General features: G+C 46.9%; 1 pseudogene; it reads left to right on the forward strand.

The window, feature by feature from the left end:
• Positions 1–15,621: 15,621 nt before the first annotated feature.
• On the forward strand, positions 15,622–47,362 carry LOC147731600 (putative E3 ubiquitin-protein ligase UBR7; annotated as a pseudogene).
• The last annotated feature ends 24,727 nt before the right edge of the window (positions 47,363–72,089 follow it).

A 72,089-nucleotide genomic window follows, 5' to 3' on the forward strand; every position in this document is an offset into this window, starting at 1 on the left:
GCTGTGCGCATTTTTCCAGGTTCTAAAAAAGAACAAGTATTATTGTGCTTGGCCTGGAGTGCCAAACCTTTATCTCCACAATAAACAGAACGAAGTGCGTCTAAAGTCTAGCGATTACAGTTGTTTTAATTGCAATTTCCAGGCTGGTTCTCAGCTTGTGTTGTTGTGTTTAAGTTCCTTGTCTCTTCTGGTGGTGTGCCCAGTTTTCTTAGCCTCACTGCTTCCGGTAACCTCCCCCAATCCCCTCAAAGTTGAGACAGTTTGCCTTCCATACTGCTGTGGAAATGTTTCATTCCCTTCCTTGCCGGAAGTGGAAAGTGAGCGACGTGAATGTGTGGCAGAATGTCGGCAACAGATGCTGCTGCAGCCAAACAAGTAAGGTGCGCCAAGAAAGATACAAGCAGTGTTATACAGCACGAACTCGGCCCGAAGGTATCGGAGCGCTTTTCATGAGCATCAGTTGCATTACAGACGGACACATCCATTTTTGGTAGGCACGGGGAGATTAAGTGATTTGCCGGAATCACAGGATGTGTGAGCCTACAACCAGGCTGAAACCTGGTTCCCCAGCTTCAAAGTCTGCCCCTCTAGCCGTTAAGCCACATCCTCTCCCTAGCCATTGGCAAAACCCATAGGTCCCCCCTATGCGAGCAGTGTGGCTGCTGCTCAGCATTGGTAAAAGTTAGTGGTGTCGAATAGAGTTAATAGACTAGACTGGCCTAGAGAAGAATGACATAGGTGGTATGGAGTGGCATAGAGCAGAGTCGCGTAGAGTAGATTACACAGATTTGAGTGGCATGGAGTAGAGTGGCGTGGAGTAGAGTGGCGTAGAGGAGAGAGGTGTGGAGTGGCATAGGGCAAAGTGCTGTGGAGGGGCAAAGAGTTGAGTGAAGTGACTTACAGTTAATTAGAGCCGTGTAGTGTAGAGTGGAGTTGCATAGAGTAGATTGGCGTAGAGTGGAGTGAGGTAGAGTGGCATACAGTAGTGTGGTGTAGAGTGAAATAGTGTAGAGTGGAGTAAAGTAGCGTACAATGGAGTTCCGTAGGGAGGCATTTTTATGGAGTGAAGGGGTGTGGAGTTTAATAGAACAGAGTGGAGTGGCGTAGAGTGGATTGGCATGGCGCAGAGTAGCATAGAGTGGTGTGCAGTGGAGCGGGGTGGCATAGAGTGGAGTGGAGTTGAGCGGGTTGTAATGGTGTAGAGTGGCGGAAAGTAGGGTGGTGTAGAGTGGAGTGAAATAGAGTGGAATGAAGAGGTTTAGAGTAGAGTAGTGTAGGGTGGCATTGTGTGGAGTGGCATAGAGTGGCACTATGTGGAATGGCATAGAGTTTAGTGGAGTGGTGTGGAGTGGCATAGATTGGTGTGGAGTGGAGTGGCACAGAGTGTAATGGAGTGGCATAGAGTGGAGTGGCATAGAGTAGAGCCGACTGACGTAGAGTGGAGTGGCATAGAACATTGTGGAATGACATAAAGTACAGTGGTGTAAATTGAGTAGCCTTGAGTAGAGTGGCATAGACTGGCGTGGAGTGGCATAGCATAGGTGGCATGGTGTAGAGTGACCACAGACAAAAAAATCACATAATTCCAGTGGTCCTGACCCTTCATTGGTTCAGAGTTTCGAAAAAAGGATCGTCTCATGGTAGCAGGGCTGGATGGGAAACCAAAATCAGCACTGGCAAACATGTTCGCACCACCCCCATGTGGCCGCAACTAGAATGGGGTCTTGGGGTCATGGCTAGGTAAACTTCGCTCATCCAGTTCTGAAAGTGGCCTCCTATTCTGCAGCCTAGTCGGAAACTTTCAAAGTGGCAGAGTGGCCTGGCCAGCCCTGTGCTGTAGCGTTCAAAAACCACATGAACAGTGCAAGTGTATTGTAAATTCACAATAGCTGACAGACCAGCAAATTCTGGTCTAGAATGCAAGAATGCTGTCAGAGGCCTAAGTCAGAGCCTCAGTTCAAGTTCTACGAGGTCCTCAGTCCACGAAGATCTGCCACCCTCAAGCATGTTGTCAATGTTTCAAAACCAGGTTAGATAACTTTCACAGAGTCACTGCACTGGTGAGCACTATATTTTGGACAAACTAGTAAGACACAACAGAAAAATAGTTTTACTCAGTAAATGATATTTGAAGGACAAAAAAATATGTTGCAGTGTTCTTTATTTAGAAGACACACAGAATCACAGTCATACTTTAGAGTACAAGGATAAGTGCATTCTGAGCCACAACGATGGATCTTTTCTCTGTCATAGATGGGCTGATTTGCTTACATTGTTGGACATCATTATCTGTCAAAGTTGGATAGATTCCCCAGCACATCCAGAAATAGTTGCGGGCACAAAAGGGCCTCTTTGCTTGTATAGTTGGACACACAGATCCTCTCAGCACAGTGGCCCATAGTTTTTGCTGGACATTTGTGCACATTCGAACATATAGTTGAATACAGGGAACATGTTCCAAGTTCAATTAACAATGGAAAAACCACCTTGGTGGACTGGCTGCTTGCTGCAGAGCTCCATGCATTAAAGTTGCTTGTTACCAGTTTAAAGGTGATCTACTTGGACTTTTATCCTTTTGAGGTTGATAAAATGTGCGCCACCAAAATGGGTTAGAGTAACATCTGGTTTTTAGTCACCTCTCCTCCCCAAAGTCAAATTAGCCTGCGGAGTGCCGCAGGGCTCTTCTCTCTCATTGCTTCTTTTTAACCTGTACTTACTGCCCCTTATTCGCTCCCTCAGTGAAAGAAAGGTTGATCCCTTGAATTATGCAGACTACCTCCAATTGCTATTTGATATCGATCAGTCTGCATCTTCTGCTTCCAATTTTCAATTCATCGTGCCATTTATAAGCGAGTGGATGAATAGTAACCATCTGAAATTGAACCCCGATAAAACGAAGTCGATCTTAATCGGACGGCCAGCTAACCCCTGGAACACCAACTTCTGGCCAACCGAACTGGGAAATCCTCCACTCCCCGCGTGCTCAATCAAAAATCTGGGCATCACCATCGACAGTGATCTATCTATGAAAGCTCAGATTGGGACAGTGGTTTCTTTCTGTTTCTTTCAGCTTCGTAGGATCAGGAAGATCAGCAGATTCCTTACTATAGAAGCCCTGACCCAAGTAGTACTGGCCTTAGTCATCTCCCACATTGATATGCCAACTCACTTTATGTTGGCATTCCAGCATATCAATTAAAACGTTTGCAGCTGGTGCAAAACCAGGTGGCCAGACTAATCTACTGTCAGCCTAAATGGCACCATGTTACGCCATTAATGAAAAGATGACACTGGCTCCCAGTAGCCAAACCTAGCGTGTTTAAGCTGAGGTGCATCGCCTTTAAAGCTCTCTATGGCAACAGCCCGGCATTTATATCCTCTCGAGTTCAGCGCTACACCCTTCTCTGGATCTCAGGTCTTCTCATCTGAATCTTATGGTCATACCGTCCCTTAAATGCAAGAAACATGAGGGACTAAGATTTGCGGTCTTGGCCCCCCAATTCTGGAATTCTCTTTCTCCTGAGACCTAAAAAGAGAAACAACAGAATGGGTTTGCTTAATGTTTTTGGCAGTCTGTAAAGAACGCTGCAATTGTCTCAAGCAATCAGAATGCTTAGAATGGTGGGATTGGCTGTTGTTCTTTTCCTACATTTCTGGTTCAGTGGACATAAAGAATGTAGAGAAAGGGGTCTTGCTTATTTGCATGTATTGAATTAAGAGGCTGGACTCTATTAGTCATATACAAGCACATACTGTCAGAAGTTAACAGAAGGGTGGGCGGAACTCATGGTGTTTCACTCCACAAAGTTCCACTGAGTCGCCCAAGAACTCGTCGAGATTCCGCGAGCGGAATTGTTTCGGTATGTTGCGCTGCTTACGCTGATTTTTTGTGCTGGGAGCAGGTCCTGCGCTATAAAATGAGCGCAAGCAGCACTACGCAGCACACCGGAGAGTGCTTCTTCTTTCTGCCACTCAAGTAGATTTTCTACTCGAGCAGCAGCTCTCTCAACATGAGCGGCAGCTTTCTCAATGCGTTGAGCAACCGCGCTGGGAGGCAGTCTAGCACTTGATTTTCTTGTTTGTCAACTTACTGTTGGCGAGCCACGCATGAGAAACAACTCTGCCACATGGCGGTTGGCGAAGTTTTTCCGAAACTGAGGACAGAGTGGGTAAAACTCAGCAAACTTTGTGGGAGAAATGGAATTTACCACTCACCCCTAGTTAACAGTTGTTAATTTTCCTACTACCATTTATTTAGCCTTGGTTTCACTGGGGCCTGTAACTGTGGGGTGAGTCACCGACAGAGGTTAACCTTTCTGCAGAGGGCGTTAACTATTGTTAATGCCTTAAGCGTGGGACAATTATGCTTAAGTAAAAATACTGGTTTAAATTCTGGGGCTGTCCTAGTGAATGGAAAGTTACATATAAATACACAAGCTACAAAGGAAAGTGACACAATCATAAAGCGGGGGCACGAGGATAAAATATTACAGAACTATATCAATTCTATCAAATGTAGTGCACGTTTTGCTAGAAGGGGCAGGAAGTTCATGCCAATGCCTGTGGAAGATAGTGTTGCAAAGCCGATGCAGTTCTTCCTGTTCATACTCTAAAATATCCAAAGCTTAAAAGTATTTCAGCAGAGTTGAACATAGCACCTGCTGCAGGCAGTGTCAATCCCAGTGGTATGGTGCAGTGGTTCTACCACATACTGCAGTAATCTATTGGTAATCTGCAGGTCACAGAACTGAATTGTGTTAAACCCTTACCTGTTTATTACTTCAGTTTCGGCCTGAGTCATGAACAAAAGATAGCAGTACAGGCAGAGATTTACATCTCGTCCTGAGTGTACTTTTATTTTGTTTTCAATTCACAAACATTCCCAAAAGTACGTCTGGAAATCTTTGTTAACCTGGAAATCTTACCTGGCTCCTCACCTCTCCTGACCAACTGTGACCGCCCGGACTTGCTCCAGAACGGTCGCTCCCTCTCCCACTCCCTGGTCCCACGCTTTGAGACTGCTACTGACCGCATTTGGGTATCGTTGCTAGCGCTGTGGATTACTGTGTTAGCGCTGTGTGTGCATTTCAGCCTAGCTCGCTCTGTATAGCGCTGTGTATCAGTGTGATAGCGCTGTGTGGGCATTTCATCCTAACTCGCTCTGTGTAGCGCTGTGTGTTGTCTGTGGTGGCGCAGTGTTTTGCATCACATCGTGGCTTGTTTTGAAGAGACTGTAACTGACCTGTATTGGCATTTGGCGCTGCTCGCTCCGCATTGCTGTAGGCGCTTTGATTCCATTTGCTGCCCCTGCCTCAGTTTCACTTTGACCCTCCATCTTGTCTGTGTTGGTGCTCCCTGGGCCGCCCCTCCTCCCCGCTACCGCCTCCCAGCTGCTGCCCCTCCCACGCTCCGCCCCCTCCACCATCCATTTATGACCAATGCCCCCGCGTGCAGCGTTCACGCGCAGCGACCGCGCCCCATTCGCGCCGAAGGTGCGCCAAAGGTAAGCCCGTCTACGCCCGTCCGCGCCTGGACCGCGCCCAGCGCCAGACCCCCTGGTCCCCGTAATGCCCAGCCCTCTCGCATCACTTACGATGCCACCACCCTCCTAGCCCTTAACCCCGGCCGCTCCCCCAACTGCGTCCTAGCCGCTCCTGGACACACCCATGGACCCTTCTCTTGCAACTCCTGCAAGTTCGACGGCACCGAACCCAACTCTTCCTCCACCAACACCAACCAGATATCTGACACCAACCACCTTAAATGCATCCTGCTCAACACCCGCTCGGTCCACAGGCACGCCATCGACCTCTGGAATCTACTAGACACCTTCTCACCGGACGTCGCCTTCCTAACAGAAACATGGATGAACGCCTCATCAGCTCCAGACATCACCATAGCCATCCCGGAAGGATACAAGATCATCCGAAAGGACCGCATCAAGCATACAGGAGGAGGCATCGCTATCGTCCATAAGAACTCCATCCGCATCTCAACCAGCTCAGACGTCAACCTCGCTAGCGCCGAACACCTTCACTTCCAGATCCACACCGACCCCAAGACCACACTTAGAGGCACCCTCCTCTACCGGCCTCCAGGTCCCCGTACACAATTCAGTGACGACATCACTGACTTTATCACCCCACACGCCCTCCCCTCCAAGGAATACATTCTATTGGGAGACCTCAACTTTCACCTGGAAAAGAGCAACGACAGCACCGCCACCACCCTTCTGGACAATCTCGCCAACCTCGGACTCAAACAACTCATCACTACCCCCACCCACATTGCAGGCCACACTCTCGACCCTATCTTCACCTCCAGCAAACATGTCTCATTCAGTCACACCTCAGCTCTTCACTGGACGGACCACAGCTGCGTTCACTTTACCTACAATAAGACCACAATCCTCAATCATCCTCAACCCACCCTGCGAAGAAACTGGAACAAAATCACCAGCGACCAGATCTCCTCATCGCTTCTACTAAACCCCCCCACCCACACCTCAAACCCCGACCAAGCAGCCATCAACCTCACCCAATGGCTATCCAACAGCGCCGACATCCTAGCACAGTCGAAAAAACGCCTAATCAAGCTAGGCAGCAAAAACGCATCCTGGTTCAATGATGATCTTAAGAAATCGAAGAAACACTGTCGCTCCCTCGAAAAGGCCTGGAAAAAAGATCCTAACACCAGCACCAGGGACGCCTTCAAAAACGCCACCCGCATACACCACCAACTAATCCGGTCTGCCAAGAAAGCCGCATTCAAAGACCGTCTAGATAACAACGCCCACAACAGCAAGGAATTATTCAACATCGTCAAAGAATTTACCAACCCATCAGCCAACTCCAACGACATCCCCCCCTCCCAAGCCCTCTGCGACTCCCTAGCTTCCTTCTTCCACAACAAAATCGCAGACATCCACAACAGCTTCGACAACCGACCCGAAGACCAACCCACCCAATCTTCTGCAGGACCCTCACCCCCCCTGAACATCCTTAATGACTGGAACCCAATCTCCACTGAGGACACCATCCGCCTGATGAACTCCATCCACTCAGGATCCCCAACTGACCCATGCCCTCACCACATCTTCAACAAAGCAGACTCCATCATAGCACCACACCTCCGAGATGTCATCAACTGCTCCCTCAACTCCGCCACCTTCCCGGAAAGCTGGAAACACGCAGAACTCAGCGCCCTTCTGAAAAAACCCACAGCTGACCCCACCGAACTCAAAAACTACCGCCCCATCTCGCTTCTTCCGTTCCCGGCCAAAGTCATTGAGAAAGCTGTCAACAACCAGCTCGCCGCCTTCCTCGAAACCAACAAATCCCTTGACTCCTCACAGTCCGGCTTCCGAGCAAAACACAGCACTGAGACCGCCCTCATCGCAGCAACAGACGACATTCGAACTCTACTGGACAATGGAGACACGGTCGCCCTCATCCTCCTCGACCTCTCCGCTGCCTTCGACACAGTCTGTCACAGCACCCTTCTACAGCGCCTCAGAGACGTAGGAATCCAAGGAAAAGCACTGGAATGGATCACCTCGTTCCTCACCGGAAGAACACAGAGAGTCCGCCTCCCACCATTCAAGTCAAAGGCCTCTGAAGTCATCTGCGGCGTGCCACAAGGATCGTCACTCAGCTCCACCCTCTTCAACGTATACATGAGCCCCCTTGCGGCCATCGCTCGCCAACACAATCTCAACATCATCTCCTACGCGGATGACACTCAACTGATCCTATCACTCACCAAAGACCCTAACACCGCCAAAACCAACTTACACGAAGGAATGAAAGAAGTAGCCAAGTGGATGAAGCACAGCCGTCTGAAACTGAACTCAGACAAAACAGAAGTCCTCATCTTAGGCACCTCCCCCTCCGCCTGGGATGACTCTTGGTGGCCAGAAGCCCTTGGAAAAGCCCCCATCCCGACGGACCACGCACGGAACCTGGGCGTCATCCTGGACTCCTCACTCTCGATGACCAGACAAGTCAACGCCGTTTCATCATCTTGCTTCAACATTCTTCGCATGCTCAAAAAAACATTTCGCTGGATCCCCACCGAAACTAGAAGAACGGTCACCCACGCACTGGTCACGAGCCGCCTGGACTACGGAAACACACTATACGCCGGTACCACCGCAAAACTCCAGAATAAACTCCAACGCATCCAGAACGCTTCAGCCAGGCTCATACTAGACATCCCGCGTAAAGAACACATCTCTGGTCACCTGAAAAACCTCCACTGGCTCCCCGTAAATAAGAGGATTACTTTCCGCCTCCTAACCTACGCACACAAAGCACTTTACGAACTTGGGCCCGAATGCCTCAACACACGATTGTCCTTCTACACCCCCTCCCGTCAGCTGCAATCCTCCAACCAAGCCCTTGCCACGGTACCTCGCATCAACAAAACCACTATGGGAGGTAGATCCTTCTCCTACCTGGCAGCTAAAACCTGGAACTCACTTCCCACTCACCTTCGCCTTACTCAGAACCACCTGGCATTCAGAAAGCAACTTAAAACTTGGATATTCGACAAATAATTCCCCACCCTCCCTCTAGCACCTTGAGACCCTATGGGTATGTAGCGCGCTATATAAATTTCTTGACTTGACTTGACTTGACATGTGACATCTCCGGTGGGTTCCTATTCCCCTTTGACAGTAGTCTACATAGTGTTGATTTCCACAGAGGGAGAAGAAATGGAGCTGGCTAAGCAAATGCAATTTTTTTCAAAAAAATTATATGTGGTGAAAACATTTCCCCAGTGGCTAAAGTCTTTCCTTCCCTAAATCTCCAGCAAATCTGGTGTGATCTGTTTTCTTTCCGCCCTTTAAGGTGAGTTTCTCCAGCCTCTTGTTGACCATTTCTAAGGTGGAGAAGGGGAACATATAGAAGTTTGTCAATGCCTAAAGCATGCATATTTGTGGTCATTCCCAAACTTACAAGACAACCCATGCCTGGTAACCCCTGGTTCCTAACCCTTGGATGGGATTTACTACTGTAGGAAGCTCTGCACTCGTGGTGGAGAGATCACAAGTAGTAAATCTATTTACACCTGCCAAGAATCCTCATGTGAATTCCCTGGCTGGTGTAAACGTGGTATTTTTTGGCTGTAAGCCTATGTTTATGACCAGAAATACCTTTGTGACTGTGTGAGTTCCCTAAGGATCCCTGGAGAGGGGGCTATGAGCAAGGCCACTGGAATTACGCGATTAGGCCACGATTTCCACGTAATTATAAATTTGCTGCATTTGCCACATAGTCCAACATCTGCCGCATAATCACCAGATTTTAACAAAAAATATAGGGGCATATTACCAAGCAATAGCAATAATTATCGCTATTGCTTGGTTAGAGACAAAAATGTATCGCCGACCTGCGGCGATTTTTATTGCAGATAAACCTTGGTATTACCAAGGTTTATCGCAAATGCGATAAAAATTGGCCGCAATGCATGAATATCGCTGAAAAGTCAGCGATATTCATGCATTACCGAACTAATGCTCTTAGCCATGTTATTCACCTCCCATTGGATAACATGGCTAAGAACTGCTCAGGGCAGGTGTTAGCTTTTGGAGACATTCGCGCTTAGCGTAAATATCTCCAAAAGTTGGTAATAGGAGATAGCGATGTTAGCGACTGTTTCCAGTCACTAACATCTTGGCACGCCCACTTTGCATGTCATTAGTGATAAATATCTCTGACATGCAAAGCGGGGCCCAAGGTGGTCGCTGTCTCCTACTAGCTGTCGCTAACTGGTGGTAGCGACAGCTAGGTAATAGGGAGATCATTTTATCTCCGCTTTCTTGGCTTTTAAAGCCAAAAAAGCGGAGATAAACCCCCTCGATAATATGCCCCATAGTTCCCAGCTCAAAAGGTTCAAAAATTACAAAAAAATGCAGCAACATGTGTTCCAGCGTGGCGTGGGCCCTTTTCAAAACTTGACTGGTCAGCTTTCTGTTGCTTATTGCAATATTTGGGTGTTAAACCGATGAAGTAATACAATTAAATGTGCCGCATTATGCTGCATAATTTGCCTTATAATGTGTCCCTCTCCTGTCGCATAATTCCAGTGGCCCTGGTTATGAGGAACACCCCTGCGGATTGCTCCATGCCCTTAGCCGCCTCTTGCCTGGAGGTTTAGGCCGGCGCAAAACAGAGCAGAGATGGAGGGTGTGCTTCCGCTGGGACTGCTGTGTATTATTTTCCAGACCTTTCCACTGCCTTCGATGTGGAAATACTGAGCAGTGTTCGGAGAGACTGTGGCCCTGCTCTCCACTCCAGCCTGCCCTGGCAGCCTCCAGCCATCCCTGGCCCTCTTCCACACTCTCCCAGCTGTTCCAGCTGAGCATCTCGGCTCCCATCCCCGCAGTAGCCCCCACAATCCCAACCCTGGCTTTTATCCACTCCAGATGTTTGTGTCTCAAGTCACGGCTACTTTTGTCTGTGGGAACATCGAGTGCTGAAGACGGAAGCACTAAACCGGTATTAGAGATTGTGGCCTGCTCTTTCCGGTTCGTGCCCTCCTCATGCGCGCCTAAGACACCTCTCCGTGAGCGCCTACACACTGTCGTCTAGTCAAAGAGCTCGACGAGTCACACTCATTCATTCAACTGTTCATGCGACAAGCGACCTTCTTAGTTAGCACCACAGCCCTGACCCGAGACTTCCTCTTCCGGCTCCCATTCTCAAGCAATTGGATCCCGCCCTATTTCGTTATCTTTTTGAAGACTTTTAAAAACCTTTCTGTTTCAGGAGCAAGACCCACCCACCCGAAATGTAATCTCCTCCGCCAGGCCTCCTCTTGGCGCTATCTTCAGCCACTTTGACATTCCATTCCCGGCAGCCAGAATTACTGATCCCGGCCGGAATCTCCACGTCATCCGTTTTATTATGAGTTAAACCCCTCAGAGCTGGGGCTGGCTGCGCGGGCAGACGTGGTATGTGTCATTTCACGTGGTATGCACTATTCTCGCTGGGTTAACATTCCCATTTACCACCTGCACTGAGCAGATGTAAAATAGGAGGAAGGGCTTCTGTACGTGGCAGGGGTAGAGGCGGATTGGGGTGGTAGGGGAGAGAAGGGGGAAACTATTCAGGCGAGGGGTGGGGGGAGCATCCACAGACAGAGGTCAGGCTGTGCTCAGTTCTGAGGCCTGGCTGCTGCTAAATCTGTATCAATTCAAAATGTGTAGCTGGTACAATAGGGTCTGGGGTACCCTCAGCCGTGGAAACTGAATGCGGCATCACCAGGCCACCCGTCATAGGGTGGAGAAGAATTCCACATGGGAATTTCACTCCATCCAACTTGGAATCAGGTCCTTGGGGACAATCTAGCAGTCTTGCGCCTTATAAACAAATAATGACTATCAAGTAGTTGTCGGTCATCCAGTCGAGGTTCTAGACTGCAGGTTTTTTGTTCCGGAAGCACATTGCTGTGGAAAGGTGGTTTGGAGTGTGTGTGTTATTCTCAAGGAGGTGTTCCGTGAGGAGGAGTGGGACTTGCAACCTTTCAGCCTCATGACTGTGAGTCTCAAGCGCGTAGTGGGTTGGTTCTGAATGGTGGTTCACCGAGGTGGGGGGGGGGGGGGGGGTGAGGGGGAGGTCTTGTGGTCCTCTGCCTGCCCTGCGTCAGCCATGGCACTGATGTCATGCAACAGCGATGGATCTTGAACCCTTCAAAAAACCCTTCCTTGTTGCCAGTCAGAGTCTTTCTAGTGTAATGTTTGTGGACCTTTTTGTTTCTTTTCTGGGGTGACTTGTTGACCTTGGTTCTGATGGAAACATGCCACGAGGGCTTCTTGTTTCACTGTCTCCTCGTTATTAGACCAGGGCTGTTTGTGCTCGATTGTGGTTTAATGGAACGTCACTGTGTTGTTTTGTCTGATATTTTCTGCCCACATATGATCAGTTGTGAGTCCTTCTGGCCCTGTGTGCCTCAGACCTTTGTATTACATGTACCACTACAGTCGTCACTTAAGTCCTCATTCTCCACTAGAATTGTTTCTAAGGTGCTTATTCTCCACCAGAATTGTCGCTGAGGATCTCTTTCTCTGCCAGAGTCGGCTCTGAAGTCCTCTTTGTCCACTAGACTCGTCTCAGTGGACCTCTTTCTGAAGTCCTCTTTGTCCAGTAGACTCATCTCCGAGGACCTCTTGCTGAAGTCCTCTTTGTCCACTAGACTCATCTCTGCAGACCACTTTCAGAAGTCCTCTTTGTCTACCAGACTCATCTCCAAGAAAATCTTTTTGAAGTCCTCTGTCCACAAGATCCGTCTCTGAGAACCTCGTTCTGAAGTCCTCTTTGTCCACTTGACTCATCTCCGAAGACCTCTTTCTGAAGTCCTCTTTGTCCAACTAGACTTGTCTCCGAAGAACTTTTTCTGAAGTCCTCTTTGTCCACTAGACTTGTCTCCGAAGAACTCTTTCTGAAGTCAACTTTGTCCACCAGACTCATCTCCAAGAACCTCTTTCCGAAGTCCTCTTCGTCCACTAGACTCATCTCCGAAGACCTCTTTCTGTAGTCCTCTTTGTCCATTAGACTCGACTCGGTGGCCCTTTTTCTGAAGTCCTCTTTGTCCACCAGACTCATCTCCTAGAACCTCTTTTTGAAGTCCTCTGTCCACTACATTCGTCTCTCAGGATCTCTTTCTGAAGTCCTCTTTGTCCACTAGACTCATCTCCGAAGACCTCTTTCTGAAGTCCTCTTTGTCCACTATACTCGTCTCGGAAGACCTCTTTCTGAAGTCCTCTTTGACCACTAGACTCGTCTCGGAAGACCTCTTTCTGAAGTCAACTTTGTCCACCAGACTCATCTCCAAGAACCTCTTTTTGTAGTCCTCTGTCCACTACATTTGTCTCTCAGGACGTCTTTCTGCAGTCCTCTTTGTCCACTAGACTCATCTCCGAAGACCTTTTTCTGAAGTCCCCTTTGTCCACTAGTCTCGCCTCCATAGGCCTCTTTCTAATGTCCTCTTTGTTCACTAGACTCGTCTCTAAAGACCTCTTTCTGAAGTCCTCTTTGTCGATTAGACTCGTCTCCGTGGACCTCTTTCTGAAGTCCACTCTGTCCACTAGACTCGTCTCAGTGGACCTCTTTCTGAAGTCCTCTTTGTGCATTAGACTAATCTTTGAGGACCTCTTTCTGAAGTCCTACTTCCTTCCCGCATGCCTCCTGTCACTGGGTTCTGGTTGCTCGAGAGACGGGCCAGATGCATCAAGCGAAATGCGCTCGCAAAAGGGCCAGATTCTCAGAATCTGGCCCTTTGCGAGTGCAATTTTTGCATTTGGGATGCATCATCCCAAATGCAAAAATCGCAAATAGAGAATTCGCTAAATTGCGATTGTTTGCATTTAAGGAATCTCAAATTGAGATTCCTTAAATGCAATGCATGAAAGTATCAAAAATAGCGAATTCGCTAATAGGGCACGCAAATTACCACGAAGTACAACTTCATGGTAATTTGCAAAAACTTTGATAAATGCACTTTTGTGCATTTTTCAAAGTTTCATGTTGCGCACACACATGCCCTAAGGGCATGTGTGTGCGCAACATATGTGTACAGATCACATTCAGGGGTGTAACAGGGTGTCCTTTGGACACCCCTGCACCCTTGAACTCGCAATCTCAAATTGCGCATCGCTAATTGCGATTCGCAAATTGCGATTGTCTTCCCATTCATTCCTATGGGCCTCTAGGCCCATAGGAATTAATGGGGAGGTATTCATTAATTGCGACTCGCAATTTGCGAGTCGCAATTAAGGAATTCTAAGGAATCGCTATTTTTATAGTGATTGCTTGATGCATTCCATTTTGCTATTCCTTATTAGCGATTCCTTATTTTTCGCTAATAAGGAATCGCAAAATGGATGCTTGATGCATCTGGCCCAAGTCTTTGAGGCCCTGTGTCCCAAGGTCTCTAGTAGAGATGGGTGGCTGTAGATGGATGAAGCAGATAAGTTGACAGTTATTCACCAGTAAAGACCAAACCAAGGACAACTCTACTGCCTGAAACCTATGCCAGAGAGCTCTGCTGTAACCATCAAGTGTGAAGAGGCTCGACTGTCTGAAACAGCTGAGGGGTAACTTCGCTGTCTATGGCAAGCAAGGAGGTTCTGTTGTCTGTGAAAGCTGAGAGATAACTCTGCTGGCTGCATTGAAAACAATATAAACCAGTGGAACAAGTAACTGATTGATCTGTCCGAGATGAGGGAGTGCTCTGCTGTTTAAGACAAGTCTGCGGTAGTTCTCCTGTATGTGAGATACAGCTTTGCTCCTCGCAGGAGTGAAATATAAGCCATCAGAGGGAGGGGTTAATCTGTATCAAGGACTTATCTGCCAGGAAGGACTGAACGCTATTGTTTAAAACTGTCTGTATTTTCTTTAAATATGTCATCCACTTGTTGGTTGACCTCCCGATGTTTTTTTTTGTTACAGATTATAGTTGTTGTACAGTTTATTTATGTAAAGCGCTCCATCACACCTGGACCTTGAACGCGCTATACAAAACTACAAAAACAATAAATACTATCTTTCATCAGAGAGGCTCATATGTTGTTTCCCAAGACTGGAAGCTATTCCCACCCTTTCATTTCTATCCCCAAGCTGATCAATTCCTCCCAGGAGTGAAACAATATTTGTTGGGGCTGAGGACCCCGAAGACAGTCAAAGCATCAGGAGTTACAGCGCCTTTTGGATGGCCATAAGATGCCCCAGCACAAGTTGACTCTCTCAAGAAGTGAAACTCTCAATGGGAGCTCAGAGGGAATAGGACAGGGTCGCCCTCCACTCAAACATAGACCTACAACAAAAGACCCTGTCAAACGGACGTCTACATATGTCAGTTACTGAGAAATAGAACAGTCTATGTGTACTGATACCTACTCCGATCCCCTACAATTTATGAGGGGACAATTTACATAACAGTTGCCCCGTTGGTGGTGTTTCCGTGAGGTGTCACTTGTTTCTCGCACATTTTATCTAAGCAGATATTTGTCCAACATTGTTGGTGTGGATAGATGTTATTGACCTAGAAGGGTCAGACAACTTGTACTTGTTGTTCTGTGTATCTGTCAAGGAAGATGGGCCTTTTTAGGTTTTGCCTGGCGAAAGCTGCGCTTTCTGCGCAGCTTTTTCGCGCAGGCGAAAACCTGATGAGAACTGTAGTGTGCTTTGGGTCGGCCCTCCTCATTCATTGGCTGGCTCCGTAAATGGAGCCTTGCCATTGGACGAGGGGCCTGTCCGTCAATGCCGGACCAGACACGGGGGCGTTCCCGACATTCTTTGGCTTTTGCCGACGTCACGCGACGCCGGGAACGCCCCCGAGTCTGGTCCGGCATTGCCGGCACTGTAGGGAACGGGACGGACATGGAGCTCTCGGCTGTTGGGGAGCGAGTGTTTGCAGCGGAGGCACTGCTCAAGCGTCGGGTGCGGAAGGTGAGCGAAATGTTTGCCGGTTCCCACCCCCTCTCCCGCTCTCCGTGTCTCCCCGGCCCTGTTCCCGCCCCCTACCGCTGCCTCGGCTCCCGTTCCCGCCCCCCTACCGCTGCCTGGGCCGCCCTGTTCCCGCAGTGCCGTTTCTCCTGTGCCGTCCTCAGCTGCAGACATGGTGAAAGTGTCCTTCAACTCGGCTCTCGGCCAGAAAGACCCGCCAAAGGAGGAGAACAGCGAGGTGCTCATCATCCCCGAGCCCAAGGTGAGCCCCCGGGAGGCAGGGAGACGGAGGCAGCTGGCGGGAGGGGCAGCCTGCACTGTCCCCGGATTACAAGTGTGGGGGCAGGGAGGGTGTTTGAGGCCCTCAGCTATTTTTGGTTAATCCCAGAACAAGGACACATCTACAAAATGGCTGTTTTCGTTTTACCATGGCAGAGACCTGCAACGCGCATTTCCGTCTAATTAAATCTCTGCGCGTCTTCGCAGGAATGTACCTGGCCTCATATTCCTGAGAATGGTGTGTGTTCGAGCAGAGGATAGTGTTTACATCCGGCAATTGGGCCAGGGGCCACGGGAATACCAACCCTGTGCTTAAAATGGCTGATGCGCAGGCTCGCTTTCACTTCCGGTTTCAGTAAAAGCCAGGAGGTACTGGGGACTAGCTTCAGAGTCCAGACTGCCGACTCGCTGTTTGCCATGGCAGCGTTACTCCGAAATAAACAAACTGTCCATGTGCTGAAAGGTCCCGACTTAGTTCACATGGGCAAGAAATATGTCCTATCCCCCCAGGGTCCAGAATGTTATCCAGTCGTATTTTCCTCTTACAAGAAAGTAAAGGGAATCGGTGATAATATATTGGAACATGCAAACGGTGTGGCAGAATCACTTTTATGTAGCTAAGAACATGTACAATAACCTGCATCACCTGGTCTGGAGGAACTGACCCCTGGAGCTGGAGAAGGAGCTCAGCGCGCGGGAGCAGCTCACACGTGTGCGGCTCGGTGCCTCTGGTGGGTTTGTGCGAGTGTGGCACTGGCGGGGATGATGGCTCGATGCAAAGCAGTGGTGCGCGGGTGTCTGATGACTGCTGGTGTCCGCGGCTCCGCGCATCTTGGGAGGCACTTGCCTGGTTGGTACAGAGTTGGTCGGAGGGCCTGGGTGTGCAGCAGCAGTCTGTGAAGTGACTTACAGAGACGGGCAGTGGGGGTGCTGTGTGCAGACGTGTGTGTGTGTCCATGTGCAGCTGGCCTCGTGTGATCGACCAGCGCAGCCCTGCTCCGTGCGGCAGGGTGTGCGCTCCGCTGCTGTGTGTGTGGCAGGGGTGAGGTCTAGAGGTGCTCTGCATAGCTCAGGGAGTGGGGGTCAGATTGAGGCTTCTTTGTTTGGTGTCTGAGGCAGAGCCGCGCTGTGTTGGGACTCGGTGCACACCTGCTGCACGTGGGCGACAGGCTGCCTGGCACGCTGGTGCACAGCTGGGATGGTTGGGCGAATGGCGTCTGGTGAACAGCATGCTGCCTGCCACGCTGGTGCACAGCTGGGATGGATGGAAGGGTGGGTGTCTGACATAGAACAGTCTGGCACGCGGGGTGAACAGCTGGAGTGAGTGAGTGGGTGTCTGGTGTGGTGTACATCAGGCTGTTTGACTCACAGCTAACCCTGGGGTGGGTGTGTCCCCGGTGTAGAGCCAGCGAGAAGCCGGGTCCACAGCTGGGGTCGTGTGTGTCTAGCTTAGAGCAGTTTGAAAGAGAAGCCGGACGAACAGCTGGGAAGGGTGGGTCTCTAGTGTAGAACAGTTTGAAGGAGAGGTTGGGTGCACTCCTAGGGTGGGTGGGTGTCTGGTGTAGAGCGGGTTGTAAGAAAGGCTGGGTGCACAGTTGGGGTGGATGTCTGGTGTGGAACAGTTTGAAGGAGAGGTTGGGTGCACACCTAGGGTGGGTGGGTGTCTGGTGTAGAGCGGGTTGTAAGAAAGGCTGGGTGCACAGTTGGGGTGGATGTCTGGTGTGGAACAGTTTGAAGGAGAGGTTGGGTGCATACCTAGGGTGGGTGGGAGTCTGGTGTAGAGCGGGTTGTAAGAAAGGCTGGGTGCACAGTTGGGGTGGATGTCTGGTGTGGAACAGTTTGAAGGAGAGGTTGGGTGCACACCTAGGGTGGGTGGGTGTCTGGGGTAGAGCGGGTTGTAAGAAAGGCTGGGTGCACAGTTGGGGAGGATGTCTGGCGTAGAACAGTTTGGAAGAGAGGTTGGGTGCAAAGATACAGTGGTTCGTGGTTGGGTGACTGGTGTAGAGCAGTCTTGTTTGACAGGTGTCTAGTGTAGGGCAAGATGGGTGCACAGCGGATGGGGGAGGTCTGTTGTAGTTCTGCCTGTATGAGAGGCTGGGTGCTCAGCACCCTTGCCGTGTAATGCCTTGTACTACATCTGTGTTAGCAGTCGCCTCAGGCTGTTTTTTTTTATGCAGGGGACGGGATTTGATCATGCCCATTACGCCGTATTGCTTCTCAAAGGCAACTGTTGCAGAGCCAAGTGGGCTGTTGAAAATTGTGTTTTCTCCACCTGCCCCTGTTGCCTGCTTGTGCCTCCGTTTTTGTGCCTCCGTTTTCGTGCCCCTGTTGCCTGCTTGTGTCCCTGTTGCCCGCTTGTGCCTCCTTGTGCCCCTGTTGTCTGCTTGTGCCTCTGTGTGCCCCTGTTGTCTGCTTGTGCCTCTGTGTGCCCCTGTTGCCTGCTTGTGCCTCTGTGTGCCCCTGTTGCCTGCTTGTGCCTCTGTGTGCCCCTGCTTGTGCCTCTGTGTGCCCCTGTTGTCTGCTTGTGCCTCTGTGTGCCCCTGTTGTCTGCTTGTGCCTCTGTGTGCCCCTGTTGCCTGCTTGTGCCTCTGTGTGCCCCTGTTGCCTGCTTGTGCCTCTGTGTGCCCCTGTTGCCTGCTTGTGCCTCTGTGTGCCCCTGTTGCCTGCTTGTGCCTCCGTCTGCCCCTGTTGCCTGCTTGTGCCTCCGTCTGCCCCTGTTGCCTGCTTGTGCTGTGTTGGTGTGTGTGGAGGGCTCTGTGTGGCTGTGTGTGTAGGAAGCTTTGTGTGGCTGTGTGTGTGGAGGGCTCTGTGTGGCTGTGTGTGTGGGGGGCTCTGTGTGGCTGTGTGTGCGGGGCTCTGTGTGGGGGTGTGTGTGGGGCGGCTCTGTGTGTGAGAGAGAGAGATTTGTTTAAATACCAGGATAATTGCCGGCAGCAGCACCCTTGCCGTGTAATGCCTTGTACTACATCTGTGTTAGCAGTCGCCTCAGGCTGTTGTTTTTTTTTATGCAGGGGACGGGATTTGATCATGCCCATTACGCCGTATTGCTTTTCAAAGGCAACTGTTGCAGAGCCAAGTGGGCTGTTGAAAATTGTGTTTTCTCCACCTGCCCCTGTTGCCTGCTTGTGCCTCCGTTTTCGTGCCCCTGTTGCCTGCTCGTGCCCCTGTTGCCCGCTTGTGCCTCCTTGTGCCCCTGTTGCCCGCTTGTGCCTCTGTGTGCCCCTGTTGTCTGCTTGTGCCTCTGTGTGCCCCTGTTGCCTGCTTGTGCCTCTGTGGGCCCCTGTTGCCTGCTTGTGCCTCTGTGGGCCCCTGTTGCCTGCTTGTGCCTCTGTGTGCCCCTGTTGTCTGCTTGTGCCTCCGTCTGCCCCTGTTGCCTGCTTGTGCCTCCGTCTGCCCCTGTTGCCTGCTTGTGCTGTGTTGGTGTGTGTGGAGGGCTCTGTGTGGCTGTGTGTGTAGGAAGCTTTGTGTAACTGTGTGTGTGGAGGGCTCTGTGTGGCTGTGTGTGTGGGGGGCTCTGTGTGGCTGTGTGTGTGGGGGGCTGTGTGTGCGGGGCTCTGTGTGGGGGTGTGTGTGGGGCGGCTCTGTGTGTGTTTGTGTGTGTCATTTGCGATAGATAAAGCTAGTGGCATTGTAAATGACAATGCCATTTATTTATGTTAAAAAAACATAAATAAAAATAATGTCAAGAGCAATGCCAATAGCTCTAACTTTAACAAAGGCAAAACCATTGCATTGTAAATGCTTGTTTAACGTATACTTGGGCGCAGTGCAGTGAATTGTCCTCTCATAAATTGTAGGGGATCGGAGTAGGTATCAGTACACATACAGCCTGATTCATCATTGTTAAATCCGGTCGCAAAGGGCCAGATTCTGAGAATCTGGCCCTTTGCGAGCGGTATTTTTGCATTTGGGATTCATCATCCCAGATGCAAAAATCGCTATTTAAGAATTCGCATTTTTGCGAGGAATAGCATTTAAGGAATCTATATTAGAGATTCCTTAAATGCTATTCTTAAAACATTTTTAAATTGCGAAAGCGCAAAATTTTCCCGCTATTTACCGCGAGGTCAAACCTCGTGGTAAATAGCGGAAACTTAGAAAAATGCATTTAAATGCATTTTTCTAAGTTTCATGTTACACATGCACATGTCCTTGGGACATGTGTGTGCGCAACACCAATGTAGCATACATTTCAGGGGTGCTACAGGGTGTCCTTTGGACACCCCTGCACCCTTGAAAACGCAATTTCAATATGCAAATCGCTAATTGCGATTCGCACATTGAAATGTCTTCCCATTCATTCCTATGGGCCTTTGGGCCCATAGGAATGAATGGGGAGATATTCCTTAATTGCGATTAGCAATTTGCTAATCGCAATTAAGGAATAATTAAAAATCGCAATTTATTTAGCGATTTCTTGGTGAATAGCATTTTGCTATTCCTTAATAGCGATTCCTTAATAATCGCTATTAAGGAATAGCAAATACTCACCTTGATGAATCAGGCTGTAAGACTGTTCTATTTCTCAGTAACTGACATATGTAGACGTCCGTTTGACAGGGTCTTTTGTTGTAGGTCTCTCAAGAAGTGAACATTTATCAAAGAATAGAATATCCTACTCCCCAAACCTATGAAGAGCAGGGACATTATTTTATTTTAAACTTAAGAATGGTCTTCCAGTGGGTTTTAAAATTAGTTTGAAAAAACGACTAATGGTCCCAACATTAAGTGTTCTTGAGTTGGAAATATTTCAGCACGTTATTTGTAAATGGTGTATTATGCAGCACTGCACATCTTATTGTTTCAAGTGCAGAGGTACTGTTGGGAAATTGAATTAATCCAGAAAATGTTTGGAATACAAAAGACCTATATATCCATGGCTTTTAAAAATATATATTTTATTGGGCAGTACAAAGCCCAATTTTTTTTAACCGTATACATGTAAAATAGGCAATTGCAGAGCGTATCCTATATTGGCGCAGTCCCTAAGAACAAATATAAAGAGAAAATCGAAAAAGTATCTGAAGCAGACATTATGATCAATTCATGCTGTATGAGATGAAATCTGACTGTTATCACATATGACAAGGCGAAAATTCCTTCGTAAAAAAGTTAAGTACGCTGGACAATCAGCGCGTTAACAACTTTCCAACTCATCAATAAGAAAATTTGGATGTATGATATGACTTGATTGGAGAGACTTTCTGGAATAATTAGTGTACAAAATGAGTAGACACGTGTAATTTAGAAGCAGAAGCCATGAATCAGATAAAGTGTCCAGTGCAAGTGATATTGTAAATCCATACAGAACAAACTATAACCTGACGAGCTGCTCTATTCTCCAAGCACAGCCAATAAATAAGAGCCATATAGTTGGAATAATACCCAAACTGCCTCGCAGGCCGTTACATGCGGGCGAGATGGTCGTCGAGCACCCACATAGAGTGGCAGTCCAATCTGCCGATGAAACAAACAATATGTCCTCACCCCTCAATACTAAGCAGATGATACACATATATTTTCTCTTTGGGGCCTGATGTCCAACTGGCCAGACTATCAATTGTGCACCCCGACTTTGGCCCAAACTACGGAGAACCTCGAGGAACACCCACTCGCCTGGCATAAGCTTCCTCAAATATTTTAGTTCTCTTCATTTTACTCTGCTAGTGATCTAGAGATGGAATCTCGCAGGTCCTCAATTTTTGCTAAATTATGCTATGGGCCATTGCAATGCTGATGAACACCAGGTACTGGGCATTCCTGCTAGCTTTCCAAACTGCATGAGATGAGCCAAATAATGCAAGTGTGACTTCGGGGGATATTGGGAATTGCGTAGAGTCTGCAAGCACGTGAAATACTTTGACCCAAAAGTCATGAAGATCTGGAAATGTGAAAAAGATATGGGTCCAATCCCCTTCCCCATGTAATTGATATTAAAAACATTGATTCAATCAATCAATCACAGAAATTTGTAAAGCACGCTACTCACCCATGAGGGTCTCAAGGCGCTGAGGGGGGGGGGGGGGGGGGCGCTACTGCTCGAACAGCCAGGTCTTGAGTTGTTTCCTGAAGGAGAGGTGATCCCGGGTCAGCCGTAGGTGAGTGGGGAGGGAGTTCCATGTCTTGGCTGCCAGGTAGGAGAAGGATCCTCCTCCGACGGTGGATTTCCGAATTCTTGGGACGGAGGCGAGGGCGAGGCTGGTGGATCGGAGCTGGCGGATGGGTGTGTAGAAAGTGAGGCGGCTCTTGAGGTACTTCGGGCCCATGTCATGGAGAGCCTTGTGTGCATGGGTGAGGAGTCTGAACGTGATCCTCTTGTTGACGGGGAGCCAGTGCAGGTCTTTCAGGTGGGCAGAGATGTGGCTGCGGTGTGGGATGTCCAGGATGAGTCGTGCTGAGGCGTTCTGAATGCGCTGGAGTCTTTTCTGGAGTTTGGCTGTGGTTCCAGTGTGGAGTGTGTTCCCGTAGTCCAGACGGCTGGTGACGAGGGCCTGGGTGACCGTCTTCCTGGTTTCGGTGGGGATCCACCGGAAGATCTTTCGGAGCATACGCAGGTTGTTGAAGCAGGACGATGAGACTGCGTTCACTTGCTTGGTCATGGTGAGGGAGGAGTCCAGGATGACGCCCAGTTTGCGTGCGTGGTCCGTTGGTTTGGGTGCGCTGCCCAGGGCAGGGGGCCACCAGGAGTCGTCCCATGTGGAAGGGGCTGGTCCTCGGATGAGGACTTCCGTTTTGTCTGAGTTCAGTTTCAGACGGCTGATCTTCATCCATGCTGCAACGACTTTCATTCCTTCCTGGAGGTTGGCTTTGGCGATGGCGGGGTCGTTGGTGAGGGAGAGAATTAGTTGGGTGTCGTCAGCGTAGGAGACGATGTTGAGGTTTTGTTGGCAGGGGATGGCTGCGAGGGGGCTCATGTAGACGTTGAAGAGGGTGGGGCTGAGTGAGGATCCTTGCGGGACGCCGCAGATGACTTCGGTGGCCGCGGATCGGAACTGGGGGAGGCGGACTCTCTGGGTTCTTCCGGCGAGGAATGAGCTGATCCACTTCAGAGCCTTCCCTTGGAGAGAGAGAGAGAGAGAGAGCTGACAACACATTTATGTATTACTCAAAGAAACACCGTTTCAATGCAAAAATGTAACAAAAACGTATCTTGAATGAATGAATGAATGAATGAAAGTATACTTGGTATAGCGCATGGCTACCCTAAGGCATCCCAGCACTTTGACCCAGGAAACATCACCATCACTCATCGGAAAAGAAAGGTTTTTAGTTGTTTCCGGAACATGAGATGGTTCGGTAGGAGTCGGATGCTCTCAGGAAGATTATTCCAGAATTCACATCACCATCAGTCCATATGTAAGTCAAATACAGTTATTGATCAATAACCTATGTGGCACAGGCTCACTGCATGGGTTATGATCCTCCGTAAGCTTCAGCCACTGTCAGCTAATATTACTGGCACGTACTAACCGTAGTTGCCTCCTTAGTCCCCTGTTTCACTGCCAGATAACAAGGTTGTCAGGTTATCAGATTATTCAAGCTGGTTGATAGTAGCAACCAGCTTGAATAATCTGATAACCTGACAACCTTGTTCATCTGACAAGACTCTTGACGGTAAGTCACACTCATAAGTTAAAACTTGATTTTCTAATTATTAGCTGATTAGACCATCTTACCTGTATGGGACCATGATGGGACCATGATGTTCCACCATAGGTCAAAGGAAAGCTAAATAGAACTCTGTTAAATTATGATGCCTTATCATAGGTCAAATCAGAGCGAAAAATCGAGAGATCTATTTAAGGTATTAGACCATTATAATATATGTTTTATATTTCTTTCAGCCTAGACAGTAAGCCAGGTGAAGTGTAGTTCCACCGAGAATAAAGGTGTTGATATATCTACAAGGAATAATTAGAGAACACTCATCCCGTGTTTCTCCTAGGTAAGACATTGATTTCAGCCCATATACTCATGCACTTTCTTATTCTTAACCATCACGTTATATTATCAGCAAAATTACGAATATTCTGATGGGTACAGTCACTACATCGGATATTCGATAGGATTCCAACTTCCCTGAATCTTCAATCCTTTATTCCCATTGTCCATATATACAGCCACTGCTCAAATGTAAAATCTTTAATGTATATATTGTGTAGCTATATGGTTCAGCTGCATTCTATAGGGAGTTTTGTTATGTAAGCACAGTTTAAATATGTACAATGAATTGAATGTTGGGAGTTCTTTGATGTCCCTCTCGTGTTTTTAATTTATTCTGCATATGTCTTACAGATTGATTGTGGCTCCTGATGAAGGCGTTCTGTTGATAACGCCGAAACGCGCGTCGATGTTTTGTATTTTTCGCCACTGTTTTATTATATATAAATTTGTGTAAATTTGTTGAATATAAGTTACTTATGTATGACTGTTGATTTTTTAGAATTAATTAGTGCATATGATTTTGCACTGAGTCTTTTTAATATGAATATGTATATTTAGAAATAAACTCAACTTTGTACTTTTTAATTATTTGTTGTACTTTTTAATTATTTGTTGTGCTTTACATGCTGTTTTTTTCCCTAGTTGTGATATCAATTGTATAACTTTTCTCACACTGTTTATTTCCCTGTATTACGAATCCAGTATTTGAACAGGGGGTCCTTGTTATTTACATAGAATGAGGTACTGCTATTTCCATTAATACTCATGTAATGAACTGATTTATGGTTTGTTGCCTATTTAGTACTATTTTTTCACTGCTGTTTTTTTTTATAAGCTATAATATATGTATTCCAAGATGACTGCCATGTATGCATACTCACTGCAACCATCTGGGGGTAAAGCATTGACAAAGCCAATGATTCTGTCCCACAATTGAAATGCTAAACCTATTGACTTTACCAAAACGTGTTAGTTTGTTGTCATTCTTGTGTGCTGAATCTATTTGTTTGGTTTACAAGAATTGAATGTCAAGAGTGTCTTATCTTTGTGCCAATAAGATTTATCCGAAACTAAAAAAAAAGGTTTCTGTAGGAAGCTGGGTTTTTATGTAGTGGGCCAATGTAGGGGGACACAATGTAAAATGTCCAGACAACCCATATTGGTTTTCAGGGGCTTACTTTAATAATCCCAAGTGATCTATTTGTGGTAGCGTGGCCAAGAAGTTTAGGCTTATCAGAGGGGAGTGTTAAATAAGTCAATGAATGGGGAACACACTCAAGAAGAAATCCGAAACCAATTTATATAATATAAAAATAACACAGATTTTCATTTGAATATCTGGAATCGGGTAAGTACTTTCAGAGTTATGGATTTTACAAGAAAACAGTAAAACATATGAGTACAGGTTTTTGTACCTTGAATGGGGTAATGTTATCCTGTGGCAGGAAAGACGTATACTGCAAGCAGATACTTGTAGTTGAAGTTCAGGGTGCCTTTGGAACTTAAGGTGCTATGGGGCCAAGGTTCCAAGAACAGCCAGCAGTTTTAGTTTGCCTGCCCTGGCATGTCCAGATGCAAAGGTGCTGGACGGGTTGGTAGCCTCGAGCTCTACACCGTAGAAAGCAATGGGCACCTGAAAACGAAGGCTGCAAGGGGGGACTTGAGGACAAGTCCGGCAGAATCCAAAGGGGGGCTCGGCTCGTGAGGGTCTTTAGCACAAGGGGGCGCCGTCAGTTGTCTTGAATCCAGGCTGTGGGGCTCGGGTGCAGAGGTGTTTGGCCGGCAAGCCACTTGCGTTGGAGACTCTCATATTTCTCAGTTGACATGTAGAGGGGAGGAAAGCAAAACAACAGGGCCACTCTGTGTGTGCATCTTGCGGGTCCTGAAGTCCCTCGGTGTACAGGTCGGCTTTACAGTGGTGGTGTCCAGACTGGACACAAACAAGCCTTGGTTGCTGCAGGTGCTCCGGGGTGAGAAGTTGGCCTGGTATATGCTGTCCACTAATTAAGTGGGCACCTTGAACCAGTCCAAATGACCCTTATGATGTATGAGGTCAAAGATAACCTTTAGAAAGCTATCCTGGTGGTAGCTGTGCAGAGCAGCTTTAGGGCTTAATCTTGAAGGAATGTAAAGCAGCTTGTTTTACCAGATTATCACCTTTGTATTACCTAAATGAAAGGATAACCAAACAGTAGTTATAAAAATATGTATTTATTTATATAACACTCCCTAGTATCCTCTACACGAGGATACAATACAAAGCACACAATACTTTATCAAAGAAACAATCGTAAGAGGCACAATACACAGCGGGCTCCAGGGGGAGACCAAACCATATACTAAAATAGTGGTATAAGGACCACAACTTGACAAGACACAGTGCCTAGAGCACATAGAATCGCTAGGACCCCAAGGAACCACCCAAGGTAATTACACAGGGACCCCACAGAGGACAGGTGCAGTGTAGAAACACGACCACGTGCTCCGTACAACTATATTGGAAAGTCGCGGTTGGAGTTTTAAAGTTGAAGAACCTTCTCGGTGGACTTTGAGGAAACCCTTTGGAACTTAGGAGGTTGGAGAGCCACCCCTTCCGTGGATACCGGAGTACCCGAGTTACCGATCCCAGGGGAGCATAGGCCTGAAGTGGTGTCAGAAACCACCATAATTTTCAATGGAATGCTTGAAAGAAGAACTGCTGCCGGGAAAAAAGAAAGTGTCCGTAGGAATCCAAGGGTGGATTCATGATGGAAGGAACCTGAAAGCAAAGGGGACAGAGTCTGGGTCACTTTAGAATGACCAGGGGCTAAGTAGACGAATGCCCACCGATGTCAGGTGCTTCAGGTGTGAAGAGGGGATACTTGACTCTGCAACCACCAAGACCAAGAGACATCAAGGATGACCAGGATCCAGATGCAAGCTTTCCCACGAATGATGTTGAGTGCTAAGGGGTCAGTGTCTGGCTGGAGCACCAACAAGCCTTGGCAACAGCAAACAACGTAGGAAGGTCAAGCAAGTTACGGTGTGGACCAACAAGGTCCAGGGGACTCACCAAGCAATGGGGAGTCAGGGCACATCTGGAGTAACCCGGAAAGTCCAACAGAATTCAAGATTACCCTTAGGAGGACCCACAGGCCGAATGACCAGGAGTCATGAGGGGACCTTGAGCAAGATCACAAAGTACCAGCCCGCGGAGCACTCGGTGTAAGGAGGCCAGAGTTCTTTGGTGTAAATACTGCTCAGGGTCAGGACTACACAGAGTTTAATGCACAAGCTCAGGAACTGCCAACAAGCATATGCACTTGCAAAAGTACATGGTGCACAGAGGTTCAGGTTATGCGGTCCCCACAAGGGATACTGGCCTCAAACTCAGTGAGAGGACAGATCAACTTCAAGGAATGTAGGAACCCACCTCCTGTGTTGCTGGAGCCTTCAGAGACTGCAGGAGCTCCGATCAGCAGACTGGTCAATTGCATTACGGTGCTTGTGAATGCAGGGAGTGGCTCCTTCACCCCAAGGGAGATTCTTCAGAGGTCTTTGATGCTCCACAGGTCCTGCACTGAGCCTGTATGTTGCACGGGTACAGACAAGGCTTTGGACGGAGAGGGAGACAAAGTTGAGTCCAGTTGAAGTCCAGAGTGTCCAGACGGTTGAAGGTCAGTAGTCTCTTGGGGAAACATTCATTACAACGCATTCATTACAACACACGACCTTTACAACATGGCTGTTACAACACAGCAGCCTTTACATCGTATGCCATTAAAACGCAGGCATGACAACGCATGTCACTACAACTATGCCATTACAACGCATGTCGCTACAACGCATGCTATTACAACGCATTATAAAGTAAGTAATGGGGATTTTGTAGGTTTTAGGGTGGGTGTGGGTTTTGAGGTACATGAGAAAAGTCATTTTTACCCCTCCACTATCCAACACTTATCCTACTATTTCACTCACTGTAGTGGGAATAGTACTTTTTACCCCTACACTATCTAACACTTATCCTACTGTTGCCCTAAAAGTATTATGCATTGTAATGGTATGCGTGGTAATAGAATGCGTAGTAAATGTAGTTTCTAAAAATGTGTTGTGATGGCATGCGTTGTAAAATTATGCGTAGTAATGGGTGTTACGATGTACAAACTGTGTTGTAAAAGCATGCATTGTAACTGTTTGTGTTGTAACATGTCCTATTTGCTTCTTGTTGCAGAATCTTGTCCACGTCAAATCTAAAGTCTTACAGCCAGGCAAGCCCTTAAGTACCCACGGAAGAGGGTTGGACAGATTCAGGGGATCCTTTTAGGGAAGGGTCTGGACTGCGAGGAGGCTACTCCCATGTGGTTTGTCGAGTTTCGCGCCAGAGCAGGAGCCAACGGCTCCTGGAACTGGTTTGAGCTGGACTACGCACAGGGGCACCAAGTGTGCCCCTCGTGCAGACTTTCAGGTACTTTGGAAGTGCGCCCAGCAGGAGGGCAGAAATGTGTCTCTGGTCGGCAGCAACCATTTTGTGTTGCTCGGGTCGAGAAGGCTGGCACCGGAAAGACCAGTGACCCCAGGAAGCTCGCTTCCGAAGGGTGGAATCATACCTACCACAATGGTTACCGGTGTGTAGGTATGATTCCAAGGTGTTTGATACCAATCACAACATACTTTGTTTCAGCTGTTTTCGAGATAGCATTTACCATGTGGTTATAATGCATCTCTACCTATATGTCTGGCTGAGTCACAGAAAACCCATGAGAATGGTCTCTGAAAGCTGCAGAGGGGCTCTACTAATGCAGGGACACCCTCTCAGGTAAAACCCAGCACCTTGCCTTCAGAATTGTTAAGGCCTGCTATAGGGGTGACTTATAAGTTTTAAGTGTAGTGACATATAGATATAGCAAATCTATATCTAAAGTAAGTGTGCAAGCACCAGCTTGCACAGGCTGCAATGGCAGACCTGTAGTTCCATTTTGCATGGCCTCTAATGAGTGGCATAATCCATGCTTCAGCCTATGGGAGGCATCTGGGGTACCTATGCCCTGGGTACATGGGTACCATATACTAGGGACTTATAAGAGTACCCCGTATCCAATCTGGAGTGTACCTAGTACATGCATAACATGTTAGGGAGGATGCAGATAGACTGGGGTCCTGATTAGCAGGATCCCAGTCAGACTAGTCAAAACAGTGTAACATCAAGCAAAAAGTGGGGGTAACCATACAAAGCAGATCCTACTTTCCTACATCCGGTACCTAGGGTATTGATGCGTGGGGCTCCTAGAAAGTCTAACTTCTCGGATCTTGGTGGAGAGACTGGGCTGACCTCCTAAAACCACAAAAACCTCCTCCTGGTGTGATGCGCCCTCGGTGGGCCCGATGGCCAGCAAAACAACAATTGTGGTTGGTGCCTGCAGATGCAAGGGGGTGGCTTCTTCACCCAAAGGAAGATGCTAAGTGGGTGTTGAAGCACTGTACAGTCCTCCAAGGGTTTGGGGAGGATAAGCAGCTTTTGAATAAGTCGGTCTTTGCGATGGTCAAGGTTCAAGCAGCCAGGACGGGTTTGGGTCTAATTTTGGTGCAAGTCCTCTGTTCTCAGGATGTCAGCTCTTTTGTCCTTCTGTTCACAGGTAAACAAATCTGTCACTGTGGTGTTGGGGGACCCCTGAATACTCAGTTTAGAGACATTTAGAGGGGTATATGGTAGTAGCCAATGGGCTACTAACTACTGGGGTGACTACAACCCCCATATGACCACTTCCTGTGGGAAGTGGGCAAAACCCTGACCCAGATTTCTCTATTTGCATCAAAACGAAGAGTGTGAAACCCTTTTTTCGCTGTCCACTTCAGGTAGCCTACCTTAGGGGTGTGACTAGCCTGTAAGTGGAACATGTCTCTTATATATCTAATTTCCTGCCTGCTCAAGTGCCAAATGGACTTCAGGGCAGTGGGGAGGCATTCCCCTGGTTTGGGAGAAAGCTGTGGTCACATATCAAAGGCAGCAGTGGCGTTGAAGCCTCTGGCCTTCATAATCTAAATTCACTAGCCATCTTGCTGGAGAAGGTGTAATCAATTTCTCTCGGACAGGCATTGTTTCTGGCCTCTGAGAGTGCAGGCTCACACCTGCTGGTGTGTTTTAAAGGGGTCAGAAACTCAGATCGGATCGCATGCTGGATGACACCAGTCACTCAACACACTTAGGGCCTGATTACGATGTTAGTCTTTCCGACTCACATTGTGATCAGGTTTCAAATCTGACAGCCTTATTATGATAAAGGCTTTCGGATTTGAAACCGGCCGGTTGAACCGACTGGTGCCCCCCCCCCCCCTGTAAATCCCTGCACTGTGTGGCAATAACCTTGAGGTGACTGCCACACAGTGCAGGGATTTACACAAACTCCCATTTCTCCATGGGAGTTTATGCTACGGCCGGTTTATGGAAAATGGAAGCAGGCGACCGCACCATGTTCTGCCCCCAACATCATAATCAGGCCCTAAGTGACTAGTAGGGATACAGGGGGCACCCCTAAGGTGCCCTATGGGTGCATGTCTTCATGAATCTGGCACTGGCATGGTTATGGATTTATTAAGACAAGATATTTGATACCAAACATCAGTACTTTCAGTGAAGCCATTCTATAGCTGGGTAACACGTAATGACCAGGGCCTGATACATATCATGAGAATGGCTTCCTGACCCCTGGCAATGTCTAGCAATGGAACCTGCCATCACAGGGGAATATCTGCTCATGCAGATGTGCTCTCACATGTAATATAATGCACCCTGCCTTAGGGCTATAAGGCCTGCTGTGCTGGCGACTTACATATAGTATATCCAGTGTACTTGGACATTGCACATGGAGTGGGCAATGTTGTGTTTTCGGAATGGCTTGCACCCTTTCACACATCCTGCAATGGCGGTCTGCATGCAGTTTCTGTGTGGGTCCCTTAGGGCAACATATTACATGCTGCAGGCCTCAGGGACCTGCTTTAGTATCCATACCCGGGATACCAGGGGTACTACTTATCGGAACTTACAAGGGTGCTAAAATCCTTGACAATTGGGTTACAATTAAGCATTTGTCTTGTTTTTAGGGAAATAGCACTGGCATCGGGCCCTGGTTAGCACGGGACCCAGTGCACTTCCTAGCAACAACATCAGTACTAGTGAGCAAAATGTGGGGGTGACCATGTCAAATTGTGGCACTTTTCTACAGTTTCTAAACCTTTCTATGAACACTACCTCCTAGGAAGTATTCATAATGTTCTATTACATTGTATGCAATTATTAGATTGCTAAACAGACATGTTTAGGCAGTGGAATTTATTTTTTCTTCTTTTTGTTTTGTGGTTCACATGACACTAAAAAATATTCATTAACCATCACATTAGCTTGTCAAAGCCAGACCTATTGTCTTTGACAATGCCTTCTTCCTTTGTTACCCATGTATTGCCCTGCTTTTTTCTTGTTTCTTCATTGCCCATGTGACACCCCCTTATTATTTTTTCAATACCTAAGTGACTTTGTTTTTTTGTCTTCCTGTACCCATTAATTACCCTGCTTTTATCTTTTAGCCACGTGGCACACTACTTTTTACAAATAAAGCACAGCTTTTTCTCTGGTTATCCATGTGACACTGCTTTTTTCTTCGTTATGCAAGTGACACACTGTTTTTCCTTTCTATAAACATTTGGCATACTGCTTTTTCCCTGCTACATGTGATGCACTGCTTTTTAATTTGACACCTGTGCGGCACACTCTTTTCTTATTTAAGTGTGTGACACATAGCTTTTTTCTTCAATAACGATGTTATGCATCCTTCTAAGTATAGCCACATGGCAAGACTTTTGCTTCCCAAAAATCCATACATAATATCCATACGTAGAGGAACTTTTGTTGAGCAGGCTTCATGCATTGGTCTGTTAAATTGTCATTCAAATTTTACTTCCACCCACACAGCATTGGGCATGGGACAATGGGTCAGCCCACTCTTAGGGATTATTGACTGTATTTAGTGACTGCAAAAAGCGTGGGCACGTTGTTCCCATCAGCTTGCAAATAGTTTATTTCTCTTCAGCAGAAAGGCTCTTTTTAAGCGTGCCTTTTCATTTAACTTTAATGTGTTACCTTTAAAAGGCAGTTATTTATTTTGCCTGCACCTGATGTTATAAGGTGTTTAAGCGACATTGTAGCTGCCTGCAGTTTGAGTGATTCATTGGGTGGTCCTTCCATGTTACCTTAAAAAAATGTAGCACAACTGAAAGGGTTGATGCTTAAAAACATCATTAGCAAAACATCGTCATCTGTGAATGTTTTTTACATTGATTGGCCACATTTAGATGGTGACATGTTTTCTTTGTTAACACGAAGGCTACTGGTACAAGACCGGTAGCCAGGAGGTTGGAGAGGAGAAATAACTGGAGTATATCCTCCCTATGAATTATCTGTCACCAAAACATACTCCATTAACAATATCCCAGAACAGAATGTTTTGAAAACCGGGGGCATACCTTGCTAGTCCGATTGTAGGGACCACCGACGCTGAATCGCTCCCCTCCGCTGCCACAAAAGCCACACCAGCGGCCGCAGCTGAAGGGGCGCGCTCGCTACGGGACTCTATTTCCCAGGAGCCCTAGCGGCGGAGCACGCCGCCACACCTGAGCCCTGCGCCAGGAGGCGCTACAAAAGAAGGCCAGCCCCCGCGTCGCGGGATCGCGCGCGGGTCGGCGCCGGGAGAAGCCCGGGACAAGGGCGGGACCATCTAAGGCCATCATAGACCAGAGGAGGCTGGGCCGGGGCACCCCCCTTGGTACTGAACCAAGAAATGAAGAAAACTGACTAAAGGTACAGATACCCATTGACTATTCCCGGTTGTTTACAGGTCCTTCTTAACGGTCACCATAGTCCGGTAGCTGATACTGATTCAGTGTTCACTATTATAAGCTATCACGCAATGACCTGTAAGGGGGGCACTAGAAAACTTTCCTCCCAGAGTGACTTGCTTAGGGGAACACGGGACTATTATATTAAGAGTGCAATACTGCCCATTGCAAGCGAAATAGAGAGAATAGAACGATCCCCAGCTATGGATAGTTCTCTCAGTATGGGTTCTCCTCCACAGACTGCTGATACAGCCCCAGCTATATCATTACTGGAAGAATTAAATCAAATGTGTAAATCCTCGTACGCCCCTGTGGAATTAGGAAATGTGCAAACTACTGCTCCTATCTCCCCTATAGCAACTACTAGTCCTGGGTCCAGTTGTTCATCTCAACTAACCCAAATTCTACAGGGTACTCCCCTCATAACACGACCAATAGCAAATTCATTATCCGCAGTTCCCACCCAGGTGCTCTCTGCCATAAGGAAGAGAGATGGGGTCAAACAAACGGGTAGTCAGGCCAAGCAACAAAAACTAAACCCAAATCCCCCACTACCAAATACTCCTAGCACTGCCACATCGAAAGCATCTACCCAGGCTTCCTTACTGGCCTCGCTCGAAAATATGATGAAGTCAATTACAAAATGACTAGCTTAGGGGATAGGCTCACGGGTGTCGAGGAAGCAATAAAGGCTAATTCTTTACTCATAAAAACTATGGGAGGACCCGCACAATTACAGCGTCCAGCCCCCACAGAAACGCCTAATACCACCATACAAAGCAAGACCACCCGTAACCAACTAGTTACCCCACAAACGAAAACCTTAAACATCTCGAAAGCCACCCAAACATTACGGAGTTCTCACTCTAGAGTTGGGCCGAATAAAGAAACGTCATTTCAAAAAAGAATAGCGGCTAATTATGACAATATGCCACATAAAACCAACCATCTACATTTGCCACCAGAGGCCGCTCCCATTGTGTGCGTCCTTTCAGGAATACCAGAACTCCCAAAGGGGAAACACGAAAGACATCAGGACCTAAGAAACAAGGTAGTGTTCTGGCTAACCAAAAATAGACCTCTGCCCCCCAATATAGATGGCACTATACTAAGCGTTAGAAGGGTGGGCTGGTTAGGACCTCTCCCAAAAGATATTGTGGGCGATTTGGTACTTGTAAAATTTAGTAATAAATATGTCGTCCCATACCTCCAATCTTGGCAGCCACAAATAGGTGATGGGCCTATATCTATCTGGAGTCTAAGTGAATTCTACCCTAGAACATTATTAGTCCCGTCACAACGCCAAAAAGCACAGAGCAACTACCGGATGGGCAGAAGTGGTCTTGTACCGAGTGGTCACTTCACCTCCACGTTCAATTAATTTGATCTTCTTTCCTGCTGCTCATTGATTAGCTGATTTATTCTATTGATCTAATCTCTTCTTAACAGATGTTACCTTTTATGAAATGAAATGTATTGATGTATTGGTGTATATTTATGTATTGTTGTTGCTTTTATAATTTTTTATACTGAAATCGAATAAAGCTAATCAAACAATGTCTGGTAGTGTGTAATCTACACCAGAGAGATTACGCAATTGTTCATTCTATTTAGAAGGACCATGCTAATCGTGTCCTTGTGTCTGCGGAGAAAAAAACACTACTTCTTTTTAATTACCCTCACTCACCCTAGTGGTGTTATGCTTCATCATCGGGTCACCCCGACCCCTAAAAGTCGGGGTGGGCTCAACCACAGTGTTGGGTAGCTCTTAGAAGAGATTAAGGAAGGGGGGCTTAAAGATTAAAAGACCAGTCAGACCCCCGGTTTCCCTTTATTCTTGTGTCTGGCTGGGTCACTAAAATTCTTAAAAAACGGGTCTAAATTGGATTTTTATGGTCCTAAGACCCTAGTGCCGACATGTTTCAGTCCAAAAAGGGCCATAAAGGTCCAGGACTTTTTTCAGGGCTGGAAAAAAGGAGGAAAGGGGGTGGACCCCCTTCTATGTGTGGGGAAGATAAAGGATGGGAAGTCCCTATCCTATCCGTGTAGCGAGGGAAGAGTAGCTTCTCCTCATGTATGTAACAATTAAAATACTCTGCGTTGCGTTGCCAGGCTCCGTCCAAATTATGGGGGCTTCGTGATTCTCACGGACTGAAATACGCAGTTAAGTGGTCTCGATTAGAGGGCTCACCCACCTGCATCACCTATTGCGGTTTCGGTCCCCGGCTCTGCGAGGACGGACCGCTGCGAGATCATGAATATATCTGTTCTCAAAGTGTTTTCTTTAACTTATTTTTGCACAATATGCTTGCAAAAAAAAAGTTTAAAAAAATAACCATTATAGCAGCATGCCAAGGGCAGACCTATAGCTTTACTGGTACTTGTTTTCTTTATTATGAATGTGAGCCATTGCTTTTCCTTTCATTATACATTTGATGTACTGCTTTTTTGTTGATTCCCATGTGATATACTGTTATTTTACCCTAGTTGTGCATCTGGCAAGCTGCTTTTCCTTCGTTAGGCATGTGATGCCGCATTTTCGTTTGCTATCCAAGTCATACTGTTTATAGGTAAGGCTTATCAGCGCTACAGACTGCGCTACCTACTTAAAAAATATTCCTTAAAATATATAGATTGGGCTTTGTCCCCACACTGGGAACTATTCCTCGCTCAGTTTATGCTTCTGGGTTTTTACTATATTAGTCTGTCTCCTATTAGGTGCTTGCATCGCATTGCACGATGGACTATCTTACATCTGAAAAATACACTCATTCATTAAACAGTTGTTTATCTCATGCATACACTGTATGACGTGCTGGAAGAGCATGATGCCATGGAAGAAGAGGCGTGCGCAGTGCTGGGTGGCAGTGACCCGGAGCGGTGCTCTTACCCCCAGGGTTACGTAAAGCGTCAAGCTTTGTATGCCTGCAGTACTTGCACACCAAAGGGAGGAGAAGCGGCTGGAATTCGTGTGGCTTGCAGTTACAAGTGTCACGAAGGACATGACCTGCTTGAGCTGTGTACAAAAAGGAACTTCCGCTGCGACTGTGGGAACACCAAGTTTAACAAGCATTTACAATGCAATGGTCTCGGCATTATTAAAGGTAGAGCTATTAGCATTGCTCATGACTTTTTTTAAATCATAAATAAATGACATTGTCATTTACATTGCCAATAGCTTAATCGTTAAATAAATGGCATTGTCATTTACAATGTCAATAGCGTAATCGCTCGCAAATGCAGGACCTATTGCATTTACACCCACACAGAGCCACACACACAAAGCCACCCACACACACATACAGAGCCACTCACACAGAGCCCCACACACACACACACACACACACATAGAGCCCCCCACACACACACACACAGAGCCCCCCACACACACAGAGTCCCACACACACACACACACACAGCAACACAGCCACACACACACCCAGCCACACACACCCAGAGCCACACACACACACCCAGAGCCACACACACCCCCAGAGCCACACACACACCCAGAGCCACACACACACCCAGAGCCACACACACACCCAGAGCCACACACACACACCCAGAGCCAAACACACACACACCCAGAGCCAAACACACACACACCCAGAGCCAAACACACACACACCCAGAGCCACACACACACACACACCCAGAGCCACACACACACACCCAGAGCCACACACACACACACAGGAGAGCAAGCACAGCGAGGGGCAGGGAAGCAAGCACAGCGAGGGGGCAGGGAAGCAAGCACAGCGAGGGGGCAGGGAAGCAAGCACAGCAAGGGGGCTGTGCCCAGACTGACCTGTGTGCGTCCTCAGATGAGCCTTCAGATGTGAGGACTTGCCGTACACCTTGCCGCAGCCTGGGGCACTTGTGCTTTTTCTGTGGCATCTCCGGGTCGCTCCAGTCCCTTCTATGCTTGGTGTTGGGTCCTTCTGGGTGCCCTGCGCCGGTAACGGGGAGGTCGCATCTGTCCGCCGGGCTCCCCTCCCCCGCCGGGCTGGGGCTGTGCTGGTTCAGGTCTGCCTGTCCATTGTCTTGAGTGATGGGACAAGGGGCAGATAGTGCTTCCTGTGACTTATCTTGCGGACGGGGACAAGAAGTCACAGACATGAATACATGACTTCCTGGTCATGGTGTTGCAATGTCGAGGGGTGATTTAGGGTGGCAGATTCATGGCCTCCCCCTCTTTGTTGGACCATTGCGACACCTGGACCAGGAACCGCTCAGATCTGCATGTACTCACCCACTCTAGCCCTTTGACTGGTGGCAGACCAGTGGCATACAACACCGACTCCTAACAGGAAAACAAAGTTTTCTACACCAAAATTACTCCTAGGACAGCACTGAGTGGATGGACTGCAATACTGGGTCAGGGTCGGATTAGCAAAACAGGCAATCAGGAATGGGCCGATGGGCGGATGCCTGAGTAACAGATGAGGGACTTTTTTTTAGGACCTCTGCTAACTTCCCACAGTGCCCTACTGGCCCCTCATCCCCCATCCCACCAGCCTGCCTACCTGCCCAAGCCACTGTCATATGAGGCCAGGCAGGGCCAGGTGGGCTAGAAAAGCATAGTGCTAAGTTTAGAGGAGCGGAGGGCAGAGATGCTTGGGCTTGCAGCGCCATCGTTGGGCGGTCTATATTGAGGCTTTGGCATCTTCACCTTGGCCCGTGTGGGCCGGCCCCACTCTAGAAGCAGAACACTTCCTTTGCCCCTCCTCATCCAGCTGCTCCAGTGAGGGAGAAGTGTAAAACCTTCCTCTTTTCCAGAGCTTTTGATGCCTAATCTGTCCCTCTTGTTGCTGTTGCTAGTAGTAGCTCCTTCAGCGCCATGAAACCGCTGGGTATAAGCGCGCTAAACAAATGCTTTTAAATTCAAATTCAAATTCAAGATGCTAAGAGGCCATGTGATGTTGTAGCCTATGCACCATTTCTCCTCGCTCTCCTTTCTCCCCTCTCCTCCATGTGGCCGGCCCAGAAGCTGTGTCCTTTACCTGATCCTGACCACCTTGGGGTTTCACGTTCAGCCCATGGAGAGTGAGGGAAGGGGGTTGTGAGCAGAGGTCTCGCTGGGAGGTCAGGTATTGCTCTGCTCCCACTGGTGCGATTCTCACCTCGGCCCCATGGGGCCAGCCTGGCCAGAACTAAAGCAATGTCTTTCATCTGACCCACTCCTCCGCCAGGCCTTCCAACTTAGGTCATAGTTGGAGGGGTGAGGTGTGTGCACAAAGGTTGAGAGGCCCCGCAGGAAGGTCAGGTGTTGTGGCCCTTTTCACCTCGGACTGGCCAGCCTAAATCTAAAATTTAATTTACTAGCACATGCCCAGTTTTTCAGAGTGACATGCCCTCGCTGGAGGGATCTGTGTTCTTCCTAGACACAGTTATGACCGTTCCTAAGTTAGCACATGTGGTTAGTGTGCCTGCTGCAAATAACAATGTCTAGCTTGCAGATCACTTATATATATTTTATGTAGATAGCTCGGTGAGTTACTTCTTTTGTCATGGACGTCCTTTAGTTACTTGCCGTGCAAAAAGTATAATCAGGGATACTAGAATTTTGCGTCAGGAGAGGACCAAATTACGTGGCAAGAAAATGCAAATGATGGTGCATAACGTGGTACATTTTGTTACAGTATTGCTCCCTTTTCTCTCCTTTTCAAAAATTGTAATCCTGTCTGGCTAAATGTTTCACCTTATTGGTATCAGCTTACAAACAAAATACTCCAATAAAACACCTGAGAGATGAGCAATCAGCCTTAGTGAAGAGCCTTCAAATGCGCAGGAACACGTCATGCCATGCTTTTAGTAACTTTTGAACCAATCGAGTTAGAAACAAATTTTGGGGGTAAAATCTGCGGATTATGCAGTGAATGATGGATTAAAGGGCAAATACGGCAAATCCATAATTGTGAGTAAAATGCAGCAGCCACCGAATTGCAAAAATCCAGTGACTCTACATATCATCCTTCCACTGCAGCACAGTGAGCTATGAACCAGCATCAAGAAGTTGCATACACTACAAAGCATGGATTTAGAAACATTTTTTTAAATCAGTATTTCTTTATTCTAAGATTGCTATAAAAAGTTCCTTTGGGTAATAACAAAGTTTCATTAGTACATGCAACCCCAACCACTGTGTGATGTTTAAAGTTGGCTGTGTTTCTCTTGACCAAGCACTTTTAACATATGGTGCCAAGTGCCAACCAATATGGAAGATATCTGACTTTTTGCACCTTGTTACTCTCGTTGTTTTATGTAATTTCCAATATATTGATGTAATCAGTTGAATGATTCCTTCTCGGTGTACAATATATGAGAGTGATGTAAATCCCTCCGACTCCCTACACTGGAACAATAGCTCCACAAAATACATTAAATTAAAAAATATATGTATATACATGTCACTTACATATAGGGGTTGAACAAAGTAAATGACCTGTCTCCAAAATGTAGTTTCTCTTAAGCGTTTGTGAAGCGATGACAACTGTGCACCTTTAGATCCCTCCACTGCACTGGCATCTAGGTGTCAGGCTCCAGATATCTCCCAACCATGATGAGATGGCAATAAAAGGAGAGGTGATGGCCCTCTGAGTGAGGCCTTTCTGATGGGCCATGCTGGACATGAAAATAAGAAACCTCCCTCACCCACTGCAGATTGCTCCGCTGTAAAGTAAGCAGACAACCTGCAAACACTGCTGAATGTGTTCCAGCACTGGCAAATTTTACCAGAACAAACTCATCATATTTTATTGGGGCCAGCCCCGATCCCAGGTCCAGCTCAATAACAGCTGCCGGATCTACGATCAAGATGGATTCCCTCTTTTCCTCCATTGTACCCAAATCAGTGGTACTCATTTTATCAACCTCAGTACTATGAAAGACTGAATGTACTGGTCGGAAATTAAAATGGTGACCATGAGGTCAAACACAGATCCCTGCAGTGGCTGCATTAGCCCACTGCATCACCCGACCATGCTTCTCATCATGAGACTCTGCTCATGCTGCGATTATGTTATTAGAAAAAAGACTTCTGTGAGCATTAAAGTGCAGTTGGTAGCTGACGCAGGTCAAACCAGGAAAGAGCAGTAGCCTGTCTGCACTCACTGCCTGTCACCTGGTGATGGACTTACCTGGCCCACCCATTGCCTGAGTGGCCTGCTGATGGCTGAGGTCCACACCTGCCTACTACCCATTGCCTTGACACCTCACCTGCATGCAGCTTTTGACACACTGCCAGCACATACTTTGTTGCTGAGCTGACACCTCCCCATGGTTTTCCTCATTGGAACCCTTCCATAGCACTACCTGCCCAGCTCCTGAGTTGCCATCTTTACCAGCTAAGCAGGACAGGAAACAGGGAAGAAAGCTATCAACTTTTTCTCTAATATGACCAATGGTGAACTGCCATGTACTGTCTGACGGCTGCATCGGTCTCTAAACCATCCATTTTATCTACTTCTGGTGTTTTTCCTGGATGGTGACATGACGATTTTCACTAACAAGGCCCCCCTTCTTGCTCTTGAGGACTAGAAAAAGGGTACGGCTGTTTGGAAGTTATATATTTTGATGGCTGATTTCTAAACGCTTAGTTACAAACATTGAATGTGTATTATGGAGAGAACTCCAGATAATCTCTCCTACTTCCAATTTTAAATCACCTTTGCCTATGCCAGTCATTGAACAGATTTACTGACAGGCTATAGCAAGGGGTGGCATATTAACCAAGAAATGTTTTGTGAAAGATTGCACTCCATGAATGTGGGCCACTTTTTTTGGCTTGCCTGGGTCAATTTTTGGTCCCAAACTTGTACTTGGCCCTTAGTAATGTGAGGTGTCTGGGAATGGCTCCGTTGTAAATAGTTACTTGGTACAATCATTGCTATTGTTTGCACAGTGTTTGTAATGAAGTGTATTTGCACATTTAACTTGTATGCTCATTAACTATTGCTATGACTCACAAATAGTTTACATTTTGCTGCTTGAATGTTATGATCGTCATGCTTCTGTGAGGTTGCTAAGAAACATGACCTTTTAATCATGGCCAAGTAATAGTGTCTTGTCATTGATTCGGTGGAGTTGTGAGGGGGCGTGGTCCAAGCTGGGGGGTCTCTAGCCACCTATATACGTACATGCATACAAACTGGCCATCGGTAGCTGAGAATGTGGATACTCCTTATAAATGTAGCTGGGCACCTGAAGGGTGGCCATATCTGTTGAAGTGCATAAGTACAATAATATTACCTGATGCTTGGTATCTAGATTCTAACAGCCCTTTAACTGAGCAGGTGAAGCCTTAGCATACATGTTGCTGACCATCTGGAGACTGGCATTGCATAGTTCTGGACACGCGGAGGTTAACATTACTCGATGCCAGACATGAGGAGTCTATCTAACCCTGTTGTGTCATCGATCGGTTCTGGAGTGTGCCCACCATTGTTATTCCGACAAAGTACTCCTTAAATCAAAGCACATTTTTACCGTTATTTTGATCCAATTTGCTTTACAGAACACAACTTCTGAATAATTTTCAAAAACCGCCTTTTGGGAAAAGCCCCAAACCATTTGTGAAGGGATTTTATATTCCACCAGGTTCTGGCCTGTGTTACTTGGTTATAGCGCTTTGAACCATGTCTGTTACTAGTCAAAGTGCTTCAAAATGCATCCGTTGCTACTCTTTGTCCCATGAGTTTCTTCCTGGAAAACCCCCAACCAAATATTTTACCGACATTGCAGACACAGAGTTTTTCTTTTTTACAGTGGTAAATGGTTTAGTGAGTTAAACGCTTGCCGCTGAGACATGTGGTGATAATCGGGTCTCAAGTTCACATCCCCCTCAAGGTTGACTCGGTCTTCCAGGCTTCTGCGGTGGGTAAACTGAGCACCTGTATTTACATAACAGTAGCAGCAGCTATGGATTGAAAGCCTCACTGTCATTAAAGCGGGAAAATATTGGCGATGGGGAGAGGGTCTGAGCAGCTGTCGGTGGTTAAAGCGGCGTTCACCCTTGTTTGCTAACGACCATTGGGATACACCCGAATAATCTGAACGAGACAAGACATTTCAAGCTAACTTTTTCTCTCAGGAAAGTCACAGATTACATCCTGAATAACCTTGTAGAAAAAAGTTGTGAAAGTAAATTCGGTACAACCACACACCTACAATGTGAATTTGAAGACCACAGCTGCAGAACAGGTTCAAGGTGACATTACTTGTGTCTGAACTACTGTCAAACTCAGAAACAAAGGCCACTTATGTTGACTGGGGGAGCAATGCTCCAGTTAGGTGTTCTAAGTAGAGAAAGTCAAAAGTACACACCCAAAACCTTTACATGCAAGCACTTAGACTTTGTTTAAATACCAATTTAACTGACATCCCCAATAAGAATATATTTGAAGAGTGGTATCCAAAAACGTTAACGAAAACTCTAGCTGTGACTAGTCCACGTTTTGGCCTTTTGTCTGCATTGGCGCTTTCCTAATTACCATAAAAAAGTAGGGTGCAGGAACTATATTAAGACACAACTCGGATTGTTAACACTGCTGTGCTCAGAGGAGCCGAGCCCCGTAGCACAATGAAGGACAAAGTCAGTGACTGGCTGCTGGCGGGGGGTTGCGGGGGCGTCCTATTTAAAAAAAATACCGGGCCTGTGAAGCCAACGCGCTCTTAAAAAAACACTGTTCCGTCTTAAAGGTCATATGCAATGCTCATTTGAAGAACCTCTGTCTGGTTACAGTTGGACACTGCCGCTCTAGCAGCTGTTGAAGCTGCCCAGGCACGTCAAGATGACCCTGAATGGACGTCCTTTGCACCGTCTGTGGGGGTTATAGTTTTAAAGACACCAAACAGCAGTCTCCTAACTGATCTTAAATTACGTTTTGCCTCTTTATTTTGTGAAATTCCGAGCAGCGCGCGTGTCGCAATAAATGCGAACATACGGAAAGTCGAGGCCCGCTCTTAGTATTGCAAAAGTACATCACTCCTTCCATAATGCCAGAAACACAACCCCAGAATTCATTTAAAAAACAATCACATTCAAAGCTGTGCTTGCTGTCTGCTGGGTGCCGCGTCGCTCCGGACTGTGTCAGTTCGCTGCCAGCGCCCGGCGGGGTCAGGGGTAGGTGCGGGAGGAGGCACAGGGTGTGTCCGGTCGCAGATATTAGAGGCCCCTGGGTCGGGCTGCACTGTCCGCGCTGGGCCTCAGGTGAGTGCGGAGCGGGAGGGAGGCGGGCCGGGGCAGGTAATGGCGGGGGCGGCTGTTGCTCCCGAAGAGAGGGGAGCCGAGGGCTGAGCACGTAATCCTCTATGGTACAGGAGTAAAAGTTGATAGTAAAATATACGTATTACCTGCATTTGTCTCAGGGCTGCCAGCCCTCCCATGACTCAGCAACCCGAGGCACGGCTCTGCTTCCTACCACGGCCGCTCAGGCCTACCCGAGGGATTTTATCAGCAGCTGCCACTACGAACTCCACGGTGCGTGGTTGTGCTCCAGGTTGACGGGAGGACCTCTTTAGTGAAAGAAAGAAGTTAAAACTAGTTTACATACCTATGAATAATAATCCGTTTAAACAGGCACTATTGTTCGGTGACTCAAGAGGACAGCGAGGAACGGCTCACTTTCACTGCGAAGGAAACAAAATGGCCGCCTCAAGCTTCTGAATTTTTTCGGATTGGGGCGTGGTTTTGCTGTTTTGAGTGACAGACAACGTCACTGTCTAAAGAACAGCAAAACTTACGCCCCCAAATCCGAAAAAGACGGGGCTAAATCGGAGTGACGGCTCTCTCCTCCAATGGCTGGCCTCCGTTTACGAAGCCAGCCAATGGAGGAGAGACTTGGCAGGGAGGCGGGTTCTACAGCCCTACTAAGAAGCATTAATTCTCCTCCCGGAGACTGCGCAAGTGCAGCCTTCTCGGTCCTCGACCTAAAAATGTGCAGGGCAAGCTATATTCAGACAAAGACAAAGTAAATATACTCAATAAATATGACAACTTCTTTGGTCTGTATTGTATATGCAAGAGACCATATCCAGATCCAGAAGATGAGGCTCCAGATGAGATGATCCAGTTCGTGGTTTTTGAAGACTGGTTCCATGAAAGGCACCTAGGTGCAACACCAGAGGAGAATATGGAATTTCAGGAGATGGTGTCAGAAGTCTCCACTCTCCGTAGGGGCAGTATAGATGCTGATCCCAATCTCCCACCCTCCAGTGCCACCGCTTGCTTAGCAGTTTCACCAGAAGAAGGGAAAAGGGGAAGTGGATAAAAGAAGAGACACCTTGACACTGCTGACACCCTCTTTGGCTGCGGACTTCTGAGGAAGATATTCTGCAGTCTATTCTTCAGGGGGTGCCTAATACACAGATGGAAGGAAACATAAGACAACAACCCACCTTACTATACTGACTCTATGAAATAATTAAAGCTTGTCCTACCAGTAGCTCTTTAGGTATTAGCTTCTCTTCTGTATTTAATTTAGGGTACTGCAGGTAGTCTCTTAATCTGTAGAATAGAAGACTTACATTACCAAATATTCAATTAACTCATTCAGGCTCTATTTAGATTCTACAGCTCTCGCTCTCTCTCTCTAGTACCTGAGAATCTACGTGCAGATGCTGTAATAGTTTTCTTCAAGTGGTTCTCCAGTAAGCGCTATGCAAGAGTCTCAAGCCAAAAGGAATCCTTCAGTAGCGCGCAAAAAGGTGCAAGGTAGGGAAAAGGGAAAGGAAAGAAATAGGGCAAGCGCAATTGCGAAAGGAAGGTAGGGAAGCTCACTGGCCAATAAACTTGTCTGTCTTACTAGTTCAAGACTCCTCCGAAGAACTCTCCCAAATGGCGCAGTTCTGAATTCTTCAAGTTCAAGACTCCTCCGAAGAACTCTCCCAAATGGCGCAGTTCTGAATTCTTCAACTGCTCGCAAGAACTCTTCAAGACGCTGTTCCGTGAATCCTCTGTCAGCAACAATGCAGCTGTCGAAGAGTTCCTAAGCACGAACTCCAAACTGCTCTGACTGACTGTATAAATTTTGCAGTGCTCAAACTAGTCACGTAATTATCCTGACAGTGACCGTTGCTAGACTAAACTAATTTCTCTCTTTAGAATAACTTAAACTGGCCCTGACAGAGAAGGCAACAATTACTTAACCCAAAAACGACTTGCCGACTCCCGTCTTGGATTAGTGACGCGGAGCGGCAGAAACGAGCTGTGTCTCCTCACGCTAGTTAGTTGAAGTGCGCAGTTGCTATTCTGCGCGATTGCCTCATTACCTAGACTGGCACTACCGAGAGTTTAACGACCACCGCGGCGGCCATCTTGAGTGAGTGGGGATTTCTTTACTACAGGATACCAAATGTTTCCCCAACTAGGCTTAAACCCAATCCGTGTCTTGATCCTCCTTTTACGATCTACCACTGTGGCTATACAGCAGTTCCTGACAGATGGTCTGCCCGGCCTGCATATAGCTTGGTCCTTTTCTTTGGGCTTACGCTGCTGAACTGTCAGTTCCAACCGTGACCAAGGTAACTCCTCTGGATGACAGCAGTGGAGATCTCAAGATTGAAGTGACTGAGGAGTGTAAAAAGGAAAGCACAGTAATTGAGAATGGAGCAGGTTTGACCAGCAACGTTTCCAAGATCAGTCACAAAGGGATCATGTCAAAAGAAGATAACGCAAAGGAAGAGTCTGTACCGTGTAATGGACCATCTACATCAAAGGTAAATTTGTAAAAACAAATTTACCCTAAATGAGTGGTAAAATCTCAAATAAGATTGTCTATCTATAAGATTGCTCAAATGCTCGCGCCTGTCCTCTAATTTTGCGTGAAAAGTCTATGGGTCGCACACTTCTGACCTCACCAGCGGGTGTAACCCTCGAGCATCATGGTAAATGCAGTCTTTAGGCGTGTGCGCCTTTCGTAGCTCTGGACGTGTAACAGGCAAAGTTGCAGCACCAACTCTGTACATCGGTGTTTCTGAATTGTTGTTCCTCATGAGCAGAGTGTAGGTTTTTTCAGGGATTACTGGATAGGTCGCCAAAGTATTAACAGGTTTGGTACCCCTCGTGGCGCGAAGATGCAGTGTCCGAGCTCGTCAGCTCCAAGGTTCAAGGGAACCATATAAAGTGAAAAGTCTATGGGTCGCACACTTCTGACCTCACCAGCGGGTGTAACCCTCCAGCATCATGGTAAATGCAGTCTTTAGGCGTATGCGCCTTTCGTAGCTCTGGGCATGCAACAGGCAAAGTTGCAGCCCCAACTCTGTACACCGGTGTTTCGGAATTGTTGTTCCTCATCAGCAGAGTGTAGGTTTTTTCAGGGATAACTGGATAGGTCGCCAAAATATTAACAGGTTTGGTACCCTAATTTTGTGTATTCACAGCAGCAGAATGTTCAGTGGTTGAATTCAGTCCTTAAGTATCGCAAATCTATCTGGTTGGTAGAGGATTTTTAACGGCTTTCTTATGGTTGGTGCCTAAGGAATAAGTTCTCAAAAGCATGTGATAACCTTTTACATTGTTACTCATGACACTGCTCTTCAAGTATCGCATTATAGTTATTGTACCTTTTTAATATCTATCTCGTGGCCTCCAGCAACTGCATTAGCACCGCCACCACCACCGGAGGCCAGTAACCTCAACTGGGACATCCATTATGTCCATTGATTTCTTTCAGGAACTACTTGCTCGCTTTACCAATCAACTTGTAGGTGCAGGTGTGGTATTGGGTTCTTCAGACCTACATACTCTGCAAACCCTCTATGACACCGTAATGTAGAAATTGGCACGGAAACTGGAAAATGCAAAAGACAAGTTTATTAAGACCCCATGGGGTGGTGGTACATTCCTACAGCACCCTTCGGCAATGCAAGAAGTATCACACCGAACATCGGTGCGAGGCCTTTTTTATACAGTTTTACAGTAATAAAAAGAGTGGATGTAACACATTTGCTCAGTTTAGGTACATATAAGGACATTTTTGGAACACAGCCAGTTTATGGGTGTCACAAGTAAGGCAGGATGACTAACCTTGAAAGTCAGACGCAGCAGGAGCGATGTCGTTGCCTATTTCCTTCCTCCCTAGGAACGATCCCCCAGACGAGCCATCAATGTAACTCTCTTCTAGGACAACCCCTCCCAGAGAAGGGGAAAAAATTGAGAAAATAAATAAAACAGGCGGGCAGCCTAAACCATCTACGGCAGGTGAGGACAGGATAGTTGTTCCTTCTTTCTTCGTTTGCTACAGCAGTGGTCTGCAGGGATACACAAGAAAACACATGTAAATGCACACCCCCTCCCTATACAATCTAATAGACTAAGAGGACTAAGGTACACCCAGATACTCACTGCTCTAAACTGCCACACCAATCCAAGATATGTAAATAATGAATCAGAAGAAGAAAAAGAAATGAAAACAAATCCAAAGGGAGTTGGGCTCCAGAGAGAAAGCAGTATCCTTAGTCCCCAATGCACATCCAAGACTAATGTGCTCTTCTCTTCTGAAGTCTGTATTTCTATAGCCTGTAATATTGTCTCTGTGCTCTGAACGTTATTCAATGTCTTAAATCCACAGGCACAGTCTTACAACAATCGCTGTTTACTTGATACCAGGATTCAGTCTGAGTTCAATAATCTCAAAGAACGGGCTCAGCGCAGGAAAATAAAGCAGAAGCAGCCGCTTCTGCGATTTAGGTACGAGCCCTCAGCGTTCCCAAAGCTATTCGAGGACAAACAGGCTCCGCGCTCACATACCCGAATTAACAGCAGCCGCCGTCTCGGGTTAGTACGCAGCTTCAGGAAACGTCAGAGCGGCTCCGTCTGACTCACCAACGCGGCTCCGAAGCAGCTCTGTCTGAATCCCCAGCGCGGCTCCGGGTCAAAGTGCATACAAGGCGCCGTGCAGCGGAGCGGGTTTCCGCACAGCTTCTCTCGGTCTCAACGCTCCGAAATTAGATATCCATAGCAAGTGACACGAGGCAGCGAAACATGAATACTGGATACCAGTACGAGTAAACACAGGTCAGGCTCTACACATGACAAGCACTGGCAAAAGGGAAAGAAAGAAAAGATATAGACCCAAAGCACAACAAACACAAACAACAGACTAGACTGCGGGCATTCTGGGAGATGCAGTCCAGTCCTCACTAGCCTAAAACGTGACAGAACCCCCTCTCTAGGACCGACGTCTCGGCGGTCCACCAGGCTTAGAGGGAAACTTAGCATGAAAAAGCCTCAAAAGGTCAGGGCAATGAAGATTAGAACGAGGCTCCCATGAACGTCCCTCATGCCCATACCCTTTCCAGTCAATCAAGTACTGTAACACACCTCTCACTCTTCGGGAATCAAGTACCGCTCTCACCTCATACTCAATGTCCCCATCTATCTCCACTGGCTGTGGCCTCCCCATGTCTCTTGTACCTGGAACATAAGGCTTCAATAGTGACACATGAAATACCGGGTGTATGTGCCAAGTAGAGGGCAGATCCAACTTCATAGCTACCGGATTGATAACAACAAGAATGCAATATGGGCCGACATATTTGGGCTGCAATCTGGTATTCCCTTTCAATTTCAGATATTTCGTACTCAACCACACCTTGTCCCCGATGTTATACTCAGGCTCAGGAGATCTTTTTCCATCAGCCTGCAGTTTATCATGGTCCCTGGCTGCTACCAACTGCTCTCTGGCTTCCTGGGCTATAGAGATAAGGTGGGTATGGTGCTCTTGTATAGAAGGAAGGGAAGACACCCCAGGATGTTCAAAAGGCAGGAAATTGGGATGAAAGCCATGAAGACAATAAAAGGGCGAACATCCCAGGGATGAATGGGTAGCGCTATTGTAGGCGAATTCGGCCATCCACAACAACGTTCTCCATTCCTCACTGTGTTGCAGTGTAAAACACCGTAGATACTGTTCCAGTGTTTGGTTAAGCCTTTCTGTTTTCCCGTCTGTCTGAGGATGGTAACTTGTTGACAGACGGGCATCAATATCCAAGATGTCGCACAATGCCTTCCAAAACTTAGAGGTGAACTGTGTTCCTCTATCTGTGATGAGAACAGAAGGCACCCCATGTAATCTAACCACATTCTGTAGGAAGACTAGGGCCAACTCCCCAGCGGTAGGCAATTTGGTTAGGGCTATGAAATGACCCATTTTAGTTAAATGGTCAATAACCACTAAGATGGTGTTGTTGCCGTGACTGAGAGGCATTTCCACTATAAAGTCCATAGAAACAGTGTGCCATGGCGCAGGGGGTATTGGTATAGGACGTAGCAAACCACTGCTTCGTTGATGTAACGCCTTCGCTTGAGTGCATACAGGACACTTAGGCACATAGTGCACAATATCCTTTTTCATGGATTCCCACCAAAAATACCTGACAACAGTTTGCATGGTTTTCTGCACGCCCATATGACCTCCTAATGTGGAATCATGAGTCCATCTCAAAACCTGCTCTTGTAGTTCTGTCGTAAGGACATACAACTGTTTGTCCCTGAAAAGATATCCTTTTCGCATTGTTCTCTTCTGTGGTTCTACAGCAATCCAAGTTTGAGCATCCATCGATTTGACTTCCTCTTCCACTTGTTTCAAGAAATCAAGGGAACCTGATATAGCAGAAGCCGACGGAGAGAAGGAAGCCTCCGAGATAATGGCTGGAGGATTCTCGAATTCAGGGGAAAGGCATCTCCCAGCTGCTTCAGGTCTTGACAGCGCATCCGCATTGCCATTCTGGGGACCTGGACGATATTTGATTACAAAATCGAAATCCGAAAAGAACAAGGACCACCGTAATTGGTGTGGTGTTAATGCTCGTGCACTTTTCAGAAAGAGGAGGTTCCGATGATCAGTATAAATTTCCACAGTATGTCTAGCCCCCATAAGATGATGTCTCCATTCTTCGCAAGCCCTCTTGATGGCTAGCAATTCCTTATCGGTAATGCTGTAGTTGACTTCACAGGAGGACAACTTACGAGAGTAATACGCCACAGGATGCAGTTGTCCAGTATCCGGATTTCTCTGGGAAAGAATACCTCCTATAGCGTAGTATGATGCATCCGTTTCCATGATGTAAGGTTGACTCGCATCTGGATGACGGAGAATGGGTGCAGTCACAAAGCATGTCTTTAGAGTTCGAAAAGCATCTTCCACTGAATCGGTCCACTTGAAGGTAGCTCCTTTCTTCAACAAAAAGGTCAACGGTTGTATGATCCTAGAGAAGTCTTTTATAAACCTCCTGTAAAAGTTCGCAAAACCTAAAAAGCTCTGCAAAGCTTTTACAGTTGAAGGCGATTCCCACTGGATAATAGCTTGTGTTTTCTTTTTATCCATTTAAATACCATTAAGGCCGATGACGTAACCCAGGAACTCCACTTCTCTGGTATGGAACAAGCACTTCTCCAGCTTAGCATACAACTCATGTTGTTGTAATCGTTCTAGTACTTCCATCACATGTTGGACGTGTTCTTCTCTCGTAGATGAATATAGCAATATATCGTCTATATAGACTATACAGGACACATCCAATAATCCTCGCAAAGCTTCATCCATGAAGAATTGAAACACCGCAGGGGCATTTCAGAGGCCGAACGGCATCACTTGGTATTCATACAATCCGTAACGAGTGCGGAAAGCTGTCTTCCACTCGTCTCCTCTGCGGACACGCACCAAATGATAAGCTCCCCTCAAATCCAACTTGGTGAAGATTCTAGCGTCTTTTAACTGGTCCAACAAGACCGGAATCAAAGGCAATGGGTACCTGTTCTTTCTAGTAACTCTGTTAATTGCTCTATAGTCGATACAACTTCTTAGGCCCCCTTCCTTCTTTGGAATAAAAAACAAAGGTGACGATGCTGGAGACGTAGATGGACGGATAAATCCAGATTCCAACATTTTCTTCAGGTATTGTTGTAAATAAACATTTTCAGCTTCAGTAAGAGCATAGACTCTACTACACGGGATATTAGCTCCGGGTTCCAATTCGATGACACAATCATAATCCCGGTGTATGGGTAGTTTACTGGCTTCTCTTTCACTGAAGACTTCTTGGTATTTCTGGTATACCTCAGGAAGAGTGGTAATTGCGTTGACTCCCAACGCTCTACTTCCAGAAACCAACGCACTTGCAGGTGTTTCCAATTGGATTTCCTCTCGGGGATGCGTTGGTGTACAATGTTCAGTGCAATATGCTGAGCTCAAGGTAATGGAACGAGCAGCCCACTTGACCATGGGGTCATGTTGTGTTAACCAAGGCATACCCAAGATCAATCTAAACTGAGGAGCGTCAATCAAATCAAAGGATATGCGTTCATAATGTTCATGGCCTACTTGCATCACCAATGGACAGGTATGATAACACACTGGTCCTGAAGTCAAATCCGATCCATCTACAGCTTTCACCGCTTCCGGTACTTCTTTTTCAATGCAAGGGATTCCCAACCTCTTGGCATATTGGACATCAATGAAGTTACCCGTTGCTCCGGAATCAAGCATAGCATGCACCATTACCGGTATTTCTCCAAGCCAGGTAAGGGTAACACATAAATTCATATGGGGCACAGAAGGTTGCATAGTGTTAGCTATTGCATGAGAGACCTCATTTACTCCATCACAGCTCAAACCAAGGGCCTCTGATTTGTTTGAGCTTTCTCGTTTCCCGAATCCGAAGAAGGGTATTCAACCGCAGGTATATTTCGTATACTCTTTGTCTTAGCCTTGCAGTCTCTGATAAAATGTCCAGGCTTTCCACAATACATGCAAAGCTTTTGTGGTTGCGTCGCCGCGTTCTTTCTTCGGCACTCAATGGACCTCTGACTCCCCCTATTTGCATAGGTTCTGACGTGTCAGCAGTGGATGCCCCCTCCGTATTCACTCTCGGTTTAGACACTGGAAAACGCCAGTCATAGCGATGTTTATCGCCCTTTCGTTCTTGTAACCGGTGATCCAGTTGTATAGTGAGGTCTATCAGTTCTTCACAACAAGTGGGCATGTTCACCACCTGAGCAAGTACATCCTTCAATTCCCCTCTCAGTCCTTGATAAAACAAGGATACGCGTTTAGCAGGAGGCCAATCAGTCTCGACAACAAGACGGTTGAAATGGGTAACGTATGTTAACAAATCTAATGACCCTTGTTTGAGAGTTATTAATTCTCGATCCAGAGATAGCATATGAGCCTTGCGATCAAACAACTTGCGCATTTCATCGCAAAAATCGTCAAATCTAGCTAGCACAGGATCGTTTTTCTCAAACAATGGAAAAGACCAACTTGCAGCATTGCCCCCCAAGTAAGACAGCATAAAAGCGGTCTTCGAATGATCATCAGGGAAAACGGAGGGCTTGCACATGAAGTGCAACTTACACTGCCCTAAAAAGGTACTAAACTTCCGGGGATCTCCCAAAAACCTCTCAGGCGGCGCCAAAGGTAATTGGACAGGTTGTATAACCTGTATGGTAGACGGAGCCAGTGCTCCTGGAGCTAAATGAGAAGATGCTTGGACAGGGGGGGTAATGTGGCCTCCCTAATGTACTGCTTTCCAGCAGTTCTGACTTGGGCCAAACCTTCCACATCACGTCTAAGAGCCCCCATCTCATTCCGAATATCATGATTCTCCCCTCTCACTGCGTCTACCTCTACACGTAAGGCAGTTAAGGAGTCCAACACGGTCTGCAATACAGTGTTGGTATCCATCGCTCGGGCCGCAAGATAACGTGGGCTTGTCACTCTGTCACAAGTAAGGCAGGATGACTAACCTTGAAAGTCAGATGCAGCAGGAGCGATGTCGTTGCCTATTTCCTTCCTCCCTAGGAACGGTCCCCCAGACGAGCCATCAATGTAACTCTCTTCTAGGACAACCCCTCCCAGGGAAGGGGAAAAATGGAGAAAATAAATAAAACAGGCGGGCAGCCTAAACCATCTACGGCAGGTGAGGACAGGATAGTTGTTCCTTCTTTCTTCGTTTGCTACAGCAGTGGTCTGAAGGGATACACAAGAAAACACATGTAAATGCACACCCCTCCCTATACAATCTAATAGACTAAGAGGACTAAGGTACACACAGATACTCACTGCTCTAAACTGCCACACCAATCCAAGATATGTAAATAATGAATCAGAAGAAGAAAAAGAAATGAAAACAAATCCAAAGGGAGTTGGGCTCCAGAGAGAAAGCAGTATCCTTAGTCCCCAATGCACATCCAAGACTAATGTGCTCTTCTCTTCTGAAGTCTGTATTTCTATAGCCTGTAATATTGTCTCTGTGCTCTGAACGTTATTCAATGTCTTAAATCCACAGGCACAGTCTTACAACAATTGCTGTTTACTTGATACCAGGATTCAGTCTGAGTTCAATAATCTCAAAGAACGGGCTCAGCGCAGGAAAATAAAGCAGAAGCAGCCGCTTCTGCGATTTAGGTACGAGCCCTCAGCGTTCCCAAAGCTATTCGAGGACAAAAAGGCTCCGCGCTCACATACCTGAATTAACAGCAGCCGCCGTCTCGGGTTAGTACGCAGCTTCAGGAAACGTCAGAGCAGCTCCGTCTGACTCACCAACGCGGCTCCGAAGCAGCTCCGTCTGAATCCCCAGCGCGGCTCCGGGTCAAAGTGCATACAAGGCGCCGTGCAGCGGAGCGGGTTTCCGCACAGCTTCTCTTGGTCTCAACACTCCGAAATTAGATATCCATAGCAAGTGACACGAGGCAGCGAAACATGAATACTGGATACCAGTACGAGTAAACACAGGTCAGGCTCTACAAGTGACAAGCACTGGCAAAAGGGAAAGAAAGAAAAGATATAGACCCAAAGCACAACAAACACAAACAACAGACTAGACTGCGGGCATTCTGGGAGATGCAGTCCAGTCCTCACTAGCCTAAAATGTGACAATGGGAGGAGTTTTAGCACCACTGGTCAGTTTGGGGCACATTCCTAAGTGATGACTGTCCACTAATACAGAGGGTTTTGACTGCGCATGTGCAAGCTTGACCAGTACTAAAAATAGCCTGTTGCCGGGCAAGTTAGATGGCCATTGGTACAGAGAAAGGACAAAAAGGGCATGCTGACCACGAGGCAGCATGTTCATGTAAATGGAAGCCATCGAATACAAAATGGCCTCCGAAAACGTGGTCAAGATAAGGAGAGCTGAGCTAAATGCTAACCCAATCATTGTCAAATTACGACAGACGACCCTTTTAGCATTTAGCTGATAGCTACCTCATAACGGACGTAATCAGGATATTCATCATCAGTATTAATTAACATAATATTCGTTATTTCTCGATTAATCATTTGCTCATTCCTAGCAATAGCTCGTTTGGATGGAATACAAGCAGAAATACACATAGAACATAACATAGGGCCACATTGAATACATAGGCAAAGGAAGAAGAGTATCCCGATTATTACACATAAAATTGTTAACAGTTTCCAACCCCAAGTACTGAGCAAAGTCCAAAACCAACTTGAGAATGTCCATGTACCATTATCAGGATGTATTTCAGCAGCTATTTTATGCAGTTTGGAAATAGCATCATATACAGAAGGAGAGTTATCAGGGACGTACACACAGCAACTACTTCCGATAATGCGGCATGCACCCCCACGATCAGCTAACACTACATCTAGAACCATACGGTTCTGGAGCATTACAATTCTGGTAATTTGAAGTTCCTCAGTCAAGTTCCCTAAAGCGAAAACTGTTTCATTAGCAACAGCTTCCACAACACGTGTCAACCGTCTTATTTTTCTGCTATTTAGAGCAGCACCAACAAAGGAAAAGAGGCCTAAGTTAAAATCAACATATTGCTGCAGGGAGGTGTCTGTCTGATCGATCTCATCAATTGCTAATGTTCTCTTCACTCTATTTAATATGAAATCATGATATAACACAAAGTCATTATGATACATAGGTGGGGCAATAAACACAGGGGGTAATACAAAGGATATATAACATGTTCCTAACCATCCAATAGGAAGTTGATGATAACCTTTATTTCCACAAATGAAGTAAGTGTTTCGTGAAGCCACAAAGGCGATACCATTTGGAGTGTCAAAGGTCAGAGTAGTATTACATTCACTTCTCCCTACTGGGATAGTACCTTTATTTCGGACACATAAATCAGCTTTGGTATCAATAACTGTAATCACATGTAAACTAGACATATTTATATTTCTCTGATTGGTGTAAACTCGAGGCGATGATACATTATCTGGTCTATATTCTTCCCATTCGAATTTAGTTCCTTCTGCTTGCGGGTATCCATCTCTGTCATTATAACAAACTTTATTGAGCCGAAAAAGCAGTCCACCTTTAGTTGGCCATCTCAAAGTGAACAGAAGAGTGTACCAAGCATTACAGGAACCATTGTGAGAGAACGGAAGAGGAATAAGCGGAGTGCCTCCTTTCTTTTGATGTCCAGGCAACATTCCACATACCCAACAGTTCGAAGTGTTCGTCATATTATGGGTGTGATGTAAAATTTGAATGAAACTGTTATTTAGATAAGTCTGTCTATGTCGTTCTTCATGATAGGGTAAAGTGAAATGAAAATGTTCGGATGGAATTGGGGTAATAGGCAATAAGTACTCTCTTGCCGGAACCAATCGTTCTAACACCCAAGCTATTACTGCTATTACCACCATGGTCGCAACAAAAAGCACCGCACCCAAAATTCTCTTGTCATCGCTGTATTATCCTTCGTAGGGAAGGCCTCAATCCATTTACTGAAAGCACAGACCACCATTAAGACATACTTAAGGTTATTGCAACGCTCAAGCTGGATGTAATCCATTTGCAGTACTTCGAATGGTGCAGTGGGTGGAACAAATCCTCCTTTCGGAGTAGAAGTCCCTTTAGCAGGGTTGTACTGCAGGCATATCAGACAGGTCTGCACTACTTGGCCGTATTGGCATTCTCAGGATGCTCCCAAACTCGTGTAAGCAATTTAGTAATTGCAAGAGCTCCAACATGTGCCAATCCATGTGTCATTTGAACCATTGCTTGCAAGTAAGCTGCAGGCAATTTCCATCTCTCCATATCCTTGCTCCTCCAGCAACCCTCATCATCCAACACTCCCTACTTTGCCCAGGTTGCGAGTTCTGCTTCGGACGCTGATTTCTGAATGTCTAAGATCTCCTCTCTAGCATCATGCCATCTCTCAGCCTGCGATTTCACCACATATATTGGCGAGACATTTGATAACATAGCTGTTTCCCTCGCTATGCGGTCTGCAAAGGCGTTTCCTTGTCCTACTTTGTCTGTCACCTTCTTATGCGCACTGCATTTGATTATTGCTACCTTCTTTAGATGTAATAGCGCATTCAGGAGGTCACGTACTAATTCTCCATGCATAATGTGCACTCCATGTGAAGTCAAAAATCCTCGCTCCTTCCAGAGCAGGCCGAAATCGTGCACTACTCCAAAGGCGTACCGGCTATCAGTGTAGATATTCACACATAAACCAGCACTTAATTCTCATGCTTTTGTTAAAGCTATCAGCTCAGCTGCTTGGGCCGATTTCTGCGGTATTCGTGCTGCTTCTACCACTGTCTTAAGTGTCGTGATCGCATATGCTGCAGAAGTTGTACCATCTGGCAGCCTTAGACACGATCCATCAACCCACAGTTCCCCATCTACATCTGGAAGTGGCGTATCCTGTAAGTCAATACGACCCTTTGTTTGTTCTTCAGTCAGGAAAACACAATCATGGTGTTCTTCCTCCTGGCCCTCAGCAACTGGATACAGCAATAAAGTAGCAGGGTTCAAAGTGGCACATCTCTTCAGTGTAATATGTGGCGCCAACAGTGTTAGCTCATATCTTGTTAAACGTGCACTCGTTAGATACTGAGTTTTTGTTTGGTTTAACAGAGCATCTACCGCATGGGGAACTAACACCAACAATTTGTGTGACAAAACTATTCCCTCACTCTGTCGTATAGCCACGGCTGTTGCTGCAACTGCTCGAAAACACCCAGGTAATCCTCGTGCTACAGGATCAAGTACCGCTGAGAAGTACGCACAAGGTCTCTGTTTATCCCCGTGTGTCTGTGCCAAGACTGACAATGAACACCCATCTTTCTCATGTACATATAATGTAAAGATCTTTGTGTAATCTGGTGTACCTAGCACTGGTGCAGAACAAAGCGCTTGTCTCAATTGCTCAAAAGCATTCTGACATTCATCTGTCCATTCAAGGGGGTTCGGTGTAGTTTTGGACAATAATGCTAACAAAGGTTTTATAATGTGTGAAAAACCCATTATCCACTGCCTACAAAAAGACGTTAAACCTATAAAAGCACGAACATCTCTCTGAGTGCGAGGAACTGGTGTATCTAATATTGCTTGGATTCGATCTGATGTCAATTCACGTCCCTCCTTAGACAAAAGATGACCGAGGTAGGTCACCTTTGGTCTACAATAGTGGAGCTTTTTCCTAGAAACCTTGTGATTGTTCCGAGCAAGAAAAGAAAGCAGGGAAAGACTACTCTCCTCACATTGTTCCTGCGTGTCTGCTGCGAGTAAAATGTCATCAACATATTGAATGAGAGCCACTCCAGGCTGTAAGTCGAAAGAATCAAGCTGTCTTTTTAAGGCCTGGCTATAAATACTAGGGCTTTCTGTGTAACCTTGAGGAACTCGACAAAATCTATATGATTTATTATTCAATGTGAAGCCAAACAGATATCGGCTATCAGGATGGATGGGAATTGAAAAGAAAGCGTTTTTCAAGTCAATAACAGTGAAGGTAGTGGCCGTGGGCGGGATCAAAGTAAGTAAGGTGGTAATATCAGACACCACTGGGTATTGAGGTACTACTATCTTATTAATTTCTCTCAAATCAATAATGAAACGATAGATTTTGGTGTCTGTATCTTTCTTTAAAATCGGAAGAATAGGGCTGTTACAAACATTATAGGGGACTTCTTCTACTACGCCTGCAATAATCAAGTCATGTACAATATGCATCAGAGCAATTTCACCTTCCCTGGAAATTTTATACTGTGGTACACAAGGCAAAGCCACCCCCTCCTTAACAGTGATACGTATAGGAGGGATAATCATCTGTCCCACATCTGTATCTGAAGTAGCCCATAACGTTTTTGGAAGAGAGGCCAACGCCTCGGTCTCTTGCATGAGGCACACTCTCATTACATCCGGGTAATTCTCGTTCAAAATGACCCGCACCCCTTCAGGAGCGCAACGTATGGTTGCTCGAAAATATTTAAGCATATCTATTCCCATGATATTATCTGGAGTGTTTGGTGACAACAAAAACGGGCATGGGGCAACAAATTTATCAATATGAAATGTAATGGGTTGTGACAATGGGTTAATAGAGGGTGTTCCATCGAACCCTATTGATGTAATTATTTCGCCAGACAGGGGAGCCCTTGGAACCAAGTGTTTGGACAGAGCACTACGAGTAGCTCCTGTATCGACCAGAAACTGATCAGTAGAACCCAAAACATGCGCTGATACATATGGACCCCTTTGATCTACTGGTACTTCAACCGATTCCACACCCCATCCTACGCAATCCTATGCATATACATAATCCTGGGACTCTGTAAACTCACCCTCAGCTATCTGATACTGATTTCGTCGATCAAAAGTATTATAATCAGCCTGACCACGACCCCTCGCTTCAAACCTGCCACGATCATTCGCTCCACCCTCAATCCTGTATACCTATTCCGCGTCCTTCCACTTCCTTGACCACGCTGATTACGTTGTTCTCGAAGCACCGGACAGTCTGAAGCCCAATGTCCAAACTGTTTACAGTATGCACACTGGTCCTCAGAAATGTCGGTACGAACGGAAGACTTACCATACGATCCACGCCTCCCCCTATCATTCCCTCTCGTCTGGGTCGCATGAACCTGAGCCAGCATCACCTTCGTCTTTAACTCCTTCGCTTTCTTATCACTACTTTCCTTTGCCTCCAATTCTTGTCGTTCATAATACTGAGCCATAGTCAATAAAGAAGCAGGGGTCGCTGTGGTCCAAGAACTTTCACTAGTCTTTAGACGTTTCGCAATCTCCGGTAGGAGATTAGCCACGTACTTGTCAACAAACAAATGCCTGCCCGTATCCTCTGTTAATAATTGCCCACTGTAGGCATGGAATGCTTCCTCAAAACGCAAAAAGAAGTCAGAAATAAGCGTGGGCGGAAAATCCGTTCCGCTCGCGGATTTTGCGGATTTTCGGGAAATCCGCAATCCGCGAGATTTGCGGATTTCCCGCAAAATCCGCAAATTCGCACGCAGCGGATTTTTTTGGCGGCGCGCGGCGTTGGTGATACAATTTTTGCGGCGCGCGGCGTTTATCATCGTTTGCCGAGTTGTTTTTTTCGATAGTTTGCGAGTGCTGCGCCATTTTGGATCTTGCTGTGTGATCCCGCGGGAATTGGCGAGCGCGATTACGTCATCGCGGCTTGCCAGCGATAGTTTGTCAACGCGAGTACGGCGAGATCACGTCTCGCGGTACTTCGCAATTGCGAGATTTGAGATGCGGCGAGCGAAAATATAAATTTGCAATTCTGCACAAGAAATCCACCAGCAAGCAGCATAAACCTTCTAGAAATGATGATTTTTATGTGAATAACTCCTTAGTTTGACATTTGCCTGCACTTTTTTAGCGAGGAGTCCATTTTGGGGAGGGGGCAGGGGGGTGGGAGGAAGGAAGTGCCCCATAGTCTTCAACTTCCTGTTCCTGTTCAGCAGGCTCCTCCCAGTGCTTTGTCCATCTCCTGGTCACTTTTCATTCGGATGTGGACCTGGAAGGATTACTTTTTGTGGATGCTGCTGGATCTTTGGATTTGAGGCCTTTTTGACTTTCTTTGGATCACTGTTGGATTAGAAATTTTACAAGTAAGTTTGTTTGGGGCATTACAGTTGCTGCAACTAAAATTTTGGGATTTTCGATTTTTGGGCTGTTTTGGGGCCTTTTGCCCAGTGGTGGGTGGACTGATTCTTTCTGTGGGTTGTCTTGAACTTAAACATCATGGAGGCCATAGATGAATTGGGATTGTGCTGATTTTTCTGTGTTTTTCGATTTTTTTTTTGTTGTAAAATTTTGTGTTTTTCGATTTTTGACCTGTTGTTGGGGCCTTGACCAGGGGTAGTGAGTGGTGCATGGGCCTAGTCTTTCTGTGGGCTGTCTTGAATTTAAACATCATGGAGGCCATGGATGGAATGGGATTGTGCTGATTTTGCAGTGTTTTTCGATTTTTGGGCCTGTACTTGTGGCCTTTTCACCAGGGGTATTTGAGTCTAGCATGGGCCTAGTCTTTCTGTGGGCTGTCTTGAATTTAAACATCATGGAGGCCATGGATGGAATGGGATTGTGCTGATTTTGCAGTGTTTTTCGATTTTTGGGGGTGTTCATGGGGAGGGACATGCCATGTGGCTGGTGGCCATTTTGAGTGCAGCTACAGGCACTGGCCATGTGCTGGCAGGCAAGTGGCCATTTTGAATGCAGGCTTTGTTGTTAGGCCTCCAACCATTTTGCCTACTTTTCAACCTTTATTTATGCCCAGGGGTAGTGAGTCTTGCATGGGCCTAGTATTTCTGTGGGTTGTCTTGAATTTAAACATCATGGAGGCCATGGATTGAATGGGATTGTGGTGATTTTGCAGTGTTTTTCGATTTTTGGGCCTGTACTTGTGGCCTTTTCACCAGGGGTATTTGAGTCTAGCATGGGCCTAGTCTTTCTGTGGGCTGTCTTGAATTTAAACATCATGGAGGCCATGGATGGAATGGGATTGTGCTGATTTTGCAGTGTTTTTCGATTTTTGGGCCTGTACTTGTGGCCTTTTCACCAGGGGTATTTGAGTCTAGCATGGGCCTAGTCTTTCTGTGGGCTGTCTTGAATTTAAACATCATGGAGGCCATGGATGGAATGGGATTGTGCTGATTTTGCAGTGTTTTTCGATTTTTGGGCCTGTACTTGTGGCCTTTTCACCAGGGGTATTTGAGTCTAGCATGGGCCTAGTCTTTCTGTGGGCTGTCTTGAATTTAAACATCATGGAGGCCATGGATGGAATGGGATTGTGCTGATTTTGCAGTGTTTTTCGATTTTTGGGGGTGTTCATGGGGAGGGACATGCCATGTGGCTGGTGGCCATTTTGAGTGCAGCTACAGGCACTGGCCATGTGCTGGCAGGCAAGTGGCCATTTTGAATGCAGGCTTTGTTGTTAGGCCTCCAACCATTTTGCCTACTTTTCAACCTTTATTTATGCCCAGGGGTAGTGAGTCTTGCATGGGCCTAGTATTTCTGTGGGTTGTCTTGAATTTAAACATCATGGAGGCCATGGATTGAATGGGATTGTGGTGATTTTGCAGTGTTTTTCGATTTTTGGGCCTGTACTTGTGGCCTTTTCACCAGGGGTATTTGAGTCTAGCATGGGCCTAGTCTTTCTGTGGGCTGTCTTGAATTTAAACATCATGGAGGCCATGGATGGAATGGGATTGTGCTGATTTTGCAGTGTTTTTCGATTTTTGGGCCTGTACTTGTGGCCTTTTCACCAGGGGTATTTGAGTCTAGCATGGGCCTAGTCTTTCTGTGGGCTGTCTTGAATTTAAACATCATGGAGGCCATGGATGGAATGGGATTGTGCTGATTTTGCAGTGTTTTTCGATTTTTGGGGGTGTTCATGGGGAGGGACATGCCATGTGGCTGGTGGCCATTTTGAGTGCAGCTACAGGCACTGGCCATGTGCTGGCAGGCAAGTGGCCATTTTGAATGCAGGCTTTGTTGTTAGGCCTCCAACCATTTTGCCTACTTTTCAACCTTTATTTATGCCCAGGGGTAGTGAGTCTTGCATGGGCCTAGTATTTCTGTGGGTTGTCTTGAATTTAAACATCATGGAGGCCATGGATTGAATGGGATTGTGGTGATTTTGCAGTGTTTTTCGATTTTTGGGCCTGTACTTGTGGCCTTTTCACCAGGGGTATTTGAGTCTAGCATGGGCCTAGTCTTTCTGTGGGCTGTCTTGAATTTAAACATCATGGAGGCCATGGATGGAATGGGATTGTGCTGATTTTGCAGTGTTTTTCGATTTTTGGGCCTGTACTTGTGGCCTTTTCACTAGGGGTATTTGAGTCTAGCATGGGCCTAGTCTTTCTGTGGGCTGTCTTGAATTTAAACATCATGGAGGCCATGGATGGAATGGGATTGTGCTGATTTTGCAGTGTTTTTCGATTTTTGGGCCTGTACTTGTGGCCTTTTCACCAGGGGTATTTGAGTCTAGCATGGGCCTAGTCTTTCTGTGGGCTGTCTTGAATTTAAACATCATGGAGGCCATGGATGGAATGGGATTGTGCTGATTTTGCAGTGTTTTTCGATTTTTGGGCCTGTACTTGTGGCCTTTTCACCAGGGGTATTTGAGTCTAGCATGGGCCTAGTCTTTCTGTGGGCTGTCTTGAATTTAAACATCATGGAGGCCATGGATGGAATGGGATTGTGCTGATTTTGCAGTGTTTTTCGATTTTTGGGTGTGTTCATGGGGAGGGACATGCCATGTGGCTGGTGGCCATTTTGAGTGCAGCTACAGGCACTGGCCATGTGCTGGCAGGCAAGTGGCCATTTTGAATGCAGGCTTTGTTGTTAGGCCTCCAACCATTTTGCCTACTTTTCAACCTTTATTTATGCCCAGGGGTACTAGTGAGTCTTGCATGGGCCTAGTCTTTCTGTGGGTTGTCTTGAATTTAAACATTATGGAGGGCATGGATGGATTGGGATTGTGCTGATTTTGCAGTGTTTTTCGATTTTTTTTTGTGCTCTATAACTGAACTGATGTTCCTCTGTCTTCCATTTTTTTTAGGTGCACAAGACTCAAGAGAACCACCAGTGCCAGGAAGAAGTCCTGCAGCGGTGTGTGTGTGCAGCATAACGTCACGCGACGTCACGTCTGGCCTCAGACAACTCTACAATTCGTGCAACTGCGGCCTGCTCTCTGACCTGCTCTGAAGAAGATGGCCCCGCCCCCAAAGAAAGTTCTCCGTAGCTCCTCTAGCAAGAAAGTTGCTAGTAAGGAGCAGAAGAAGCAAGGTACCAAGGAGGCTGGTGTGCCACCCGCCACGTTTTTTGGGAGCAAAAAAAAAAGTACGCCTGCTGCAGCAGGTTCTGCTGGGGACCAAGCTGGGAGCAGCACCCCTGCTCCATTGGGTTCAGTGCCTCCACCACCACGCCAACTTAAGTCAAAGCCCTTGAGTGCTTCAGAGGCAGTCAGTGTACTTCTCCAATCACCATCGACCAGTGATGTTGGCTCATCGCAAGAAAGTAGCAGCAATGTCCCTGAATCAACACAGCCGCAACAACAACACCATGTGCAAGTACACGCCCAAGTACATGTGGAAGGAGAGGCAGCAAAAGGAGATGCGCAAGCAAAGGTGCATGGAGGTTCACAAGTGCCCACAATAGTTGTTCCTCCCGAAGTAGGGGCACATCAGGAAATCGACAATGAAGCCGAGGTATCATTGGAAGCCACTCCTCCTGATGATCATTCATTGTCTTCCACATCCCTAGCAAGGAAAAGATCAAGGGGGGTGTCTACATCTTCTTCAAGCCCACCTCCTTCTGATGATACAGATCCAGCTTGGGAACCACAACTGCGGTCTGACAGTGAGGCACACCATGATCTGACACCGGAACCTAAGCGTAAAAGGAAGGTCGTCCAAAAACTCAAACCTATGGAGTGTGATGAGGCTCAACAAGAAGTGACAGATACTGCTGGTGATGAAGCCTCTCACGATGACGACGAGCCAGTCATCACAAAGGTCACTGCAGCCCCACCGGGCATGCAGCAAAGAGACATTTTGACCCTATCCCGAGAAGCTGCTGAGCGTGATGATGATGTCGGCGAGGAGGCAATGGAAATGGAATCATTAGATTTGGAGTTAAGTAGTACACCAAAACCTACCGCTTCCATATTTCTTCGCAAGAAGGTACCCACCTCGTCCTCGACCTCAATTCGTGGTGGTGAAAGTGCAAAACGTACTGAAGTTCGGCAATCCACATCCTCCACTTCATCTGTCATTAGCAGCAGGACCACCACCACCAGTATCGCCGCCTCCTCCGGCCCCCGAAGACATTTCAAGTCTCCAGTTTGGGACTTCTTTAGTGTTTGCCCAAAAAAGGAAAACGTAGCCATTTGTAGCCTTTGTAAGCTTCGATTTAGTCGTGGTAAGCTTGGTTCTAACTATGGTACCGGAGGCCAGAGAGGTCATCTTGAGAGAAGGCACGCTGTCGAATGGTTTCCGCACCTAGAGGCGGTCAAGAAAGCCGGAATTGTACGTAATGAAAACGTTGATTTGTCATCTGCTGATGACGAGGAGGTAGAAGAAGACGATTCAAACACTTCACTTACACCCAGTTCCCATGTCAGCAGCACACCCCATGGGAGCCACACTAAGAGTGTGGGAGAGAGTGAGACATCAATGCGGAAAAGTTCATCAGCGAGCGTAACTGGGTCGAAGAGATCATCATCATCCCGTAAATCATTGGTCCAGGGCAACATTAAAAAGATGTTGTTTACAGAAGCGCAATATGAACGCAACCACCCAATGACCCGTCTGTATAACACTAAGCTGGCTAAAATGCTAGCTCTGGACCTTCTCCCTTTTTCTTTTGTAGAAGGGGTTGGTTTTCTAGAATTAGTGACAGCGCTCTGCCCTAAATGGAAGGTTCCTAGCCGGTTCTATTTTGCCCGAGTTGCGGTTCCAGCACTACATGAAGATGTTCTGAAGGTGATTGGGGCAGCTTTGCAGAAGAGTGCTGTTCACACTATACATCTGACAACAGACATGTGGACCAGTGGCGCAGGCGCTGATTACATGTGCATCACTGCACACTGGGTCTCTTTTTCAGGGGCTAAAGCAAAGCTAAACTCAGGTGTTGACACTAACATTGTTTTTAAAGGTGCTCGGAAACATGCAACACTAGCCATGTTTGGTTTGGAGAAACGTCACACAGCAGAAAACATTTTGGATGTCTTTAACACAAAGGTCCTTAACTGTCTGTCCCCACTAAAACGCAAGGTTGGTTATGTTTCCACGGACAATGGCTCCAATATAGTTAAGGCCATGAGGGACGGTTACTATTTCAGAGTGCCGTGTTTGGCGCACTGTATAAACCTGGTTGTCCAAAAATTCTTGGGTAATAAACGCAGTGCAGCGTACAGTGTATTGGAGAACTGCCAAAAAATTTGCAAGCATTTCAGGCATTCTTTTAAGGCCCGCAAGCAGCTGAGGAGCATGCTATATCAATGTCAAATGCCAGTGAAAGCACTCATCCAGGAGGTGGTAACACGTTGGAACTCAACCTTCTACATGCTTGAGCGTCTGTATGAGCAGTATACGCAACTCGATCAATATTTCTTGAAAGAGGGTATAGAGGAGCTGAGGATGGGTGGGCCGCAATGGAACATAGTTGAAAGCCTAACACGCATGCTTCGTCCTTTTGAGGTCTTCACGCGTGCAGTCAGCAAGGAGGACTCTAATTTGGGAAAAGCTATCCCATTGTTGTACATGCTGGAGGACCAACTGAAGGAGGTGTGTTCTGTGTTTGGAAAAGATGACAAAAAGAAAGACTCTTTGCTTCTGGCTGAGCAATTATTAGAGCTCCTACAAGGTGATGAACGTCTTAAAAAGATCCACTCAGAACAGCATTACATTTGTGCTACTATTCTGGATCCACGCTACAAAAAGGCGCTGGCAGGCAGAGCATTCTTTCCTTTTGGTGATGAAGATGTTACAAAGTACAAACGTTGGCTAGCCTTGTCAGCCAAGAAGTTTGAAACAGAACGGCTGGAAATTGAAGGAAATGGCAGTACATCAGCAGGCTATCCCCAGTCAAAACAATCCACTTCTGCACCTGTGGCTGTGGCACAAGTGACCTCTCAGCCGTTAAAGACACCGGCAACCGGATCATCTGCACGAAAGACAACAGAAACATTGGAGGCTGAAGAGGATTGGCTAGCTCTGCGTGGGTTTGGTTCTCAAAAGGTCAGAGGCACAGCAAGAGCTACGCAAAGTGGAGGAACCTTGGAGGAGGACCTTGAGTCGATGGTGAAGGACTATCTGAATGACTCCACAGAGGTCTATGTTAATTCTGACCCATTGGCGTATTGGCATGGGAAAAAAGAATTGTGGCCACAGCTCACCAACCTGGCTTTAAACTACTTGTCTTGCCCACTCGCAAGTGTGTCTTCTGAACGGGTTTTCAGTGCGGCTGGTGGGATTGTAACTCCCAAACGGAGCCGCCTCTCGCCCAAAAATGTGGAGAGGTTAACAATGATCAAGATGAATCAGCACCTCATACCACCAGATATAAGAGTACGAGAGAGCGTGCCGGATGAAGAGGAGGTGGCCAGCACCATAGATGAGGGAATTTCTACTCTGTCAGGTGGCACTGACCTCACCCTGGCTGAATTCGCAGAGTATGATGACGAAGCCTTATTCTTATTCCTGGACCGTGATACCGACTTCGAGCCCTGAAAATGAGACAACGAATCAATAACTTTCTTTTTCATCCTTATTCACTTTTATTCCTGTGTGTCTGTCTTTCTTTGTTGTGCACAGTTAATATAATTCAAACTTTAATCAGATAATCACAAAAACAAGCCCATCAGCAGAACTGTCTTCACTTGTTTGCTAATTTATTTGAAGGTGCCGCAGTCTGCATTCCTCAGGTTCACAAGTTCAGAAGAACATGCTCCTCTATCCTCCTCCTCCAGACTCCTATTTCCATCAAAGCAGAGGGCTGGTTTACGCCCAATGAAGAAAGACTCAGCACTTGTGGGGGTGTTGTTCTACCTCTTTGCAGGTGAGTTGACGGGTCTGGGGCCATTGCTGGGAAGCACTAAAAGTGGTTTGTGCCAAATCCGAGGCGGAAAATTTTTTGTGTTTTTGATGACTTGCTTGCCTTTGAGGTGCTCTTAGGGGGGGTTCCGTCTGTTTGTGGGTGCGTTTCGTGGTCTGAGAGCATTGCTGGGACACTCTAATCTTGATTGCATTTGCTTTTCAGGAAATCCGTCGTGCCAACCCCGACTTATGGCCTAGCTACGCAGCGCGTTTGGACCGAAGGCCCAGAAATGTTGCAAGTATGAGATTTTGCTTTTGGCCTGTTTGGGGGTGTTATGCTTCTTGGCGGGTGGGTTGACGGGTCTTGGGGCATTCCTGGGAAGGTCTAATACCGGGTAGAAGTGGTTGGGACAAAATCCAGGCCGATTTTTTTTTTGTCTATTTCTGACATTTTGCTCTATGTAGCGTTTTCGGGGGCCTGTTTGGGGGGCTTCCTGGTGTTTGCGGGTGAGTTTCGTGGTCTGGGAGCACTGCTGGGACACTCTAATCTTGATTGCATTTGCTTTTCAGGAAATCCGTCGTGCCAACCCCGACTTATGGCCTAGCTACGCAGCGCGTTTGGACCGAAGGCCCAGAAATGTTGCAAGTATGAGATTTTGCTTTTGGCCTGTTTGGGGGTGTTATGCTTCTTGGCGGGTGGGTTGACGGGTCTTGGGGCATTCCTGGGAAGGTCTAATACCGGGTAGAAGTGGTTGGGACAAAATCCAGGCCGATTTTTTTTTTGGCTATTTCTGACATTTTGCTCTATGTAGCGTTTTCGGGGGCCTGTTTGGGGGGCTTCCTGGTGTTTGCGGGTGAGTTTCGTGGTCTGGGAGCACTGCTGGGACACTCTAATCTTGATTGCATTTGCTTTTCAGGAAATCCGTCGTGCCAACCCTGACTTATGGCCTAGCTACGCAGCGCGTTTGGACCGAAGGCCCAGAAATGTTGCAAGTATGAGATTTTGCTTTTGGCCTGTTTGGGGGTGTTATGCTTCTTGGCGGGTGGGTTGACGGGTCTTGGGGCATTCCTGGGAAGGTCTAATACCGGGTAGAAGTGGTTGGGACAAAATCCAGGCCGATTTTTTTTTTGGCTATTTCTGACATTTTGCTCTATGTAGCGTTTTCGGGGGCCTGTTTGGGGGGCTTCCTGGTGTTTGTGGGTGAGTTTCGTGGTCTGGGAGCACTGCTGGCTATATATACTTTACTTTGCAAGAGGTTTGAAGCAAATCCATGGTGGCAGAGGGGACTTAGGGCCTAGCTGCAGAGCGCGCGCGGAGTGATTTGGGAAATTTGTGAAAAATTGACTAAGTCCCCATTTTTGTACTTTTGCTCTTTGGCTGTTTGGGGGTCTTCTACTCGTCTTCTCCTGGGTTGACGGCTCTGGGGCCATTGCTGGGAAGCTCTAATACCGGATAAAAGTGTTTTGGACCAAATCCCAGGCGGAATTTTTTTTGTGTTTTTGATGACTTGCTTGCCTTTGAGGTGCTCTTAGGGGGGCTTCCTGGTGTTTGCGGGTGAGTTTCGTGGTGTGGGAGCACTGCTGGGACACTCTAATCTTGATTGCATTTGCTTTTCAGGAAATCCGTCGTGCCAACCCCGACTTATGGCCTAGCTACGCAGCGCGTTTGGACCGAAGGCCCAGAAATGTTGCAAGTATGAGATTTTGCTTTTGGCCTGTTTGGGGGTGTTATGCTTCTTGGCGGGTGGGTTGACGGGTCTTGGGGCATTCCTGGGAAGGTCTAATACCGGGTAGAAGTGGTTGGGACAAAATCCAGGCCGATTTATTTTTTTTTTGGCTATTTCTGACATTTTGCTCTATGTAGCGTTTTCGGGGGCCTGTTTGGGGGGCTTCCTGGTGTTTGCGGGTGAGTTTCGTGGTCTGGGAGCACTGCTGGGACACTCTAATCTTGATTGCATTTGCTTTTCAGGAAATCCGTCGTGCCAACCCCGACTTATGGCCTAGCTACGCAGCGCGTTTGGACCGAAGGCCCAGAAATGTTGCAAGTATGAGATTTTGCTTTTGGCCTGTTTGGGGGTGTTATGCTTCTTGGCGGGTGGGTTGACGGGTCTTGGGGCATTCCTGGGAAGGTCTAATACCGGGTAGAAGTGGTTGGGACAAAATCCAGGCCGATTTTTTTTTGGGCTATTTCTGACATTTTGCTCTATGTAGCGTTTTCGGGGGCCTGTTTGGGGGGCTTCCTGGTGTTTGCGGGTGAGTTTCGTGGTCTGGGAGCACTGCTGGGACACTCTAATCTTGATTGCATTTGCTTTTCAGGAAATCCGTCGTGCCAACCCCGACTTATGGCCTAGCTACGCAGCGCGTTTGGACCGAAGGCCCAGAAATGTTGCAAGTATGAGATTTTGCTTTTGGCCTGTTTGGGGGTGTTATGCTTCTTGGCGGGTGGGTTGACGGGTCTTGGGGCATTCCTGGGAAGGTCTAATACCGGGTAGAAGTGGTTGGGACAAAATCCAGGCCGATTTTTTTTTGGGCTATTTCTGACATTTTGCTCTATGTAGCGTTTTCGGGGGCCTGTTTGGGGGGCTTCCTGGTGTTTGCGGGTGAGTTTCGTGGTCTGGGAGCACTGCTGGGACACTCTAATCATGATTGCATTTGCTTTTCAGGAAATCCGTCGTGCCAACCCCGACTTATGGCCTAGCTACGCAGCGCGTTTGGACCGAAGGCCCAGAAATATTGCAAGTATGAGATTTTGCTTTTGGCCTGTTTGGGGGTGTTACGCTTCTTGGCGGGTGGGTTGCCGGGTCTTGGGGCATTCCTGGGAAGGTCTAATACCGGGTAGAAGTGGTTGGGACAAAATCCGCGCGGAAAAGCCTTTAGTTTTGGCACTTTTTGTAACTTAGGGTTCGTTAGGGTTAGCCCTAGCAGCAGGATTGCATGTGTTTCGGGGTGTTCTAGATTTTTCAAACTGAGTTCTGGGGTCTTAGAGCACTCGTGAGAATGTGTAATTTTGGTTGCAAGTCATTTGAAGAAAATCCATGGTGGGAAAGGGGGGATTTGGCATAGTTAAAGAAAGCCTTTGCCACTATTCTTAACTTAGGGTTCGTTAGGGTTAGCAGTATTTCTATTGCATGTGTTTGAGTGGGGGGGATTTCGAGTCTTGGAGCGATGCTGGCTATGGCTACTTTTGCTTGGTTGCTTGCAAGTGGTTTGAATGCAATCCACGGTGGGTAATGGGTAATTAGGGTACTTCGGCCTACTTTTACTTTCAAAGTAAGTTTTGTCACCAGTTTTCTGCTAGGCCTCGTTTTTTGAGATTTGATTGGGGGTCTTCTACATTTTTGCGACTGGCTTTAGTAAGGGTCTGGGTGGGAGCACTGCTAGGAAGATCTAATTTTGTTCTAAAACACAGTTTACAGTACACCTAGCTTGAGGGGCAAGATCCGCTACATTAATTTGCCCATACTTATTTATCCTTCAAAAGGTGACTCAGAGTACGCACTTTCAAAAACATTGTACTGTCTACTAGGAAAAACAAATTGTGACTTTTTGCACTCCACAGCCTACATACCTTATATTTATTTATCAGTGGTGTTGTAATATTATATCACTTCCTGTTTTTCGTTGAATAATTACAGGCCGGGTTTCAGTCTCTGCAATGGGGAAAAAAGGATGGAGTCAGGCTTCACAGTAGCGAGCCACAATTCAGCATCAGGCAGGCAGTGGACAGGGTGTCTTCTGGTGACCAACATCGATGGACGAAGCGTCGGCTGCAATGGAGGAGTGCCGCTAATAGGAGGATTTTTTTTCTGCGGGCAACTTACTTACCACTTCCAACAGGACCACTACAACCACATAGATACAGTATCCCTTGCCTTTTTCTCTGACTGTGACTGCATTTCTTGCCTCTCTCTCGGCTTCTACATTGATCCCTTAACACATCACTTAGTCCACTCCACTATCACATCTGCACCACACATAGTCATTTGTAAGTGCTCCTACGTAATTCGCAAGTCGCAGCACGCCCCAGCCCGTAGAGGACTGGGATGGCCCCAATGATGAAGCATGTCACCAAGGGGCAACCCTGGTGAGTGAGGGGACACCTAGAAAAAAAGCAATTTCTCCTTTTCTATCTACTATACCTTCTGTCAGGTTACGCAGCCCCTAAGCGCCTACCGTACTATGAAACTACATTTCCCATGAGTAGGCGGGAGACTTGCAGACTATTTAGTGAGACTATATGAGAGTACCCTTGTATGTTAGGACAGCACTTCACTGATGCCTGTCTTGTCTTCTGTTACAGGTATCCTTTCCCTGCTGACCCTACCTTTACCCATCCCACATTTTTTATTTTAGTTTGTTATTTTTCTCCCCCGCCTAATGCCTCGAACACCCTGTGTTTACACTTCTGGGTGTTGGTGACATTTGGAGGTGGAACCATATTTGCATCGACTGGATCACGGGGAGTAAACCTGACACCTTCCAGACCAACCCCATTGAGTGTTGTTGTGAATGGATTTATAGTGACCAGCAAGGCTCTCGGGTATCTGGCTACAGAGACCTTATGTTGAATATAGTTATCAATATTTCCACCCACGCCCTGTACTGTCGCATTCTTTCTTCCACAGTTGTCGAAAGTACTACTTACTTTTAACTGACATGCATGCAGTAGTGTATGCACTTTCAAAGATTGATGGATAGGTTTGTACCCAAAGATTTGTTTATGTTCACAATTGTTCGTCCATGCTGTGCTACTTTTTCTTGTCTCCAAAAACCTTTCCCAAAAACCCCCGTACCCATCCATTTTTCAAACCCTAACCCTCTTCCCCCGGGCTGTGTGGTTTTGATTGATGTGTGACTAAATTACAGCAATAAATCCACACACTTGCTGGGGAGGATAAGGTGATAGCAACAGGCTGGTGAAGAAATCCGAGGATATATTCTTACTCTGCTTGACAAAGACCCATGGCTAATGTCAAAGAACTTCAACCGAATTAGTTATACTTTAACATTTGTTAGGCTACAACGTGGCACTGTTCTAGTGTACTTCTGTCACCTGCTATATTCTGTATTGTACCTTTGTATTGCTCAGGAGGACAAACCAGATTTCATTTTCTTTTTTTTCATAGGCAAGCAACTGCCACTGTGTCACACCACTAGTACCACCACTATGAGGAAATTTTATCCGCCCAGGATTGCCAACCTTATTTGCTGTTTCCCGTGGAGCCAGCCCTGGGCCTAGCCCTACTTGCAAACAGAAATTACAGGTAAGATAGGCGTTTGGTTGGAGGTAGTATAATGGAGTATTAGGAGAGACGAGAGATTTGATTGACGGTAGTACTACTAAAGTCCTAGGACTATTCAGGAAAACAAACTTACTGTTATGTTAAACCCCCACCCACCAGACTCAAAAGCAGTAAAAAACAGGTATGGTCAGATAAAGTTTCAAAAAGTATATCTTTATAGCCCTAACAAAAGAATCTCCCGCAAGACCCTCCCTAACCCCAACGATTGTCCTTCAAAAGTCCCCAAAAATCACAACTCCCAATTCCCACCCCCCAAAAGTCTCTAAAAAAGGGGCAAGGGACACTATGGCAGGGTGCTGTTGGAATTAGCAGCCAGGGCATCATGCTCCTTGCAGAGGGTGGCAAGTTCGAAGCGGAGGCCCTCCACCACGTTCTTATAATTATGGACCTCCTGCTCCAGGTAGGACAGTCTGAGGGATAAGCGGCGCCGGTGTGCCTTGCAAATCCTG

This window comes from Lissotriton vulgaris, chromosome 2_1 (genome assembly GCF_964263255.1).
Source record: "Lissotriton vulgaris chromosome 2_1, aLisVul1.2, whole genome shotgun sequence".
NCBI lineage: Eukaryota > Metazoa > Chordata > Amphibia > Caudata > Salamandridae > Lissotriton > Lissotriton vulgaris.